This window comes from Lithobates pipiens, unplaced genomic scaffold, assembly GCF_037356315.1.
Source record: "Lithobates pipiens isolate NorthernLeopardFrog02 unplaced genomic scaffold, aLitPip1_a1.2 Scaffold_22, whole genome shotgun sequence".
NCBI lineage: Eukaryota > Metazoa > Chordata > Amphibia > Anura > Ranidae > Lithobates > Lithobates pipiens.
This window is the reverse complement of record NW_027507784.1, coordinates 341,416,137-341,488,225: the sequence shown is the minus strand read 5'-3', so window position 1 is coordinate 341,488,225 and position 72,089 is coordinate 341,416,137. Positions and strand designations below refer to the sequence as shown.

At 46.7% G+C, this 72,089-nt stretch overlaps 2 protein-coding genes across 2 annotated transcripts in view; one reads left to right on the top strand and one right to left on the bottom strand.

Annotated features, from left to right (window-relative positions):
- PTPN4 (protein tyrosine phosphatase non-receptor type 4) overlaps positions 1-23,370 on the bottom strand; it is a 172,009-nt gene extending 148,639 nt beyond the window's left edge. The window contains exon 1 of the mRNA XM_077450205.1: positions 19,982-23,370. The gene's annotated coding sequence lies outside the window, so the exon portion shown is untranslated. The remainder of the gene's footprint in view (positions 1-19,981) is intronic.
- A 23,939-nt stretch (positions 23,371-47,309) lies between these two features.
- On the top strand, positions 47,310-57,228 carry LOC143925570 (fibrinogen-like protein 1-like protein). The gene is made up of 2 exons (XM_077450047.1): positions 47,310-47,490; positions 56,473-57,228. Exons 1-2 carry the CDS (start codon positions 47,310-47,312, stop codon positions 57,171-57,173), a joined length of 882 nt encoding a protein of 293 aa, XP_077306173.1. The 3' UTR covers positions 57,174-57,228.
- The last annotated feature ends 14,861 nt before the right edge of the window (positions 57,229-72,089 follow it).

Here is a 72,089-nt window from a genome sequence, read left to right as displayed (position 1 = left end):
AAACTACCAAATGTCGGGAAAAAGGTTTAGTGTTTAAGTGGTTAAACTTTTCACTTACACACAAAGTCTATTCCATTAAAAAAATAGTTACAATGTTTATACTTGAGTTCAACTGATAAAGAATGTTGTGATTCTTGGCAGACTGCCCGTTTTTTTTTTTTCTTCCTTTCTTTTGAAGGCTGTGGCTTTAGAAGAGCCGAGAGAATTCTTTGCATAGAAAGAATCAGGAAACACTTTAGTCAAGATTGGCGATAACGATTCTTGACGATGAATTGTGCAGTTATATATATATATATATATATATATATATATATATATATATATATATATATATATATATATATAATATAAATATATACACATACATACACACACACATTATTTACATATATAAAAATGTTTGGGGGTTAAAAGTAATTTTCTAGAAAAAAAATATTGATTTTTACTAGTAAACAAAAAATTCCAGAAAAGGCCTGGTCAGCTAGTGGTTGCATTTTAGCCCAAAATTGGGTAATACATGTTTTTAGGGAATGCATTTTTTTGCCAAAAAAAAAAAATAATTTCTAAAAAAAAAAACACTCCAAATACAAACAATTGCAGCAATCGCTTTTTATATTCTCTAGGGTCTCTGCTAAAAAAAAAAAATTATATATATATAATGACCCAGTTGTAACAGCTTCACAGCCGGGTGCGCAGTGCGCATGCGCGGGTCGCGCTGCACGTCCTGAGCGACGTGTCCCAGAAGATTGCAGGGAGAGGAGAACCTCCACTCGGCGCCATAAGCGGAAGTGTGAGCTGGGTTCCTGTGAAAACGATGTAGACGCTCCCCCTCCCCCCCCAAAAAAAAGTGGCATGTCAGGGGATCAGAAGTCCTTAAAGGTGAAGTCACACTTTTTGTTTAATTTAATGCGGAGTTCCACCCAAAAGTGCCAGAAAAGGGTTGTACAAAGTTATATACAAAGTGTATCGGGGTTCGTTCGTTTTATGCCAAGACGCTATGATGCAGCATGCTGCCAGCAATGCCCAGCAGTGAGGGGATGACGCGTCTTCCTGCTCATCACATCTGCCTTTTTTTTTTTTTAAACTTTATTAGAAGCGTACAAAGCGCCACTTCAGTCATGTCACCTCACAGCAGCGCGGTGCCATCCAAAAAAAAAGAAAAAAAACGCAGCATGTACTTTACAGCAGTATTGGGGTGTGAAAAGGACACACAGCATACAATTGTAATCCATGTGAATATTTCTAATTACAAAAAAAATAAAAAATTGGGTAATAATACATTCTCAGTTTTTCTGTAATTGGGCCCAGCGAGAGGCGCCCCCCCCCCCCCTCATCGCGTGCCTTTTGGCGTGGCTGGAGACATCGCTATTATCAGACAGGTGCTGGAGCGGCTCATCAACACCTATTTTTATTAGCTGAGATAACCAGAGCTAACAGACCCCGTCCACCGCCGCCACCGCGCTGATAACAGATCGACACACATTCACACCGTCTGCCGCCATCCAATTACTTCACAGATAAAAGACGCACTGCTATCCAAACAATGAGACCAGATAAAAAAAAAACATAAAAAAGTAATAAAAGCACAAAATTCATTATACTGCAGGATTTCTGCTTTAATTAAAGCGACTCTGTCACAAAAAAAAAAAAAAAAAATGAATGAATGAATTAAAGGGTAAACCCAGCTATCATGGGGAAGAAAAAAAAATGTAATAAAATAAATAAAAAAAAAAAGGAAAACGAGAAAAAAAAAATGAATTAAAATGGTAACCCAGCTATCATGGTGAGGAAAAAAACAAATAAAATCTAATTAAAAAAAATCAAAAAAAAAAAAAAAAAATTATATATATATATATATATATATATATATATATATATATATATATATATATATATATATATATATATATATATATATATATATATATATAACAATCCAGCATATAACAGCTACACGAGTCATCTTGTAATTAAATGTAATTAAAAATTCTCTTCCCTTTTCTTTCTGCAGCCGCTGTCATTTTCTGTAGAATGCAATATGGCCACCTGGAGGCGCTTTGTACACAGCTGGTATATAGAGCGCCCCCCCCACCTCAGAAATGTCATTCCCTACTTGTGTGATTGGCTCACTGATTTTCCCAGGAGTCTGCACTAAGATACAAGTCAGATTTTGGGCATCCCCTGCAGCAATTTATTTTTTATTTTTGGAGAGATACAGTGCCTTGCAAAAGTATTCGGCCCCCTTGAACTTTTCAACCTTTTGCCACATTTCAGGCTTCAAACATAAAGATATAAAATTTTTATTTTTTGTGAAGAATCACCAACAAGTGGGACACAATTGTGAAGTGGAACGAAATCTATTGGATTTTTGAAACTTTTTTAACGAATAAAAAAATGAAAAGTGGGGCGTGCAAAATGATTCGGCCCCCTTGCGTTAATACTTTGTAGAGCCACCTTTTGCTGCGATTACAGCTGCAAGTCGCTTGGGGTGTCTCTATCAGTTTTGCACATCGAGAGACTGAAATTCTTGCCCATTCTTCCTTGCAAAACAGCTGGAGCTCAGTGAGGTTGGATGGAGAGCGTTTGTGAACAGCAGTTTTCAGCTCTTTCCACAGATTCTCGATTGGATTCAGGTCTGGACTTTGACTTGGCCATTCTAACACCTGGATACGTTTATTTGTGAACCATTCCTTTGTAGATTTTGCTGTATGTTTGGGATCATTGTCTTGTTGGAAGATAAATCTCCGTCCCAGTTTCAGGTCTTTTGCAGACTCCAACAGGTTTTCATCCAGAATGGTCCTGTATTTGGCTGCATCCATCTTCCCCTCAATTTTAACCATCTTCCCTGTCCCTGCTGAAGAAAAGCAGGCCCAAACCATGATGCTGCCACCACCATGTGTGACAGTGGGGATGGTGTGTTGATGGTGATGAGCTGTGTTGCTTTTACGCCAAACATATCGTTTTTGGTTTCATCTGACCAGAGCACCTTCTTCCACATGTTTGGTGTGTCTCCCAGGTGGCTTGTGGCAAACTTTAGACGAGACTTTTTATGGATATCTTTGAGAAATGGCTTTCTTCTTGCCACTCTTCCATAAAGGGCAGATTTGTGCAGTGTACGACTGATTGTTGTCCTATGGACAGACTCTCCCACCTCAGCTGTAGTTCTCTGCAGTTCATCCAGAGTGATCATGGGCCTCTTGGCTGCATCTCTGATCAGTCTTCTCCTTGTCTGAGCTGAAAGTTTAGAGGGACGGCCAGGTCTTGGTAGATTTGCAGTGGTCTGATACTCCTTCCATTTCAAAATGATCGCTTGCACAGTGCTCCTTGGGATGTTTAAAGCTTGGGAAATCTTTTTGTATCCAAATCCGGCTTTAAACTTCTCTGCAACAGTATTACGGACCTGCCTGGTGTGTTCCTTGGTCTTCATGATGCTCTCTGCGCTTTCAACAGAACCCTGAGACTATCACAGAGCAGGTGCATTTATACAGAGACTTGATTACACACAGGCGGATTCTATTTATCACCATCAGTCATTTAGGACAACATTGGATCATTCAGAGATCCTCGCTGAACTTCTGTAGTGAGTTTGCTGCACTGAAAGTAAAGGGGCCGAATAATTTTGCACGCACCACTTTTCAGTTTTTTATTTGCTAAAAAAGTTTAAATTATCCAATAGATTTCGTTCCACTTCACAATTGTGTCCCACTTGTTGGTGATTCTTCACAAAAAATTTAAATTTTATATCTTTATGTTTGAAGCCTGAAATGTGGCAAAAGGTTGAAAAGTTCAAGGGGGCCGAATACTTTCGCAAAGAACTGTACTTCCAAAAAGGGAAATCACGGTTAAAAAAAAAAAGGGACACAGACCTTGCCACTTTCTTCATTAGAGCCTTGCAAGCGCAGCAGCTGATTAATGATGATGAAATCACTCCGGACACGGACACAGAGAAACAAAAACAGCAATTTCTTCATACTAACAAAAAGGGTAGGGAATCTGCAACAAAGTTTGTTACAATCCCTGCAATGTACAGAGATCCCTCAGAGGGGGAGGGGTTTCCTTAAAAAAAAAAAAAAAAAAAAAAAAGTTACTCTTTAACCACTTGCCGACCGGTCACATACCTGCTACGTCATCGGTCTTCTAATTTTCATATGGGGACGGTCATCCCAGGACCGTTATTTGTAAATCGACGGACAGCTTTCTTGTAAGAGCAAATCAGAAATCGAAGTGATAGATATAGATAATTATATATATATATATATACACACATATACACACACACACATATATACATATATACATATATATATTTATTTTTTTTATTTTATTTTTTTTAAAGCAACAGTGTTAAAAAATAAATAAAAAAGTGCCCCCCCCCCGCATGCACACAAAACAGCGATCGTCCCACACACGTGTGAGGTATCGCAGCGAACGTCAGACCAGGGCCAGTAATTCTCGCACCTCCTCTGTACATCTAAAGTGCTTCACCTGAAAAGGCTTCTAAAGCGTCACCTAGAGATAGTAACAGTTTGTCACTGCTGCACGAGCGCGTGCGCAATTTTAAAAGAGTGACGCGTTTGGTATCCATTTACTCGGCGCAAACATCATCTTTTTATATATTTTACAAATCGCATTAATATTGAAAAAAAAAAAAAAAAAAACACGTTTTTCTCTCCCAAACAAATTGCGTTCGAAAAACCGATGCACAAATACGGTGTGACTCAACAAAAAAAAATAAAAAATTGCAAAACCCACCAATTTATTCTCTAGGGCTTCTGCTTTGAAAAATATGATATCATTTTCGGGGGGTTCCAAGTAATTTTTTTGTTTTGCTCCTAGAAAAAGAAAAGAAGGTTGTTACATGTGAACAGAAAGGTGCCCGGAAAGGCCTGGGGGGGGGGGGGGGGGGGGTTAAAGCTTTCTCAATATTAATCCGCTTTGTGCGCACCGAACACCTTTACAACCCCAGATTTAAAAAAAATAAAAAAAAAAATAAAAAAAGCGCGTAGGTGCAACGCCAGAATCACACCTTACAGGTGCGACAGCAAACGCGTTTCCGCCTGTAGGGCGACCCGGACATTTCAATGGGCTGCCCCGTGTGCAAGAAATGAGAAATGCAGAAAAGACGTCTCTGACCCTTTTCCAAGGGCATGCCGCACCGAAGCGTAGGGGGGGGGGGGCATGTTAGCAGATGTGTGTGGGGGGAGGGGGGTGCAAATAAGAATTAACGGAACTGCTGGGTGTCTGTTCAAGAGCAACGCGTTTCTGAATGAATGAAAAATTTGTATAGCGCACAACGCGAACTGAATCGCCTCTGTGCCTGTCCGTTCAAGGGCAACGCGTTTCTGTGCCTGTCCAAGGGCAACGCGTTTCTGTGCCTGTCCAAGGGCAACGCGTTTCTGTGCCTGTCCAAGGGCAACGCGTTTCTGTGCCTGTCCAAGGGCAACGCTTTTCTGTGCCTGTCCAAGGGCAACGCTTTTCTGTGCCTGTCCAAGGGAAACGCTTTTCTGTGCCTGTCCAAGGGCAACGCGTTTCTGTGCCTGTCTGGAACATGAGCAATTTTGCACTAAGTGCGGGTCTTACATGGGAACAATCGATCACCTGCTGAGAGGCGCTCAGCCTACATTGCGGGTCCAAGTTGACATGCTGAGAATTGCGTGGTCTGAGTTGCGGTCTTGCCGCCCCCTCCCCCCCCCCTTCAGTCTGACAATGCTGGTCTCCGCAGTAATACTACTTTCTATAAGAGCTCCTCGCAACATTACAATAACAGGTGCCCTTCACACACTACGGGAATTGCCTGTCCAGGAACGCGCCGGCGCTCCCCCCCCGGTGCGGATGTGTACACCCAGCTGACGTATCATTAGAAAATCCTCAATGAGCTGAGAACGGATGCAGCGAACAGATTCATGTGAACGAGGGATGACATTTGTCACCGTGCCAGTCCTGGCAGCTGGGGAGTAGATGAAGCCCCCCCCCACCCCCCGGGGCAAGGCGTATAAAGCCGTTCTTTGTGCTCTCTGAATTATGTAGACTGCATGTTCCAGGGGGGGGGGGTCACTTAAAAAGTTTTACGTTAATTACGCAGAGCTAACAACCGCCATGCGAATGTCCCGTGTGAACCCCATCCAGGCCGATACGATTCGCTCATCCTTAGTAAACAAAATGGGGCGGGATCACTATTAGGTGTTCCTAAGCTGGAATGTCTAACTTGCTGTTCCCCAATCCCCAACCTCCTCCACCCCTAGACATGATACAGGAGAGGATCAGACTGCAGACATGATACAGGAGATGGTCAAAGACTGCAGACATGATACAAGAGATGGTCAAAGACTGCAGACATACAGGAGAGGAGACGGTCAGAGACTGCAGACATGACAATGGATAGGAGACGGTCAGAGACTGTAGACATGATACAAGAGATGGTCAAAGACTGCAGACATGATACAGGAGATGGTCAGAGACTGCAGACACGATACAGGAGACTGCAGACATGATACAAGCGATGGTCAGAGACTGCACACGATATGATCAGAGACTGCACACATGATACAGGAGATGGTCAGAGACTGTAGACATGATACAAGAGATGGTCAGAGACTGCACACGATATGATCAGAGACTGCACACATGATACAGAAGACTGTCAGAGACTGCAGACGTGATACAAGAGATGGTCAGAGACTGCAGACACAATACAGGAGACTGCAGACATGATACAAGCGATGGTCAGAGACTGCACACATGATACAGAAGACTGTCAGAGACTGTAGACATGATACAGGAGACTGTAGACATGATACAAGAGATGGTCAGAGACTGCACACATGATACAGAAGACTGTCAGAGACTGTAGACATGATACAAGAGATGGTCAGAGACTGCAGACATGATACAAGAGATGGTCAGAGACTGCAGACATGATACAGAAGACTTTCAGAGACTGCAGACGTGATACAAGAGATGGTCAGAGACTGCAGACGTGATACAAGAGATGGTCAGAGACTGCAGACGTGATACAAGAGATGGTCAGAGACTGCAGACGTGATACAAGAGATGGTCAGAGACTGCAGACATGATACAAGGGATGGTCAGAGACTGCAGACATGATACAGGAGACTGCAGACATGATACAGAAGACTGTCAGAGACTGTAGACATGATACAAGAGATGGTCAGAGACTGCAGACATGATGAGTGCAAAAAGAAAAAGAAAAGACAGACAATGTGACAGGCATAAACCAAACCATTTACCTCCTAGTCCCTGGTCTACAGACTACTTTTCCTTCACTGGCCTGTGTACTGCATACAGGAGCCCCCAGGGGCCGGTCAATAAATGCCCAAGTGGCCCCCCGGGCTGCAGGTTGGGCACCGGGGGTTTTATAAAGCATTCTGGAATAATTCCCGAGGTGCGCTAGTATGATAACATGGCGAGGAATATCACTCGGCCTATTCCAGAATACGCAGACCCGGCAGTCACACCACCAAACACATCCCCCACCATTCCAGCGGCGTGCGGGGATCACTATCTTGTGAGCGGGGATTAGGAGGGATAATAAGGTTACTGCCGGGTGCAGGTCACAGCCGCTAACTACTTCCTAAACAATCCATTAGGGACTCTCAGCGTATCATCAGGTCTCACCGCTTAATGCATACCAAACATATTTCCATCCACTACAAAGTGTCTCGTGTTACACAGCTGGGGAGATGCGGCAGGTCCCATAGTCATAAAGATCCCCCCCCCCCCCCCCCACACATGACACACGGCGCAGATCAGATCCAGCAACGTTCGCTGCAAACTATTTACAACTCGCCCCATCAGCGCCAAACATCCCTTCCAATGCCACCCCATAGAAAAGAAAGCAAAATTAAAAATGTGCAAATGGCGAGAGTCAGAAGTGTAGGCTGACTGAGTGCGCACCGGAGCGCCGCCAAAACACGCTGCGGTGCAATTCATATATTTTTTTTTTTAAACAAAACAGATTTTATTTAACACATAAATACACACACAGGTCATCACATCGTCAGCAGAGAATACATAGTCAAACATCGTACACATAAAGACACCTTGTACATAGCAAAGTCATATGCCCCAGGCGGTATTTAATGTCACCTTAATCAATCATGACACCACAGATACTGGTCAAGATTGTCCAGACGGGCCGCAGCCCTATTACCTGCTCCCCCCCCCTCCCCCGCAACAACACATACCCTCGTGAGGCCAGCCCTATACCTCCTAACTAAGCAACCGTCCCATAACCAGCTCCAGGGGAGACAACCCGGGGGTATCAAGCCAGGGTCCCCACAGTCGCTCAAAGCGTTCCGCTCGGCCTCGGTGTTGGTAAATATACTTTTCCATACTTAAAACGTTCCCCATCTGAGTTATCCATTCCTTCAACCTCGGAGGGTCGCTCGCCCTCCAGTGTTGAAGGATGAGTTTGCGCGCCTGAAAAAGAGCTCTCCCCAGGGCCTCCCTAACCGGCGTCCCCAGCGAGGGATCATCCAGCACACCCAAAAGGCACACCTTTGGATCCTGTGGAATCCGCACCTGGAAGGCCCCATTGAGAGTAGCAATGACCCCCGACCAATATAAATGTAATTTGGGACAGCGCCAAAGTAGATGTATGAGGTCCCCCCTATCCCTGGCACATCTGGTACAAAGGTCTCCCTCCCCAATCCCCATCCTATACAGTCTGGCCGGCGTTCGGTGCACCCTCATAACAATATATAGTTGCGATAAGCGCTGTGCCGTATTCAATGAGCACCCTTGTATTGCCTGTAAGGCTTCCACCCATTGGTCCTCCTCAAATACTCCCACATCCCTCTCCCAGGAGGCGATCACCGTTGCAGGGAAACCCGGCATAAATGCGTTTAGTAACATGTTATAGGCACTGGATATAAAACCTTTAAAACTGGTAGCTTCTGTCACAAACCGAAAGATTGGGGTGGGAGATTGCCTCCAGGGATTGTTTCCAGCTTGAGCCGTGACAGCATGGCTCAATTGCAAATAATAAAAATACATACCCTGAGGGACGCCATATCTTTCCCTCAGTTCTGCAAAAGAGAGCAGTGATCCCCCGGAAAAAATTTGAGACATAAGAGTCACTCCACAGCGCCTCCAACGTTCCGCACAAGTCAAACCGACCATCTCCCCATAGTATCGGTTATGCCATATCGGGCTATACTCCGTAAAGCCCTCCACGTTCTGCAATTGACGTGTTTTATTCCATATTTTTTGAAGTAGGGCATACGTTGGAAAAAGCCTGTTTGACTTGGCGAACGATAGGGTTTCCAGACCCGCCACCACCCCCTCCGAGCCCGCACCATGGGTCAGAAGAGCGGTGGCGGGATTCCCCACCCCCTCACCTAATTCCCGGCCGTTTGCCACGGCACGGGCAATATGCTGCAGTTGAGCCGCTAGATAATAGAGCCACGGGTTGGGCAGAGCTAGCCCCCCCGCCTCCTTGGGTTTCTGAAGCTGCTCCAGACGTATCCTAGGAGGTTTGTTAAGCCAGATAAATGCCCTAAATAAGGAGTTAATAATTCTAAACATTTTAAGCGGGATCACCATGGGAGTGTTATGTAAAACATACAGTAATTGTGGCATAAAAATCATTTTAATAAGGTTCACCCTACCAACCAGCGACATTTTCAATTTAGCCCAAACTTTCGCTTTATCTCTGATCCTACTCAGCGGTGCAATTCATATTTAATATCATCCCAATGCATGATAACGCACTACCATACAATGTAGCGCTTTGACTTTCGAAGAAAAAGTTCATGCGTCTTGTTTGTACAGCTGCGCAATCAATCTTTAAGAATCGAGATCACGATTCTTTCCCCCCTCGCGATCCTAACAAAGCATTTTCCCGATTCTATGCAGAGAGTTCTCTGCTCAAGCGGACAGCTGTCAAAAAATAAAAAATAAAAAAAAACAGGCAGTCTGCCAAGTTTCACAACATTCCTCAGCAGCTGAGCCAACTATAAACATTGTAACGTTTTGTTCTTTAGATCAAAGGCATGAACTTCAGTCTGTAAATGAGGGAAGTTTCACCACTTAAAAGACTAAACCTTTTTCTGACACTTGTTGGTTTCAAGTTAAAATCATTCTTTTTTGCTAGAAAAATTACTCAGAACCATAATTATATATATATATATATATATATATATATATATATATATATATATATATATATATATATATTTTTTGGCAGCTGTCCGCTTGAGCAGAGAGTTCTCTGCATAGAAATCGGGAAAATGCTTTGTTAGGATCACGAGGGGGAAAGAATCGCATTCTCGATTCTTAAAGATTGATCGTGCAGCTGTACAAAGATGATGCATGAATTTTCTCTTCGAAAAGTCAAAGCGCTACAATTTATATATATATATATATTTAGCAGAGACCCTAGAGAATAAAATGTTGGTTGTTGCAATATTTTATGTCAAACGGCATTTGTGCAGCGATCTCTCAAACGCAATTTTTTTTTTTAAATTACACATAAAAAAAATACAAAATAAAAAAAAAAAAAATAAGCAAGAAAGAATAAAAAAAAAACAAAAAAAAAAAAAGAAACGCGATTCTCATTTTTCCCAGCATCGTGCAGCTCTACTTGTTTGATGCACTCTAGTGCATAATGCCCCGTTTACTTCACGCGTTTTAAAATTACGGCATAACAAACGCGACTTGTAACTGGATGCCATGATTTTTACTAGCAATTCTTTATTGTAAAAACATGTAGAACGGCTGTGAAACAGTCAACGCGTTTCGGCCATCAAGGCCTTTAGTCATGGCTGAAGTAAAATGACGGCACGCGCTGGGGTCGTCGTGTTCTCCAGACACTGCTGATCACAGATTAAGGTAAAGAGCCAATCAGCATCTCTTTATCGGGTGATCAGCTGTGTCCAATCACAGCTGATCACAGAGGTAAACAGATAGTGCTGACAGCATGAGGAGAGGAGAGCCGATAACCCGCTTCTATAAAAAGGGACATCTACACTGATAATCCGTGTCCTTAGCAGTCCCACCAGTGCCTCCTCAGTGTCATCCCATCAGTGCCACCTGCCAGCGCCGCCTATCAGTTCCGCCTCATGAGTGCCACCCCTACCAGTGCCTCCTCATCAGTGCCCATCAGAGCCACCTATCAGTGCCTCCTCATCAGTGTCGCCCATCAGTGCCACCTCATCAGTGTCACCTATCAGTGCCGCCTATCAGTTCTACCCTACCAGTGTCTCCTCATCAGAGCCACCTATCAGAGCCACCTATCAGAGCAGTGCCTCCTCATCAGTGCCACCCCATCAGTGTCACCCCATCAGTGTCACCCCATCAGTGTCACCCCATCAGTGCCACCCCATCAGTGCCACCCTACCAGTGTCTCCTCATCAGTGCCCATCAGAGCCACCTATCAGAGCCACCTATCAGAGCAGTGCCTCCTCATCAGTGCCACCCCATCAGTGTCACCCATCAGTGTCACCCATCAGTGTCACCCATCAGTGTCACCCATCAGTGTCACCCCATCAGTGCCACCCTACCAGTGTCTCCTCATCAGTGCCCATCATCGCTGCCCATCAGAGCCACCTATCAGTGCCCCCTATCAGTACAGCCTCATCATCACCGATCGGTGCCCATCAGTGCCCCCTATCAGTGCCTCCTTATAGGTGCCACCCTGGACGATCGGTAGCCCCAAGAACTGATCCGGCGGCTAGTAGCAGAGATGAGCAAAGGAGAAATGGCCTCCCCTCAGCTCTATGGCCTAGGAGGATTGCTTTTTTTGTGCATCCGTGCATCGAGCCTGCATTGATCGATGCCCCGGGTGTGAATGAGCCCCAGGTGGATCATCTCATACGTGGGATAAACAGATCAATCCTGCGACAACGGCACTCTTCTATGCCGCTTATGTTACCCTGCACTAAGCAGACGACGTCTTGCATCTGATTGGCAGATACAGGGCGACACCCTTCATCTCCCTGGACTCTTGTTTCTAGCCTTGGAGAGCTGCGAGTCTCTCTGTAAGGAGAGGATTCCCCCGGCGACAGATGATGTAACCGCCATCGGCACACGGATCAGTCACTTGACTGACGCCGGATTTCACAAAGAGCAGATTAATCGGGAGACCGGCACACAGCCGGCCGGGAATTATTATACGACGCCGATACCAAACCAGCTGTTTTGTCACCACATATCCCAGCATGCCGAGCAACACCCGGGGGGTGTGACGCTGCAACAGCTGGAGAGCGATGGGTCCTTACACTCCCCCATGACAAGACAACCATGCGTTTAGAGACAACGGCCTTCTCCCTCGAGCCCCGACACTAATCTGTGTTCCCCTATTGTCCTGTTATATCGGTGATCTCTGACCGTCTCCTGTATCGTGGCTGCAGTCTCCGACCGTCTCCTGTATCGTGGCTGCAGTCTCCGACCGTCTCTTGTATCGTGGTTGCAGTCTCTGACCGTCTCCTGTATCGTGGCTGCAGTCTCCGACCGTCTCCTGTATCGTGGCTGCAGTCTCCGACCGTCTCTTGTATCGTGGCTGCAGTCTCCGACCGCCTCCTGTATCGTGGCTGCAGTCTCCGACCGTCTCTTGTATCGTGGCTGCAGTCTCCGACCGCCTCCTGTATCGTGGCTGCAGTCTCCGACCGTCTCTTGTATCGTGGCTGCAGTCTCCGACCGCCTCCTGTATCGTGGCTGCAGTCTCCGACCGCCTCTTGTATCGTGGCTGCAGTCTCCGACCGTCTCCTGTATCGTGGCTGCAGTCTCCGACCGTCTCTTGTATCGTGGCTGCAGTCTCCGACCGCCTCCTGTATCGTGGCTGCAGTCTCCGACCGCCTCTTGTATTGTGGCTGCAGTCTCCGACCGCCTCCTGTATCGTGGCTGCAGTCTCCGACCGCCTCCTGTATCGTGGCTGCAGTCTCCGACCGCCTCCTGTATCGTGGCTGCAGTCTCCGACCGCCTCCTGTATCGTGGCTGCAGTCTCCGACCGCCTCCTGTATCGTGGCTGCAGTCTCCGACCGCCTCCTGTATCATGTCTGCAGTCTCCGACCGTCTCCTGTAACGTGGCTGCAGTCTCCGACCGCCTCCTGTATCACGTCTGTAGTCTCTGACCAACTCCTGTAGTATTACTGCAGTCTCCAACTATATCCCGTTGTGAGTCTGCTATCTCTGACACTGAATATTCATTAATTATATGTGTGGCCCTTAGGTGATTTTGAGGGCCGCACTTGAGGGCCCCCTTATCAAGAAAGTTGACCACCCGTAGCCTAGAGCCTCTACTGCTAGTATCGGCATTCACGGCTTGCATCACTCTGCCCTGCCAGCCAGATCCGTATAACCGCCGGTAGTCACGTGTATCGAATGATGCTGAACCCAAACCAGAGGGGGGGAAAAAAAAAAAAAAAGGGTGAGGTACCCCCAGCTCTATTGCTGCCCCCTTTCCAAACCTTCTGCAGTCCCCCCCCCCCCCCCCCATATTGGTCTTGCCCTGAAATTCTGCGGAATCAGACTGCAATGGAAGGCATTAAGCTCAGACCAAAGGCTTGCAGAGGGAAATCTGGAGGACGCCATTGCCGGTCTTCCTGTCTGACATCTTATGGTGATCCGTTGGCTTCACTACTTTCAAGCTCCAAACAAGCCCGCAGAACGGGAGTTCTGACTTCACTTGCTGCATGCTTGTCATGGACTCCAAATTTCCAGAAGGAAGCAGCAATGGCGGTCGGTTTCTTTCAGTCAGCCTGGGTTTCCAAAGTTTAACCCCTTCAATACCGGACACCTTCATTCCCTTCCTGCCCAGGACAGTTTTCAGCGCTGTCACACTTTGAATGACAATTGCACGGTCATGCAACACTGTACACATGACATCTTTTTTATCATTTTGCTCACACAAATAGAGATTTATTTTGGTGGTATTTAATCACCACTGGGGTTTAAATTTTTTTGCTAAAAAAAAAAAAAAAAAAAAAAAAAAAACATTATTAATAATAATAATTAAAAAAAAAAAAAATTTGTCTTCGATTCAGTTATAGAATTTTGAAAATAAATCATTGTTCATAAATTTAGGCCAAAATATATTTCTTTGGGGAAAAGAACCCAAATCCGTGCATATTATTTAGTCTGTGGGAAAGTTACAGAGTCCACAAACTATGAGATATATATTGATCAATCCGGATGTACTGGCGGCCAATCTAATTTCTTGAGGCCTGAAAATGCCGGTGTCCTATCATATAGAGTCCCCCATCGGTCGGATAGTGTCCGCATGCGCAGTACACAGCACACACAGATTCCGAAAATACGCGAAGATGAACGGCGCCTGTGCCGTCAGTTCAGGTTCTATCCCCACCATCCAAGTGGACATAGAGTTGAAATATAAAGAGCCGAGTGCAGCGAGGCCGAGCCCGAAGCGTGGCGAGTGAAGCTCGCCCGCGAGGGCGAGCTTCCACTCGCCACGCTTCGCCTCGGCTCTAGGATTTTTATTTCCAGCTCTATGTGCGCTTGGATGGTGGGGCTAGCCACCTCGACTCGACGGCACAGGTGCCGTTCATGTTCGGAGATTTTCCAATTCTTGTTTTGCTGTGTACTGCGCATGCGGCACATATTGCCAGCAACAAGGACGGTACAGATACCCCCCAAATCACACACCCCCCCTCCCCCCTTTTTGGAAAGTAGACAGTCCAAGGTATTTAGTAAGAGGCACGGGGAGTTTTCTGAAGTTGCAATTTTTTGGAAACAAAAAGAAAATGAAAAACATTTTTTCACTTTTTACATTCTGTCACCAGTGCAGCGTCATCATATAAACTGGTGGGGCAGTGATCAGGGACACTGATTGGAGACATTTTTTTTTTATATATATAAATAAAGGGGAAGGAAGAAAAGAGGTCATTTTTTTGGGACACACTGACCAGAGCATCATAGTATTATCCTAGTAACATTGTATTACTCTGGGGAAGTGTTCAGGATTATTTTATTTTATATTTTTTATACATTGCGATTGCTTATAATCAATGAATTTCATTGATATAAGCAACCATTGTTACTGAATGAAAGCGGATTCATTCATTGTCTTGTGCTGTGATTGGCCAAAGCAAAAGTGTGGCCAATCACAGCTAGCAAAACATAATTCCATACAATGAATGGCATGAAAGGAGGCCATCCATTGGTTACAACGGTCATGTAATCTGCTGTGATTGCAGCGGGGCCGGCAAAGTGATCCGTCATTGGCTGTCTCTGGTGGACACAGCCAGTGAAAGATCTTGTGGCACCTCTTTGGGAGGACATCATATGACAGGTCTTTCATCCTTCTGAGCGGACGCATCGGCCACGCGCCACTCCTACATGCCCTCCATACGCGACGAGCCACTCCTACGCGACGCTCCGCCAACGCGCCACTCTTACGCAACACTCCTACTCGGCGCGCCACTCCTATGCGACGCAGCAGCGATTAATTGTTAAAAATCGTTATCGCGATTCTTTCCCCTATTGCGGTCTTGACAAAGGGTTTCCCGATTCTTTCTATGCGGAGAATTCTCTCTGCTCCTCTAAAGCTGCAGCACTCAAAAGAAAGGAAAAAAAAAAAAAAAAAAAAAAACGAGGAATCACATCTTTAGCAGTGGAACTTAAGCGGAGGTTCACACAAAAATTGAAGCTCTGCTTTTCGGAACCCTCCCCCCCACCGGTGTCACATTTGACACCTTTCAGGGGGGAGGGGGGGTGCAGATACCCGTCTAAGACAGGTATTTGCACCCACTTCCGGGCATAGACTCCCACGGGAGTCTATGCTGTTTCTGTCCCGGCGCGCTGTCTGCTCAGACACACGCAGGTCCCATTGCGCTGCGTGGCTCGCGCATGCGCAGTAGGGAACCGTGAAGTGAAGCTGCAACGCTTCACTTCCAGATTCCCTCACTGAGAATGACACCGACAGCAGCCGAGAGCCGAGCGATTGCTCGGCCTCCGACATCGCTGGACTCCAGGAAAGGTAAGTGCCCCCCTCTAAGTATAAACATTGTAACAATTTGTCTTTTAGATCAAAAGGGATACACTTTGGCGTCTAAATGAGGGAAGTTTAACCACTTAAACATTTTTCTGACATTTGTTAGCTTCAAGTTAAAATCGTATTTTTTTTTTTCTAGAAAATTACTTAGAACCCTTAATATATAAAAAAAAATATATATATATATATATATATATTTTTTTTTTTATTAGCAGAGACCCTAGAGAATAAAATGGTGGTTGTTGCAATATTTTATGTCACACTGTATTTGCCCAGCAGTTGTTCAAATGCAATTTCTTGGGGAAAAAATTACACTTTAATAAAATAAAATAAAAAATAAAAAACAACCAGTAAAGTCAGCCCAATCCTTTTTGTATAACGTGAAAGATTTTACGTAGCAAGAGCCGTAATCTTTTTATTCTAAGCAAAAAAAAAACGTGATTCTCATTTTGGCCAGAAGCATGCAGCTCTCAAAAGTTTTTTTTTTTTTTTTTTTTTTTTAACACCCCCCCCCCCCCCCCCAAAGTGAATGCCAGCCCACATGCTAAAGGTTAATTTACACCAGTGGTGCTCTCTGAAGAGCAATCAACGTTTGGATTGCTCTTTTAGAGAGCATTTGACTTGAATGGGTTGCATCCGGCTGATGCTAAAAAGGACGGGGGGGGGGGGGGGGGGGATAATTCTTGCAAAGCATCGTGGCCATGAAACGTCTACCCACCCCCCCCCCCCCCCCGATCATGCGGATAAAACGGTGTAATGAGGTTTTACCACCCCCCCCCCCACCTCATTGTGTGAACGGAAAAGCTCTATGCAGTTTTGCTGTATTAGTTGAAGTGCGGTGCTCTCCTTTAATTCATTGTTATGATGTCAGTGTGCGGATCACGGGTACGCGGCGTTCGTGGGGCTCGCACTAAACTTTAGCAATGATGCACCCCCCCTTTTTTTTTTTTTTGCATTTATCGCGGCGTCCTCCCTGCAGGGGGTCCAGGCGCTGTCACAGCTGTCAGACGCACGCGATGAACAATAAAGCTGCAGATGACCGATCCGGAGCGGCGGAGGGCTCAGCTTCTGCTGCAGGGGGACGCACACAGAAGAAGAAGTGACGTAATGCTACATCTATATCTGTGCGCTCATAGAAGAAAAAAAAAAAAAAAAAAAAAGAAAACCACGTCTGTCAGCACCACGCCGAGCTTTCTGCAAACACCAGAATAAAAAACACAAATCACAGATACATTCCGCGATACAGACCGCCGTTTTTTTTTTTTTTTTTATGAATGGTTAATCTGCAGATCTCCAGATGAAGGGGCTCCGCTCAACAATGCCAGCCGGATGGCAGGACGACGGTGCCCCCCTCCTCCCTCCCACCACCCCCCGGGGGTGATTGAAGGATCAGAGAAATCCACAGCCCACCATTGGGGTTCATGGGGGGGGGGGGGTGATACAGGATTGGGGTCACTGGTATACTTATTGGTTATGCAGAAGATTAAAAAGGGGATAACGTGCCCCTCGGCAGGCAGAGGATTAGGGTCACCGGCATGCCAGATGCGACCCTCCAATATGCTGCCCTAGAGGGAGGGTATGATGTGCCGCTCAGCTGGCAGGGAAGGGGGAGGGGGGTGATGGTTCTGAATTCAAGATTAGGGGTCACTGGCTTATAAGATGTGACGCCCCCCACCCCCCCAACTTCATTACGCTGCCCTAGTAGGGGGTATATGCCCCTCAGCTGGCAGGATGGAGGGGGGCTCAGGAATTAAAGATTAGGGGTGCCAGCCTGGAAGATTTGTGCCACCCCATTCATTGTCCTAGAAGGGGGGTATGTACCTCTCAGCACGGGGGGGGGGGGGGGGTGGAGAGTAAGGCTACTGATCTGTGCCCCAAGGGTGACTCCAATGCCCTAGTGGAGGTAGGCTGGGGGGGGGGGGGGGGGGGGGCTCAGGAATTAAAGATTAGGGTCGCCAGTATGCAAGATTTGTGCCAAGAGTGACCCACCTCCATTCATTGTCCTAGAAGGGAGATTATGTACCCCCTCAGCGTTGGGGGGGGGGGGGTGGAAGGCTACTGGCATGCAAGATCTGTGCCCTGAGGGTGACTCTCCATCTAAAGCCCTAGTGGGGGGTATATTATGCTCCTATGCCCCTCAGCTTAAAGATGAATTGGGCGGAGGGGGGGGGGGGGGGGTTGTTCAGGAATTGAAGATTAGGGTCACCAGCATGCAATATCTACACCCTGCATGAGACCTACATCCATCTAATGCCCTAGAGAGGAGGGTGTACTATACTATGCCCCTCAGCTTGCACAGGGGGGTGGGATGAAGGCTATGAGATTGGAGAACAGGGTCACTGGCATGCAATATCTGTGCCCTAAGCGGTACCCGCCTCCATACACTGCCCTAGAGGGGGGTGTATTATGTCCCCCTCAGCTGGCAAGAGGAAAGGTGGGGGGGGGGGGGGGGAGGTTCTGACGGCTCTGGAATTCGAGATTAGGGTCACTGGAATGCAAGACCTGTGCCCCAAGGGCAACTTGCCTCTCCAACCAATGCCCTACAAGAGGGTATAATGCGACGAATATGGAATTCAGGATCAGGGTCACTGGCTTGCCAAATGTGCGCCCCGATTGATGTCCTCCCCAACATGCTGCAGTAGAGGGGGGGGGTATAATGTGCCCCTCAGCTGGCAGAGGGGGTGGGGAGAGAGCTATGGAATTGGAGAATAGAGTTACTGGCATGCAAGATATGTGCCCTAAGGGCTATTGGGGGGGGGGGTATTTAAACACTTATGCTGGCAGAAGCATTTGGGGGGGGGGGGGTTTCAGCTTAAAAATTGAAGATTAGGGTCACCAGCATGCAAAATCTGTGCCGAGAGCGACCCACCTCCATTCATTATCCTAGTGGGTGGGGGCATAATATGCCCCTCAAGAGGCAGAAGAATGGGGGGGGGGGGTGACCCGCTCTGGCATTCGAGATTAGAGCCACCAGCATTCAAGATCAGTGCCCTGAGGGCTACCCACCTCCATCAGCTGCCCTGGAGGGGGGGGCTTCAGTTGGCAGAGGGGTTTGGGGCGATTTCTCTGGAATTCAGGATTAGGGTCACTGGCTTGCAAGATTGGGGTATATTGTGCCCCTCAGCTGGCACAGGGGGTGGGGTGAAGGCTCTGGAATTGGAGAATAGGGGTGCCGTCATGCAAGATCTGTGCCGAGAGCGACCTGCCTTCATCTGCTGCCCTGGGGGGAGGGGGGGTATAATTTGCCACTGGAAGGGGGGGTGGGGGCATTCAGTTGGCAGAGGGGGTGTGCGGTAATTGCTATGGAATTCAGGATTAGGGTCACTGGCTTGCAAGATATGGGGGGGGGGGGTTCTAACCCTAGGTGTACAATTTGCCCCACAACTGGCACAGGGGGTGGGGCGACAGCCTGGAATTGGGGAATATTGGCACCGGCATGCAAGATCTGTGCCAAGAGTGACCCGCCTCCATCTCCTGGCCTGGGGGGGGGGGGGGGGGGGGTATATTATGCCACTGGAAGGGGGAGTCTTCAGTTAGCATAGGGGGCGTGGGGTGATGGCTCTGGAATTCAGGATTAGGGTCACTGGCTTGCAAGATGGGACACCCCCCCCCCCCATTACACTGGGGGTATAATTTGCCCGTCAGCTGGCACAGGGGGTGGGGGTGACAGCCTGCAATTGGAGAATAGGGGCACCGGCATGCAAGATCTGTGCCAAGAGTGACCCGCCTCCATCCGCTGCCTGGGGGGGGTTAATATGCCCGTCAGCTGGCAGAGGGGTGGGCGACATCTCTGGCATTCAATCGAGTCACTGGCATGCCCGGGGGGGCGGGGGGGGGGTTGGGGAGGAGCCTCGGCTGGCAGAACGATTGGAAGGGGGGGGGGGCGCGACAGCTCAGGAACTGAAGATTAGGGTCACCAGCACCATACATGATCTACGCCCTGAGGGCCACCCTCTGAGTATACGATGCCCCACAATGTGACACAATAGACACACACAGACACAAGTTTACCTTCATATAAGAGCCGGTCTTGCAGTTCGCAGGGAAGAACGTGGCGGGTGGGGGTGGGGGTGGGTGGGGGTTCTTCCAGTTGCACCCGTCTGGTGGTCTCAGCTCCAGCGGAGAGTCGGAGGAGGCGGCATTCCCAGGAGATGGAGCGTCATGCTGCAGCCGGGCGCAGGGATCTCCGGGGTAAAGGGCAGAGCAAGTAATCAAAAGGAAGGGAAGTGGGTGGATTGGAGATGATCAGAGAGATCGGGGGGGGGGGGGGGAGGGGTACAGGAGGTGCCCCTATAGGAGGGGGGCAATGATCACCTCCACTGCAATCTATAGGAGACAGCAGAGGGGAAGTGAGAGGCAACTGTTGAATGTGAGTGATAGCAGAGTGAAGATGGATATGTATATAGGGATGGAGGATAGATAAGGGGGGGGGGGGGGGGTGTCAGATGTATATATGGGGTGATAGGTAATGGGGGGGGGGGGGTCAGATGTATAGAGACAGTGGAAGGATCTATAGGAGGTGATGGGATGGGAGGTGAGGAGGAGGGGAGGGAAGTCTGGGGATCTATACAGCAAGGGGGTGATGAGAGAATAGTGATGTATAGGTGGTGGAGGATCAATATAATGGGTAAAAGGTCATGAAGGATCTATAGGTGGACCCCGGTAGGCAGGAGATATTTGCAGGTCCCCGGCAGATCTATACGTCCCGGCAGACAAAAGTTATATCCAGATGGACCTGTAAGCTCCGGGATATGTTCCAGGCGATCTTTAGCTGTCAAAGAAGTAAAAACGTCCCAAGGGTGACAGTCTGGGAGATCTATACGTTCCGGCAAGTGGATCTATAGGTGACGGGGGCCCTTGGAGATAAACGGGCGGATGTATAGGTATCAGGGGCCCCCCGGAGACAAGGATCAGATATACACAGGTGGATCTTTAAGCTCCCAGAGATGAAGAATTTATAGCCAATAGAAAATCTATATGTTCCAAGATCGGCCTATAAACAAGGCTGACGGGTGTTTCCGGTGAATGTATAGGCAGCTCATGATCAATGATCCAGAAAACCCTCCATACATCTCAGACAGTCGTTCTATAGGTGACAGGAAGAGTCTGAAGTTCCGGCTGAGGATGCCTCTACAGGTGACTCAGATGAAGACAATCCTATAGGTGACAAGGTGCCTCTTACTGACACTGTACACATACAGTCCTTCTGAAAGTGGTCCTATAGGTGTCAGTGGACAGGTACGGTTTGCATACCGCTGACAATACAGGTAAACAGTCCCTGTGATGTCGTTCTGTAGGCGACATGGGAGGTATGCAGTCCGGCCGGTGTTGCTCTATAGGTGACACGGGGGGGGCCAGTGAGGGTGCTTGTATAGGTAACACTGGATGTATAGAACAGGTAGAGGTCTATAATCCTGGGTGGTCCAATTCAAAACTTGACAGAGTGTATGCAGTCCTTAGTCAGATGTCTAGTCCTGGGTGTTCTGATCATATAGGTAACACCAGGTGTATACAGTCCTTATTGGTATGCTTCTATAGGTGATACCAGATATATACAGTCCTAGTGGCCAAGCTTCGATAGGTGACACCAAATGCAGAGAAAGCTTTATAGGTGACACGAGGCATTAAAAAGCAGTTCTTGGAGGGACTGCAAATGTATACAGTCCTGATAAGTATGCTTCTGTAGGTGCCAAATGCCCACAGTCCTGGTGGGTAGGCTTCTATGGGTGAAACCAGATGTATGCAGTCCTGGCGGACATCCTACGGATGACACCACATGTATACAGTCCCGGTAGGCATTATATAAGTGACACCAGTTGCAGGGGTGGCTTTATACGCGACACCGGTTCTATGGTATATGCAGTCCCAGCGGGTATAATTGTATAGGGGACACCACTTGCAGGGGTGGCTTTATACGTGACACCAGCTCTATGATATTTGCAGTCCCAGCGGGTATAAATGTATAGGCGACACCAGCTGTATAATTTAGTCCCAAATTTGAGAGGCTCCTTTATGGTTGTTCCTCTGTAAGCGGCCCCTAGAATTCTTTAGATGACACCGGATCTATACATTCCTGCCAAGTACGATTCTATAGGTGAAATGCGCTGCAGGTGGTCATTAATGTCCTGTGATAATTTTATAGGCAACACTGCATGTATACAGCCCCAGTTGAATATGATTCTATGGGTGACACCGGATTTATACAGTCCTGTCAAGTACAGTTCTATAGGCGACCCCAGCTGTGGCTCTGCAGGCAGGCTCCAATGTCCTGGTGAGAATGCTATAGGCAATACCACATGCATACAGCCCTGTTGAACACGATTCCATAGGCGATGGTGAATCTATACAGTCCTGCCCAGCACGATTCTATAGGCGACACCAGCTGTGGCTCTGCAGGCAGCCTCCCATGTGCTGGGGAGAGTCCCTAAGTGACACAGGACCAAAGAATATGATTCTATAGGCGACACTGGATTTATACAGTCCTGCCAAGTGCGATTCTTGTGGCTCTGTAGGTGGCCTTTGATGTCCCGTTAAGAATTATATAGGTGAAACTCGCAGTGCAAAGACCGTGAAGTACGATTCTATGGGTGACACCACATCTATACAGTCCTGCCAAGTACGATTCTATGGGCGACGCCAGCCGCGACTCGGCTGCAGGTGACTTCAGATGCCCCGGTTGAAAATCTTTAGGCGACACAGGATGCTTACAGTCCTCCTGGGTATAATCCTATAGGCGACACGGGGTGCATAGAGTCCCATTGAGCGCTGTTCCACGGGTGACGGCAGCTGCGGCTGTGGGTGACTTCCGGGCGCTCCGGTGGAAATTCTATAGGTGGCACCGGGTGCATACAGACATTCTATAGGTGGCACCAGTGGTGGGGGGGGGGTCTGTGCGGTCCACGCAGGGTGATGTCGGTGTGCCCCCCGCAGGTAGAATTCTATAGGTGACCCCAGATGTATACGAACCCGGTGGCTGTGGCTCTATAGGTGACTCCCGGCTCGGGCTGTCGTCTCGCGGGACGCCGGACGAAGCTGCAGGTAGTCTATGGGTGACAACTGACACCGCAAGGGTTCTATAGGGGGCACCGGCTGGGTGTTCTATGGGTGACTCCGGCTGTGAGGGGCCCCTTCGGGGGTCAGTCGGGGTGATATGGCTGTCCCCTGTGTCTGGGATTCTATAGGGGGCACCGGCTGTGAGGGTCTCCTCTCTCTCTGTAGGAGAAGGTGTTGGGGGGATTCTATAGGGGACACCGGCAGCGGCTCTCCTCTCTCTGGGCGCTCTCCGGAAGCTCCTCCTCCTCCTGTGCTCGGTGTGTAGGCTCCTCCCCCCTGTGCTCGGTCTCCGGTTCTCCTCTCTCTCCTCGCTCTCTCTGGTAAGTCTGCGGCTCCGGCCTCGACTGACCCCGCCCCCTTCTCCCTGCTGTCAGCGGACCGCCCACTCCGCCCTCAGTTATCGCATCTCGCGAGATCTGCCCCGAGCAAAGGGTGACGTCACCCGGCGCGCTCCGCTCTGTGCCCGAGAGAGTCTGTGAGTGTGTGTGTGTGTGTGGTGGGAGCGACACCTGGCGGCCAGAAGGTGGGACTGCCGCCGGCTCCAGACATCCGCCCACCAACGCTGACAGCTCCGCCCACTAACGCTCTACAGAGATAGTTCCTTTCCCCCCAATCACTGCGGGGAGGAGGAGCAGGAAAATGCGGCACGTTCTACTTTTTTTTCTGGAATTGCAAGCACCGGTGTGAACATTGCCGCTGAAAGCCATATAAATGTACTTTCCATGCGATTTTGATGCAGAAAAAAAAAAAAAAACGCGCTGCACTCCATGTGGTGTGATGTGGAGGTTACAGATTTACTGTGGACCAGATCACACCACAGGCAGTCCAGTGCGTTTTTTTTTCTGCATCTAAAACGCATGGAAAGTACCTTTATATGGCTTTCAGCGGCAATGTTCACACTGGTGCTTGCAATTCCATAAAAAAAAGTAGAAAATGCCGCATTTTCCTGCACTGGAACGCTGTAAAACGCACCAAAATGCAGCGGGAACATGCCGGAACGCACCGGAACATGCGGGAACGCACTGGAACGCACCGGAACGCACTGGAACATGCCGGAAAGCACTGGAACGCACCGGAACGCACTGGAACATGCCGGAAAGCACGTGTCCTTATTTGAGGTTAAGAAAAAACGGGGGAAAAAATGAACTGGAACGCATCAAAAATATGTTAAAAACACGCATTGCAGAAAAGCATCCGGATTGCATTTCCATGGTGTGAACACCCATTGCGATCCGATTCTGGTTTGACCAATAAAAAAAAAGGGTCCTGTGCAATGCGATTTCAGCCATATTATATGTATGGCTGAAATCGCATCGCAGGGACATGACATGCGATCTCGCACCACGCAGCAGAGGGAACCGGCCCTTAATCTGATTATGTTTTGCCTTCCCTGGTCCCCCCCCCCCACACACCTTCAGTAACATCCGTGTTCATTTTAGTCTTAGGACTAAAATGGCATTTTAGTTTTAGTCCCATTTTAGTCTTCTGCAATTATTTTAGTTTTAGTCGTATTTAGTCGACTAAAATCTCCAGTACATTTCAGTAATTGCAATTTAGTTTTAGTCATAGTCTTTTCATTAAAATGGCTTTTAGTTTTAGTCGACTAAATTAATACTCAGGAACATGCTAAATACATTTTTAAATAAAATGTTTCCATTTTGATTATATACCTTATTATAGACATTGTGATATCATCATTGGGTCTCTGTGCTTCTCTACGCAATACAGGCAGTTCGTGGCTGGGGAGGGGGAGGAGCTGGCAAGGTCTCCCCCCTCCCCCCTCCCCCCAATAGCTGACCCACTGCATGTATCAGGACTGAGGGCTCTGGAGAGGAGTACTGGGGCCGGGTGCTGTGATGTCATCAGGACTGGGGGCTCTGGAGAGGAGTACTGTGGCCGGGTGCTGTGATGTCATCAGGACTGGGGGCTCTGGAGAGGAGTACTGGGGCCGGGTGCTGTGATGTCATCAGGACTGGGGGCTCTGGAGAGGAGTACTGGGGCCGGGTGCTGTGATGTCATCAGGACTGGGGGCTCTGGAGAGGAGTACTGGGGCCGGGTGCTGTGATGTCATCAGGACTGGGGGCTCTGGAGAGGAGTACTGGGGCCGGGTGCTGTGATGTCATCAGGACTGGGGGCTCTGGAGAGGAGTACTGGGGCCGGGTGCTGTGATGTCATCAGGACTGAGGGCTCTGGAGAGGAGTACTGGGGCCGGGTGCTGTGATGTCATCAGGACTGGGGGCTCTGGAGAGGAGTACTGGGGCCGGGTGCTGTGATGTCATCAGGACTGGGGGCTCTGGAGAGGAATACTGGGGCCGGGTGCTGTGATGTCATCAGGACTGGGGGCTCTGGAGAGGAGTACTGGGGCCGGGTGCTGTGATGTCATCAGGACTGGGGGCTCTGGAGAGGAGTACTGGGGCCGGGTGCTGTGATGTCATCAGGACTGGGGGCTCTGGAGAGGAGTACTGGGGCCGGGTGCTGTGATGTCATCAGGAAGCCCCCCCCCCACCCACCAGCCATGATCTGCCTGCATTGCATAGAGAAGCACAGAGATCCGGTGATGATATCACTGTATTACAATAAGGTATTTTTAGCATGTTGATGGGGTGGGGGGGGATAAAGGGATCGGGGGGCTGGAAGCACTCCAGGGGGTCTGTGTTGATTTTTTGTCACTGTATAAATGAATACAGACCAGGGGAGGGGGGGGGGAGGGGTCACTCATCTAGAATGGGGTATATGTGAAATCTGCTCAGTCAGTATCTCCCTCTTCAACCTGAGCAGAATGACCCCTCCCCCCAGCGCTCGTTGTCTTCCTCATAATTCCTTTTAGACAGAGAAGCTTCCTATTGTCCATCCAGTTGGGATGAGGTGGGATCTGCACTGGGTGGGATGAATGGAGGGATTAGGGATGACTATGGGGGGAGGGGAGGAGGGGAGATATTGTTATATGTTCCTTCCTTGTGGCAGGTGAGGTCTCCGGAATGTCCGATTAGCTGGATCAAGAATCAGGATTGTCGCCCCCAGGACGGGGGGGGGGGGGGCAGAACTGGACAGTTGCAGAATTTTCTCCTCCGTCCTTACACATCAATGTGCAGTTTAAACAACAGACTCCCCGACTAGATCACCAGGTGAAAATAGAAGAAAGGGAGCCTAAAAAAAAAGAAAACGAATGCAGCCGTCACATCTAAGAATTGGTGAGCTGCAATATAATAAAATGTTTTCTTTTGGGTTCAACACCGCTTTAATCTCCGCACTCGAGTGCCGCAGGTATTGCACGTGGGGGGGAGGGAGCCTGGCGGGCTTGTGTTTGGCGGGCACTACACCCATCAACGGGGGGTTCAACCACTTCAAGACCACGCCTAAAATTACTTAGAACCCCCAAACCTTATAATATTATATATATATATATATATATAGATATATCTATATCGCGGTATATCTGCGTGAGGCGGTCGGGAATCGGTTAAATTATAGGTATTGGAATTTCCTTTCAAATTTGTCTGTTAGTGAACGTAACGAATAAGAATTCATACAAAGTTACGAATTATCCAAAAAAAAAAAAAAAAAAATGCCGCATCTAAACAAATGGAACAGAACAAATGAATACTAAATAATAATAATAATAAAAAGACTTTATTATTGTTATTTATTATTATTAACCACTAGAGATCCGCGCTATATATGCCGAATGACGGCTACAGCGCGGACCTGCTTTGCTGGGACGACGTCTATTGACGTTGTCCCGTGCACGAGCGGCCTGCGTGCCCCCTGAGGGGCGCGCGCGTGCGCGCTCTGTGATCAGCGAGTCTATGAGACTCGCCTGATCACGGATCGGAGCAAGGGGTCGATCCCGACCCCCTTACCATGTGATCAGCTGTCAGCCAATGACAGCTGATCATGTGATACAACGGAGCCGGTAACCTGCTATTTTTCCTCCTCGCGCTGACAACGCAAGGAGAAAAAAAGAAAGCCGATCACCGGCGGCAGTGATCGGGACATCAGTCCCGATCACGGCCAGCTTATCAGTGCCCACCTGCCCCCTGCCAGTGCCACCTAAATAATAAAAAAGTGCCCCCCATCAGTGCCACCCATCAGTGCCCACAGTGCCACCCATCAGTGCCCACAGTGCCACCTATCAGTGCCCACAATCTGCCTCAACAACAGTGCTGCACCCCAGTGCCACATATCCGTGCCCATCAGTGTCATCTACCAGTGCCCATCAGTGCCGCCCATCAGTGCCCAGCAGAGCCACCTATCAGAGCCACCTATCAGTGCCCATCAGTCCCATCTATCAGTGGTACCTCTCAGTGCCCCTTAGTGCCACCCATTCGTGCCACTCATCAGTGCCATCTTATCTGTGCCCATCTTTGCCCATCAGTGCCACCTTATCTGTGCCCATCAGTACTGCCTTATCTGTGCCTATCGGTGCCACCTTATCTGTGCCTATTAGTGCCGCCTTAACTGTGCCTATCAGTGCCCACCAGTGCAGCCTATCAGTGCCGCCTCATCAGCGCACTTCAATGAAGGAGAAAAATGACCCGTTTGCAAAATTTTATAACAAACTATTAAACATGATTTTTTTTTTTTTTTTTTTTTTTTCATATTTTTTTGTTTGTTTAGCAAAAAATAAAACTCTGAGCTGTAATTAAATACCACCAAAAGAAATCTCTATTTGTGGGAAAAAAATGATAAAAATGTCATTTGGGTACAGTGTTGTATGCCCGCGCAATTGTCATTCAAAGTGCATCAGCGCTGAAAACTGAAAATTGGTCTGGGCAGGAGGGGGGTTTAAGTGCCCAGTAAGAAAGTGGTTAATTCATTATGTTCCATTCGTTTAGATACGGCATTTCGTTATTTTGGATAAATTCGTATTTGTTACGTTCACTAACAGACAAATTTGAAAGGAAATTCCAATACCTATAATTTAATAGTTCGTTATTATTAGTTAGTTATTCTTTTACATTTTTGGATTTTTTCTTTCTTATTTTCAAATTTTCGAATTTTTTTAATTTACGAATTGCGATGAAAGGAAATTCCAATACCTATAATTTAATAGTTACATTATTATTATTTAGTTATTATTTCCGATTTTCAAATTTATGAATATATTCGAAATTTATGAATATTACGAAAAATTCATTAAACCGCTTTTCGTTAATTCGGATACTTGCAAATTAGTCGAAATTTGTTTAAAAAAAAAATAAAAATAAATTGGGAACGAAATGAATCGCACGTGTCGTGAAGTTTTACCGCTTCTCAATCGCTACCGTAAACAAGCTCACAAAGTCTCGCAGAGAAATAATAGTTAAAAAAAAAAAAAAAAGTTGTTTGTAAATATTTGGCGCAATAGAGGTGCGCCAAAGAGGATGATGGCGGAAGATTGTCGCGGGTTCTACGCTGCACGAAATAAACAATAAACGCTGTAAATTCCTTTTATTAACTTTTTATTTTCATTACATTTATCTGACATGTGAACCGTGTTGTATTATTTCATTTCCAGGGCGAAACAAAGTATGGAAATGAGAAGTCTGAGAAGATGAAGTTGTGGCGTGTACCCGCTCCTCCGCCTGGCAGGCTTCCCGATCGTTCTTCACACGTGTGACGCCCCAAGGGGTCCGCTACACTTTATTGCTGAGCTGTGAAGACACCGACTCTATATATAGCGGATGGGACTCGGAGTACGCCAAGTCTCCTAATAGGACGACGCTGGCCTCGGGGTCGCCATTTATGTTATCCTGCGCTATGGCTTAACCCTTCCACACCCGCACCGTACTGAATCATATATATATCACAGCGAGGATCCAGAGCCGTCTCCGCACCAAAACAAACAACTATAACTTCATTCCTGTGATTGAAAATACAACACCAAAGATTATGGTCTGTGTGGGTTTCCTCCGGTTACTCCGGTTTCCTCCCACACGCCAAAGACATGCTGGGAGGGTAATTGGCTCCTGTCTACATTGCCCCTAATATATTATGTATGAGAGAGTGTAAGCTCCCTGGGGGCGAGCACTGATGTGAATGTATATGAAATATGTAAAGTGCTGCGTACAATGACGGCGCTATATAAGCACCTGTAATAAATAAATAAATTATGGTTTAGAAGAAGGAACCAAAAATCCCTCCACTGACCAGTCTAATGACTGCATCCCCCAGTGTCTCCAGTGACCCCTGTGTCTCCATTATTACCAGTGACCACTGTGTCTGCACTATTCCCAGTGTCTCCAGTGACCCCTGTGTCTCCATTGTTCCCAGTGTCTCCATTGTTCCCAGTGTCTCCATTGTTCCCAGTGTCTCCAGCATTCCCAGTGTCTCCAGTGACCCCTGTGTCTCCATTATTACCAGTGACCCCTGTGTCTCCATTATTACCAGGGACTAGGGATGAGCTTCGTGTTCGACTCGAACATTGGCTGTTCGTGCGTTTGGCGAATTCCGAACGTTTTGGCCGTTCGCGTCAAAATTCGAGTGACGTGCGCGCGGACCACAATGCACTGCGTTGGCGCAGTGCATTGCTGCCCGATGATTGGCCAAGCATGCACTGTGACCCCGCATGCTTGGCCAATCGCAGCGCCGGCAGCGAGGAGAGCTATGATTGGCCACAGGCATCCTGCCTGTGGCCAATCATAGCTCAGGCTGTGTAGTGCACGCCCCACACTATATAAGGCCGCCTTTAAGGCGGCCTCCTGTAGTGTGTTACTTAGCATCTGAAGCAGTGGGTGTTCTGTGTACCTTCAACACAGTACACACCAATCGTTTTTGGCTGATTTCCTATCTTGCTGCTGTGTAGTGGTTGTTGTCTGTGCCCTGACTGCAGTATACACCACTATATTCACCTCACCTATATAGCTAGTGATCTAGCTTTAACCACTTAACAACTGCCCATTGCCGATTAACGGCTTCAGGGTGGTTGTTTAACTCAGAGAGGCCGTTAATTAACGGCCTCCCAGAATTCTGCTCTCGCGTGCCCCGAGGTGTGCGCACTCGAGAGCATCCGTGACCGCCGGGTCGCATCATGGATCACGGTAAACGGCCGCTCATAGCGGCCGTTTACCACGTGATTGCTCCGTCAAATGACGGAGTGATCACTTGGAAACAAACCGGCGTCATGTTATGACGCCTGTTCCTCCCTCCCCTTTCTGTACCGATCGGTACAGCGGAGGGGAAAGAGATCGGTGTCAGCAGCGATGTGGGCTGCATCTGCAGTGCCCAAATCGCTGCTCACCGAATTTAACCCCTCAATTCCCTGCCAATACTCTGCAATACCAGTGTATACTCTGCAGTACCCTGCCATTACTCTGCAGTACCCCGCCATTACTCTGCAGTACCCCGCCATTACTCTGCAGTGCAGTACCCTGCCATTACTCTGCAGTGCAGTACCCTGCCATTACTCTGCAGTACCCCGCCATTACTCTGCAGTGCAGTACCCTGCCATTACTCTGCAGTACCCTGCCATTACTCTGCAGTACCCCGCCATTACTCTGCAGTACCCCGCCATTACTCTGCAGTGCAGTACCCTGCCATTACTCTGCAGTGCAGTACCCTGCCATTACTCTGCAGTACCCCGCCATTACTCTGCAGTGCAGTACCCTGCCAATACTCTGCAGTACCCGCCATTACTCTGCAGTACCCACAATACTCTGCAGTACCCTGCTATTACTCTGTAGTACCCCGCCAATACTCTGTAATACCCTGCCATAAATTGCCATACCCAGCCATACTCAGAGATACCCAGCCATACTCGGTGATACCCTGAAATACCCAGCCATAGACGCCCCCCACTCCTCACCGCCCTCCGGTGCTTCTACCAACTCGCCAGTACGATCAAAGCCAGAATCTTTTTTTTATTTTTTATTTCAGGCTTCCCAGCCTAGAGGTGAGATGTGGGGTCATATTGACCCCCCAGATTTCACTGTAAAGAGGACCTGGCACCCCATATTCCTATTACAAGGGATGTTTACATTTCTTGTAATAGGAATAAAAGTGATCAAAAATATATTTTTGGGGAAAAAAATGTCAAACTAACATAAAAAAGGAAAATGAACAATAAAAAAATAAAATAAAAATTAAAGCGCCCATGTCCCCATGTGCTCGCATGTGCCACACATGTGAGGTATCGCCGAGAATGTTAGAGCGAGAGCAATAATTCTAGTTCTAGACCTCCTCTGCAACTCAAAACATGTAACCAGTAAAAAAAAAATTAAAGCGTCGCCTATGGGGATTTTTTAAGTAGCGACGTTTGGCGCCATTCCACGGGCATGTGCAATTTTGAAGAGTGACATGTTTGATATCTATTTACTCAGCATAACTTCATCTTTCACTTTATGCAAACATTGGGCTAACAAGTGGTTAATAATAGAGCTTGCAGTCAGTAGTGTTAGGAGTGCGTGCTGTCTGCGTGCTCTGTACCCAGTACATACCGCTATAATATAGGGCAGGCCCCTACTTTCAAACATCCAACTTACAAACATCTCCTACTTGCAAACGCAAGGAGACAGCAGCAAGTGAGATGAAAAAAGATGGACGACAAAACAAATTATACAGGGGTGATAACCCTTCCCTATGTTTTCCAAAAAGCTTAAAGATATTTTTTTTGACTGGAGCTACACTTTAAAAATGTACCGGTTGAAAATGACAAACAGATTCAACTTAACACAAGAAACCTACACAGTCCCTGTCTTGTTTGCACCGCCTGTATACTGCTGTTCTGAGTATATAGGGCCTGGGGGCCACACGCATTTCCTTTTTTTAATATGGGTACGGGGTTCCCCTTAATATGCGTACAAGACCCAAATAGGCTGGTAATGGGCAGGGAGGGCTACCCATGCCATGTTTCTGAATGATTTTCAACCATATTGCAGGAACCAGATATAACATTAAAACCGCAAGCAGTTTTAAATGGTGTTATTTCCGTTTAATGTAATTTTGTGCAGGGACTGTTCTAAACACGGGAAACACGTGGCACTTCACAGGCATACTACAGACACCCCCCAGGCACCATATTTAAAGGAATATTTCCCTTTTTTTTTCACTTTAATCGTCATTAAAATCAGTGTTCCCGCCAAAACGGCAGTTTTTAAAACTTTTTTTTGCAGTGACCCATGTCCCCTGAGGCAGGAGGCAGGTCCCCAAACCCTTTTTAGGACACCATCTTGCATATTAGCCGTTAAAATGAGCACTTTCCATTTCGAACGTTCGAGTCCCATAGACTTCAATGGGGTTCTAACGTTCGTACCGAACGCGGGGGTCGTTCGCAAGTTCTGGTGCGAACCGAACCGGGGGGTGTTCGGCTCATCCCTACCAGGGACCCCTGTGTCTCCATTATTACCAGTGACCCCTGTGTCTGCACTATTCCCAGTGTCTCCAGTGACCCCTGTGTCTCCATTGTTCCCAGTGTCTCCATTGTTCCCAGTGTCTCCAGCATTCCCAGTGTCTCCAGTGACCCCTGTGTCTCCATTATTACCAGGGACCCCTGTGTCTCCATTATTACCAGTGACCCCTGTGTCTCCATTATTACCAGTGACCCCTGTGTCTCCATTATTACCAGTGACCCCTGTGTCTCCATTATTACCAGTGACCCCTGTGTCTGCACTATTCCCAGTGTCTCCAGTGACCCCTGTGTCTCCATTGTTCCCAGTGTCTCCATTGTTCCCAGTGTCTCCAGCATTCCCAGTGTCTCCAGTGACCCCTGTGTCTCCATTATTACCAGGGACCCCTGTGTCTCCATTATTACCAGTGACCCCTGTGTCTCCATTATTACCAGTGACCCCTGTGTCTCCATTATTACCAGTGACCCCTGTGTCTCCATTATTACCAGTGACCCCTGTGTCTCCATTATTACCGGTGACCCCTGTGTCCGCACTATTCCCAGTGTCTCCAGTGACCCCCTATGTCTGCACTATTCCCAGTGTCTCCAGTGACCCCTGTGTCTGCACTATTCCCAGTGTCTCCAGTGACCATGTCTCCATTATTACCAGTGACCCCTGTGTCTGCACTGATCCCAGTGTCTCCAGTGACCCCTGTGTCTGCACTATTTCCAGTCTCTCCAGTGACCCCTGTGTCTCCATTATTCCCAGTGTTTCCAGCATTCTCAGTGTCTACAGCATTCCCAGTGTCTCTAGTGACCCCCGTGTCTCCAGCATTCCCAGTGTCTCTAGTGACCCCAGTGTCTCCAGCATTTCCAGTGTCTCTAGTGACCCCAGTGTCTCCAGCATTTCCAGTGTCTCTAGTGACCATTGTGTCTCCAGCATTCCCAGTGTCTCCAGCATTCCCAGTGTCTCTAGTGACCCCAGTGTCTCCAGCATTCTCAGTGTCTCTAGTGACCCCTGTGTCTCCATTATTACCAGGGACCCCTGTGTCTCCATTATTACCAGTGACCCCTGTGTCTCCATTATTACCAGTGACCCCTGTGTCTCCATTATTACCAGTGACCCCTGTGTCTCCATTATTACCAGTGACCCCTGTGTCTCCATTATTACCGGTGACCCCTGTGTCCGCACTATTCCCAGTGTCTCCAGTGACCCCTATGTCTGCACTATTCCCAGTGTCTCCAGTGACCCCTGTGTCTGCACTATTCCCAGTGTCTCCAGTGACCATGTCTCCATTATTACCAGTGACCCCTGTGTCTGCACTGATCCCAGTGTCTCCAGTGACCCCTGTGTCTGCACTATTTCCAGTCTCTCCAGTGACCCCTGTGTCTCCATTATTCCCAGTGTTTCCAGCATTCTCAGTGTCTACAGCATTCCCAGTGTCTCTAGTGACCCCCGTGTCTCCAGCATTCCCAGTGTCTCTAGTGACCCCAGTGTCTCCAGCATTTCCAGTGTCTCTAGTGACCCCAGTGTCTCCAGCATTTCCAGTGTCTCTAGTGACCATTGTGTCTCCAGCATTCCCAGTGTCTCCAGCATTCCCAGTGTCTCTAGTGACCCCAGTGTCTCCAGCATTCTCAGTGTCTCTAGTGACCCCTGTGTCTCCAGCATTCCCAGTGTCTCCAGTGACCCCTGTGTCTGCACTGATCCCAGTGTCTCCAGTGACCCCTGTGTCTGCACTATTTCCAGTCTCTCCAGTGACCCCTGTGTCTCCATTATTCCCAGTGTTTCCAGCATTCTCAGTGTCTCCAGCATTCCCAGTGTCTCTAGTGACCCCTGTGTCTCCAGCATTCCCAGTGTCTCCAGTGACCCCTGTGTCTCCAGAATTCCCAGTGTCTCTAGTGACTCCAGTGTCTCCAGCATTCCCAGTGTTTCCAGCAGTCACAGTGTCTCTAGCGACCCCAGTGTCTCCAGCATTCCCTGTGTCTCTAGTGACCCATGTGTCTGCAGCATTTCCAGTATCTCCAGCATTCACATTGTTTCTAGTGACCCTTGTGTCTCCACTATTCCCAGTGACTCCTGTGTCTCCACTATTCCCAGTGTTTCCAGTGAACTCTGTGTCTCCACTATTCCCAGTGACTCCAGCATTCCCTGTGTCTACAGTGACTCCTTTGACTTCACTATTCCCAGTGTCTCCAATGACCCATGTGCCTTTATTATGCCCGGTGTCTACAGCATTCCCAGCGTCTCCAGTGATATCAGTGTCTCTAGCATCCCTAGTGTCTAAAATGAACCCTGTGCCTTCACTATTTCCAGTGACCCCCGTGTCTCCACTATTCCCAGTGTCTCCAGTGACCCCTGCATCCCCACTATTCCCAGTGTCTCCAGTGACTCCTGTGTCCCCACTATTCCCAGTGTTTCCAGTGACCCCTGCATCCCAACTATTCCCAGTGCCTCCAGTGACCCCTGTGTTGCCACTATTCCCAGTGTCTCTAACATACCCTGTGTCTCTGGTGACCCCAGTGTCTCCAGCATTCCCAGTGTTTCCAAGGACCCCGCGTCTTCACAATTCCCAGTGTCTACAGTAGAGGTCGACCGATATATCGGCTGGCCGATATATCAGCCGATATTTGGCGTTTTTTAATTAATTGGCATCGGCCGATTGTGCTGTTAAAAAAGGCCGATGATATATTCAGCGCGACTTGCAAATTACTTCAGTAATAGAAGTCAGTGCAAGTTGCCTGGAGACTTGAGTGAAGGGACTTCTCTCCTCTCTGGGCAGTCTGCCAAGAAAAGAGTAAAGAGATACAATGTTTACACTTGAATGAATTAACTCAACTCAGTGTGTAGAAGTTCTCAGTTTAACCATTTAAAGACTTAAATCTTTTTTGACACTTGATGCTTACAAATAAAAATCCTGTATTTTCTGCTAGAAATTCACTTAGAACCCCCAAAACTTATATATATATATATATATATATATATATATATATATATATATATATATATATTTTTTTTAGCAGAGATCCTAGGGAATAAAATAGCGGTTGTTACAATATTTTATGTCACACGGTATTTGCGCAGCAGTCTTTCAAACTCAATTTTTTGAAAAAAAATACACAGATTTAAAAAAAAAAAAAAAAAAAAACCAGTAAAGTTAGCCCATTTTTTTTCAGCCAAAAGTTTTGATCACCCAATTTTGTGTAATATATATATATATATATATATAAAAATATATATATATATATATATATATATAAATATATATATATATATATATATTTCATTCTAAATTATACATACAAGTGAACTGTTTGGATGTTTGTTTTGTTTAATAAATGTAAGACATTTTCTGTATCACTTAAGGCCGCTTTCACACTGGAGTGAGCAGGCGTTGACGGTAAAACGCTGCCATTTTTAACGGCGCTTTACCGTCATTTTAGCGGGGCACTTATAATTCAGATAGCGGCCCAGGAAGGGGTTAAATGTGCCCGTGAAGCGCCGCTGCCAAATCACATTGCAGGTGCTTCGGAAGCGGTGCCCATTCATTTCAATGGGCAGGAGTGGTGGAGGAGCGGTATACACCACTCCAAAGATGCTGCTTGCGGGACTTTTTTTAAAGCGGAGGTCCACCCTAAAGTGGACCTCCGCTCATCGGAACCCTCCCCCCCTCTGGCGCCACAATTGGCACCTTTCAGGGGGGAGGGGGGTGCAGATACCTGTACAGTACAGGTATTCTGCACCCACTTCCGGGATAGCTCTCTGCGGAAAGGGGCGTAGATTACGCCCCTTTCCGCAAGTGCCCGCCCCTTTCCGCAAGTGCCCCGCTGCCTGCTGGGAAACACACAGATCCCAGAGGCAGCGGGGACCATCCTTATTGCGCAGCGCGATTCGCGTATGCGCAGTAGGGAACCGGGAAATGAAGCCGAAAGGCTCCATTTCCTGATTCCCATACCCAAGATGGCGAGGGCAGCTCCTTACAGACGATCTAGAGATCGGCTTCGGGTGCCGACATCGCGGGCGCGCTGGACAGGTAAGTGTCACTATTTTAAAAGTCAGCAGCTGCAGTATTTGTAGCTGCTGGCTTTTAAAAAAAAAAAAACGCGGAGTCCCGATGGACTCCCGCTTTAACGTCCTGCCAGCGCATCTCCTCAGTGTGAAAGCACTCGGGGCTTCCACACAGACTGCAGGGGAGCCGTTTTGCAGGCACTTTACAGGCGCTATTTTAAAGTGCCTGAAAAACGCCCCAGTGGGAAAGGTGTCTAACTGTTAGTTTTTCTGAGATGAAGGGGAAAAAATAATCAGCTTAACATATCGGCCCAAAAAAATCGGCATCATATATCGGCCATCGGCCGTGGTGATTTCTAAATATCGGTATCGGCATCAGCCAGAGAAAAACCCATATCGGTCAACCTCTAGTCTACAGCATTCCCAGCATCTCCAGTGATATCTGTGTCTCCAGCATCCCTAGTGTCTCCAGTGAAACCTGTGCATTCACTATTTCCAGTGTCTCCACTATTCCCAGTATCTCCAGCATCCCCTGTGTCTCCACTATTCCCAGTTTCCCCAGTGGTTCCTGTGTCTACAGTGTCTCCAGTGACCCCCTGTATTTCCAGTGTCTCCAGCATCCCCAGTGTCATCAGTGATCCCTGTATTTCCACTATCCCCAGTGTCTCCAACATTCCCTGTGTCTCCAGTGACCACTATGTTTGCACCATTCCCAGTAATCCCAGTGTCTTCAGCAATTCCTGTGTCTCACTTATTCCCAGTGTCTCCAGCATCCCCTGTGTCTCGTGACCCCTGTGTCTCAATAATTCTCAGTGTCTCCAGCACCTCTGTGTCTCCACTATTCCCAGTGACCCCTGTGTCTCCAGCATCCCCTGTGTCACCGGTGAACCCGTGTCTCCACTATTCCCAGTGACCCCAGTGTCACCAGCATTCCCAGTGTCTTCAGTGACCCCTGTGTCTCCACAATTCTCAGTGTTTCCAGTGACCCCATGTCTCCAGCGACTCCTGTGTCTCCACAATTCCTTGTGTCTCCAGTGACCCATGTGTCTCCAGCAACCCCCGTGTCTCCACAATTCCCCCGTGTCTTCAGTGACCCCTGTGTCTCCACAATTCCCAGTGTCTCCAGTGACCCCTGTGTCTCCAGCATTCCCTGTGTCACCAGTGAACCTGTGACTGCACTATTTCCCAGTGACCCCAGTGTCTTCAACATTCCCAGTGTCTCCAGTGACCCCTGTGTCTCCACAATTCCCAGTGTCTCCAGTGACCCCTGTGTTTCCAGTGATCCCTGTTTCTCCAGCATTCCCTGTGTCACCAGTGACCTCATGTCTCCACTATTTCCAGTGGCCCCAGTGTCTCCAGTGACTCCTGTCTCTCCACAATTCCCAGTGTCTCCAGCGACCCCTGTGTTTCCAGTGACCCCTGTGTCTCCAGCGACCCCTGTGTCTCCACAATTCCCTGTGTCTCCAGTGACCCCCGTGTCTCCACATTTCCCAGTGTCTCCAGTGACCCCGTGTCTCCACATTTCCCAGTGTCTCCAGTGACCCCTGTGTCTCCACAATTCCCAGTGTCTCCAGTGACCCCTGTGTCTCCACAATTCCCAGTGTCTCCAGTGACCCCCGTGTCTCCACAATTCCCAGTGTCTCCAGTGACCCCTGTGTTCTCCACAATTCCCAGTGTCTCCAGTGACCCCTGTGTCTCCACAATTCCCAGTGTCTCCAGTGTCCCCTGTGTCTCCACAATTCCCAGTGTCTCCAGTGACCCCTGTGTTTCCAGTGACCCCTGTGTCTCCACAATTCCCTGTGTCTCCAGTGACCCCTGTATCTCCACAATTCCCTGTGTCTCCAGTGACCCCTGTATCTCCACAATTCCCAGTGTCTCCAGTGACCCCTGTGTCTCCAGTGACCCCTGTGTCTCCACAATTCCCTGCGTCTTCAGTGACCCCTGTGACTCCACAATTCCCAGTGTCTCCAGTGACCCCTGTGTCTCCATTATTCCCAGTGACCCCAGTGTCTCCAGCATACCCAGTGTCTCCAGTGACCCCTGTGTCTCCAGTGACCCCTGTGTCTCCAGTGGCCCCTGTATCTCCACAATTCCCAGTGTCTCCAGTGACCCCTGTGTCTCCAGTGACCCCTGTGTCTCCACAATTCCCTGCGTCTTCAGTGACCCCTGTGACTCCACAATTCCCAGTGTCTCCAGTGACCCCTGTGTCTCCATTATTCCCAGTGACCCCAGTGTCTCCAGCATACCCAGTGTCTCCAGTGACCCCTGTGTCTCCAGTGACCCCTGTATCTCCACAATTCCCAGTGTCTCCAGTGACCCCTGTGTCTCCAGTGACCCCTGTGTCTCCACAATTCCCTGCGTCTTCAGTGACCCCTGTGACTCCACAATTCCCAGTGTCTCCAGTGAACCCTGTGTCTCCATTATTCCCAGTGACCCCAGTGTCTCCAGCATACCCAGTGTCTCCAGTGACCCCTGTGTCTCCAGTGACCCCTGTGTCTCCACAATTCCCTGTGTCTTCAGTGACCCCTGTGACTCCACAATTCCCTGTGTCTCCAGTGACCCCTGTGTCTCCACTATTCCCAGTGACCCCAGTGTCTCCAGCATACCCAGTGTCTCCAGTGACCCCTGTGTCTCCACAATTCCTTATGTCTCCAGTGGCCCATGTGTCTCCACAATTCCCTATGTCTCCAGTGATACCTGTGTCTCCACAATTCTATTCACCCCTATTCACAGTGGCTCCAGCATTCCCAGTGTCTTCACTATTCTCAGTGTCTCAAGCATCCCATGTCTACAGCAGTTCCTGTGTGTCCTCTGACTCAAGTCTCTAGTGCAGGGGTCTCAAACCACAAGTCCCATCATGCCTCTGCCTGTGAGAGTCATGCTTGTAACTGTCAGCCTTGCAATGCCTCATGGGACCTGTAGTTTCACATGAGCTGGAGGGCCCCCAGTTTGAGACCCCAGAGATCCCAGTGACCCCACAGCACCAGTGACTTCGAAATACACCTGAAGCGCCTCCCTATCTTCTGGATGTTTTCTCTCCCTGTAGATATTGACCCTTTATCTGACACATTTCACCGCAGCATGCTATTTACTGATTGGCTGCTATGGTAGCTTGGAGGTGTCCCGGGGCTTGTAAAGTGACTTAGCAAGGATTTCCCATAGGTAGGTACATACTACTGAATAGGTAGATACTTTTTATCAAGCGAGCGTTCCCTACATAGCACGGCATGGTCCAAATCAGAGGATCTTTTTGATATTGTTAATAAAATTTCATAAAACTTTTCACTGAAATTGATCATTTTGCATCTAAAAATCACAAAAATAACCGGGAGAAAAGAGAAGCGGAAGATTCACGTCCGACATATGGAGAGCCGAGACTTTTGCGGCGGAGGGATTACGAGGCCGCCATGTTGTTCCCGGCAGAGGTCGGAGGCTGTTTATTCTCCACGTAGAAGGAAATAACGATAACACATTAAAAATCGCAGGAAATCTGCGGCGGTCATTTTACGGCCCCAGTTGCCTCCCTTCATAATAACCAACGCCGTCCTGTTTACCATCTTCCCCCCCAGTGGCACGGCAGGCAGCTGCTGCGGTCACTGCGCAAACCGATCGTAAAATGTTATTATCGTTTAATGGCGGATAATGAGGCCCGGATAAAGTTCAAGTAAACAGGTGAAGTGCCATAAAATAACTATATTAACATTTAAAGGTCACACAAGTGATTTCACCGTCCTCCAGTCAGAGAGCGCTAAGTCCGGCTGACTGCGCCAAATTCACTTCCTCAGTGGCCAGAAAAAATAGAAAACTTCCGATTGACGTCACATTAGACCACCATTGGCTTTGAAAGCAACTTCCACAGGATTGGTGGTTGGATCAGAATTCTGGAAGAAAAAAATAAATAAAAATAAATTATAAATGTGTATATATCGGCCGCCAAACATTATCTGCCAGTAATAGGATTTTGCCAATAGAAAAAAAAAAAAGTGCCAATAATAGCATGCTGCATCCCATTGACTTCAATGCAAAATCACATCCCATTGACTGCAATGTAAAAACGCCCCCTATTGACTTCAATACAAAATCCTGTTACATTGACTTCAGTGCAAAATCCCGTCACATAGACTTCACTGCAAAATCCCGTCACATTGACTTCAATGCAAAATCCCGTCACATAGACTTCAATGCAAAATCCCGTCACATTGACTTCAATGCAAAATCCCGTCATATTGACTTCACTGCAAAATCCCGTCACATTGACTTCAATGCAAAATCCCGTCACATAGACTGCAATGCAAAATCCCGTCACATAGACTGCAATGCAAAATCCCGTCCCATTAACTTCAATGCAAAATCCCCTCCCATTGACTTCAATGCAAAATCCCGTCACATTGACTTCAATGCAAAATCCCGTCCCATTGACTGCAAGGCAAAATCCTGTCACATTGACTGCAATGCAAAATCCCGTCCCATTGACTGCAATGCAAAATCCCGTCCCATTGACTTCAATGCAAAATCCCGTCCCATTGACTTCAATGCAAAATCCCGTCCCATTGACTTCAATGTAAAATCCCGTCATATTGACTTCAGTGCAAAATCCCGTCATATTGACTGCAGTGCAAAATCCCGTCATATTGACTGCAGTGCAAAATCCCGTCCCATTGACTGCAATGCAAAATCCCGTCATATTGACTTCAGTGCAAAATCCCGTCCCATTGACTTCAATGCAAAATCCCATCATATTGACTGCAGTGCAAAATCCCGCCCCATTGACTTCAATGCAAAATCCCATCATATTGACTGCAGTGCAAAATCCCGTCCCATTGACTTCAATGCAAAATCCCGTCATATTGACTTCAGTGCAAAATCCCGTCCCATTGACTTCAATGCAAAATCCCATCATATTGACTTCAGTGCAAAATCCCGTCACATTGACTGCAATGTAAAATCCCGTCACATTGACTGCAATGCAAAATCCCGTCCCATTGACTTCAATGCAAAATCCCGTCATATTGACTTCAGTGCAAAATCCCGTCACATTGACTTCAATGCAAAATCCCGTCACATAGACTTCAATGTAAAATCCCGTCACATTGACTTCAATATAAAATCCCGTCACATTGACTTCAATGCAAAATCCCGTCACATTGACTTCAATGCAAAATCCCGTCACATTGACTTCAATGCAAAATCCCGTCACATAGACTTCAATGTAAAATCCCGTCACATTGACTTCAATATAAAATCCCGTCACATTGACTTCAATGCAAAATCCCGTCACATTGACTTCAATGCAAAATCCCGTCACATTGACTTCAATGCAAAATCCCGTCACATAGACTTCACTGCAAAATCCCGTCACATTGACTTCAATGCAAAATCCCGTCACATAGACTGCAATGCAAAATCCTGTCCCATTGACTGCAAGGCAAAATCCTGTTACATTGACTGCAATGCAAAATCCCGTCCCATTGACTGCAATGCAAAATCCCGTCCCATTGACTTCAATGCAAAATCCCGTCACATTGACTTCAATGCAAAATCCCGTCATATTGACTGCAGTGCAAAATCCCCTCACATTGACTTCAATGTAAAATCCCGTCATATTGACTGCAGTGCAAAATCCCATCCCATTGACTGCAATGCAAAATCCCAGCACATTGACTTCAATGCAAAATCCCGTCCCATTGACTGCAATGCAAAATCCCATCACATTGACTTCAATGCAAAATTGCCCCGTATTGACAGCAATGCAAAATCCCGTCATATTGACTGCAGTGCAAAATCCCGTCCCATTGACTTCAATGCAAAATCCCGTCACATTGACTTCAGTGCAAAATCCCGTCCCATTGACTTCAATGCAAAATCCCATCATATTGACTGCAGTGCAAAATCCCGCCCCATTGACTTCAATGCAAAATCCCATCATATTGACTGCAGTGCAAAATCCCGTCCCATTGACTTCAATGCAAAATCCCGTCATATTGACTTCAGTGCAAAATCCCGTCCCATTGACTTCAATGCAAAATCCCATCATATTGACTTCAGTGCAAAATCCCGTCACATTGACTTCAATGCAAAATCCCGTCACATTGACTTCAATGCAAAATCCCGTCATATTGACTTCAGTGCAAAATCCCGTCACATTGACTTCAATGCAAAATCCCGTCACATTGACTTCAATGCAAAATCCCGTCACATAGACTTCAATGTAAAATCCCGTCACATTGACTTCAATGCAAAATCCCGTCACATAGACTTCAATGTAAAATCCCGTCACATTGACTGCAATGCAAAATCCCATCATATTGACTACAGTGCAAAATCCCGCCCCATTGACTGCAATGCAAAATCCCGTCCCATTGACTGCAATGCAAAATCCCGTCACATAGACTTCACTGCAAAATCCCGTCACATAGACTTCAATGCAAAATCCCGTCACATTGACTTCAATGCAAAATCCCGTCACATTGACTTCAATGCAAAATCCCGTCCCATTGACTGCAATGCAAAATCCCGTCCCATTGACTGCAATGCAAAATCCCGTCACATTGACTTCAATGCAAAATTGCCCCGTATTGACACCAATGCAAAATCACGTCCCATTGACTTTAATGCAAGAAAAAAACAGACACAATAATAAAATTAAAGCGTTCTGTTTTGGTTTTTGGTCAAGTGAAGGCAGAATTTTTGGTTTTGGCAGCAATGCAAAATCATGTCCTATTGACTTCAATGCAAAAACGCCCCCTATTGACTGCAATAAATAATTGTGTCCCATATTGACTGCAATGTTAAAATCGCATCCCACTGACAGCAATGCAAAATCGCCTGCCATTGGCTTCAATGCAAAAACGCCCCATATTGACAGCAATGCAAAATCGCGTCCTATTGACTTCAATGCAAAAAACACCAGCCGCATTAATAAAATGAAAGAAAAAAAAAATGTAAAACGGTCTGTTTCGGTTTTTGGTCAGGTGTATCCTGAATTTCCGGTTTCGGCGCCGGAATTTTCCTTTTCGGTGCACCACTAATAAGTACTCCTATCTGTGTCCCAGCTGGGGAGGTTCACCCTCTCCGTCTGACTGGTGACAATAGTCAGGGCTGGGACAGGGGGGTGGGCAGAAGGGTTAGCTGCCCTGGGCTCAGCGTGTATTGTAGGGATAGGGGGCGCCACAAGTACCTTCTTCTATAAGGCTGACAGGAGTAGTGACAGCGACATCACTACTTCTGTCAGCCCAGCGCTGGGAGCAGCAAGGAGCGAAGGAGAGAGGCGGGAGAAGGTGCGGGCTGTGCTTTCTCCTCCTCCTCCTCTTCCTCATAAGCTTGCACATAATGAACAGCCAGGGGGGCAATTTGGCATCTTTGCCCTGGGCACTGGATGATCTTGTCCCGGCACTGACAACAGTGGAAGAGTAGGGGGCACCTGCAGTGAATGTCTGGTGAATGTCAGATTCCACTGCTTTATGAACATGCCTCTAATTTACTTCAATATCACTGGAACAGGAAAAGAAGGGAAATCTTTTAATGGGGAGAACCCTTGTTTTGGTGACAAAAATAAAAATCAGGGGTTTCCTTTCACTTTGGGGAAAGTTCCTCTCACTTCCTGTTGTGTATCTGGGACAGGAAGTGAAGGGAAATCTCCTAGCGAGTCACAGAGATGAAAATAAAAAGGAAGTGAAGATTGTGGGGTTGATTTACTAAAGGTAAATCCACTTTGCACTACAAGTGCACTTGGAAGTGCAGTCACTGAAATCTGAAACGAGGGGAAGCTCTGCTGATTTTATCATCCAATCATGTACAAGCAAAAATGCTGGGTTTTTTTTTTCCTTGCATGTCCCCCCTCGGAGATACAGCGACTGAACTTCCAAGTGCACTTGTAGTGCAAAGTGGATTTTCCTTTAGGCTCGGTTCACACCAGACGCGGCACGACTTGCCGCGCGGCGACCTGACAAGTCGCCCCCGTTCTGTACTACGGAACCGTTCTAGTAGGAGTGACTTGAGTCGCTCCGACTTAGAAAAAAGGTTCCTGTACTACTTTTGCGCCGACCTCGGGGCGACTTGCATTGACTTCTATACAGAAGTCATTTTGCAAGTCGCCGCTGAGGTTGCGGCAGGTCGTGGCGCTGCAAGTCGTGCCGCGTCCTGTGTGAACCGAGCCTTAGTAAATAAACCCCCTGTGTGTGTAATAAATTGAATTTATGTTTTCACATTGCTGTCTGCGCCTCTAAGTCAATTCTAATTTACATTCGGCAGTTATTGGTGGACACGCCCACCCTCCTATAAACGGTGTCCCCTCCCCCCACCACCCAAATTTACTGACATATAAAATTTAGAGGAAAACCAATTCCAGCACTACGAGGAAAACCCGCCGACCTCACCGCAAGGAGCAAAGTACGGAGATCTCATTATTATCTGTTCCCTTATTTTATCTACATGTCTATCTGTACTTATTCTATCTTTATCTATATACTGTTATCTTTTCTATCTTTATCTATATACTGTCATACGATCATCTTTTCTATCTATAGTTTCCTTCCTATTCTATCTATCTAGTGATCTCTCTATTTATTTTTACTTAAGCTGGCCATACACCTATAGATCACCTGCAGATTTTCTATGGTTAGGTGGAAAAAGTGGGAGATTCCTCCATCCACACAGTTTAGCGAACATGGAGAAATCTGTTGCACTTTTTCCATTTAACCATAGAAAATCTGCAGATAATCTATAGGTGTGTGGCCAACTTTAGTCTGTCTACCTGTTAATTCTTCAATCCATCTATCTAGTTGATTTACTAAAAGGCCCCTTTCACACTGGGGCGGTATTCAGGCGTTACAGCGCTAAAAATAGCGCCTGTGTAGCGCCTGAAAAAACCTGCCCCTTTAACTCCAGTGTGAAAGCCAGAGGGCTTTCACACTGGAGCGGTGCGCTGGCAGGATGGTGAAAAAAGTCCTGCTAGCCGCATCTTTGGAGCGGTGAAGGAGCCGTGTATTCACCGCTCCTACCCATTGAAATCAATGGGACACCGCGGCAATACCACAGCGGCGCTTTGCGGACAGGTTTAACCCTTTTTCGGCCGCTAGCGGGGGTTAAAACCACCCCGCTAGCGCCCGCAGACCGCCGCTAAAACGACGGTAAAGCACCGCTAAAAATAGCGGCGCTTTACCGCCAACGCCGCTCCCGCCCCAGTGTGAAAGGGGCCAAACTGGAGAGCACAAAATCTGGATCAGCTGCTCATGGCGGCCAATCAGCTTCTAATGTCAGCTCGTTCAATCAAACTTTGAAAAACAAACTGGAAGCTGATTGGTTTCTATGCACCAGATTTTTCACTCACCAGTTTTAGTAAATCAACATCTATCTATCTATCTACCGCTATCTTTTCTATCTGTTAATTGATCTATCTTTTCTTAGACAGACACACAGACAGAATAGATAAATAGATAGACAAACAGATAGACAGATAGATAGATAGATAGATAGATAGATAGATAGATAGATAGATAGATAGATAGATAGATAGATAGATAGAAAGAGAGAGATAGATAGAAAGAGAGAGATAGATAGATAGATAGATAGATAGATAGATAGATAGATAGATAGATAGATAGATAGATAGATAGATAGATAGATAGATATAGAGATAGATATATATATATATATAGATAGATAGATAGATAGATAGATAGATAGATAGATAGATAGATAGATAGATGTGATTGGTCACAGCCGATCACGTGGTAAGAAGCCTCCATAACGCGATCGGAGTTGGGGGGTGTGTCAGACTGACACACGGCAACGCCGATCGCCCGGATCTGTTAATGCGGATCATGTCATATGACGTCCAATCAGGATAACACAACCACTTTGCTATAGGGCGGGCGGCAAGTGGTTAATTAAGCTTTGACAATCAGCCCTTGTTCACACTGATGCGATTTGACATGTCAAGTCGCATGCCAAAAGTTTCTGTACTACTTTTGGCGATTTGGGGGGTGCGATTTCCATTGACATCTGTGCAGAAAACCCGCACAGATGTCTCTAAACCTCCCCCCCCCCCACCTCCTCCCGCAAAGTTGGGACAGACATGCGACATGAAAGTCCAGCTGTCCTCGCACAATTTCACTCCCGCAGTCAGTGTGAACCCAGAAGCGGATTGGATTCTCTGCATTGCTGCACCAGATTTTACAGAAATGCAGGACTTTTTTTCTTTTCTTTTTTTTTTTAACATGGGTTCCTATGAAATTCACATTCACATCAATGCATTTTTGTGCCTCTGCGTTTTTTTTTTTGGAATGGGCCAGAGAGTTTTTAAAACGCAAAACAGTGCTTTTTTTTTTTTTTTGCCTCAATAGACTTCAATGGCGACGCTGCAGAAAAGCTTTTTACCGCAATTTGCGTTTTTTTAAATCTGCCCAACAACAATTTTTCCAAAAAAAGCATAAAAATGCGAATCGCGTTAAAAAAAATAACAATAAAACCCGGAGAGCACAGGAAAAAGCACTGCAGAAATGTTTAAAAAACAACATGCATAGGTGTGAATCGAGCCGGATGTATTCATTGCTGGAAGTGGAGTGTTGGGATCTCAGGTAGTAGAGGTGTCACGGTGATCTTTATGAGCTTTTCTGTTTAGAGAGCCGTGACTCGGCAGGAGGTATGTCAGACCTCTGCAGAGAGACCACTGCTTAAAGCACAGAGCAAGAGTTTTTCACTACAGCATGCTGGCAGGGAACAGACTTTTCTACTAGGCTGTGGCTGCTTAAGAAAAGAAAAAAAAAAAAAGACTTGCACGCCTTTTGTGGTGACGCACCCAGGATGTATGCGGCTGATTTTACCTGAATGTTTTTTGGGCTTTATCTGTTTGTTGGCCTCCCCCGGTCCTCTCTCAGCTCAATGACATTAATGGCTGCCAGGTGAGGTGCCACTTCTCAGCATCCTGCCATGTATTCACCATTCTCATTGTCATAGAAATCATTTTCTGTATTTTCAGGATGGTTCCTTGGTGGATTTTTCGCCCGTTTTTCCTGCTCACCTTCGCCGCGATCACCTGCAACGCCTTCCTGACTTTTGTACCCCACCAAGATCTGTACAATCAGATTGCTAACAAACACCTGCTCAGCGAGACACAGCTTGGCGAGCTGATCAACGTCCCAGCCTCTGGGGTCTACCGCGGTGAGTGTGGGGGGGGGGGGGGGATTACCATGTTTGGCTCATATTTTGTATTAAAAGAATAACCAGAACTTTCAGTGCTGCTTCCCTGAACTTCCAGTCTTCACAGGACAGAGTTAAAAGTGGACAGTTCAGTCTGGAGCCAGTCTGAAATTTTGGAGAGGGGATTACCTTGCCATCCTAGGCTATGGGGCTGTGTGTTTCTATTGCTGAACACAACATAGGGAGGCACAACTCAACTCTATGCCTACAAGAGTTTAAATTTGTGCAATAAGGCCAGCACTCACACTACATGGTTTTGGTAAATCCGAAGACAAAAATCTGCAGAAAATCAAATAGTGTGTATGGGGCCGAAATCTCCTTTGCCAGATGAGCATAACATTCAATCAAAGCTCCTCATTACAACCAGCTTCCTTATTCATGAACTCCTTTCACTTTATGTGCCTTACTGTCAAATCTGTTACAATATGTTGGAGGTTATTGTTACTAATTGTAGCAGATCGATCTCTGTGGATTTGTAGCAGATCTTTTTCCGTCATATAGTAGATGAAATCAGTGCTAGTTGTTGCATTATTTCTTAAAGTGACACGAAACTAAAATATTTTTTATATACCCTCCCTATCTTGTCCTCTGCACCCTCCCTATCTTGTCCTCTGCACCCTCCCTATCTTGTCCTCTGCACCCTTCCTATCTTGTCCTCTGCACCTTCCCTATCTTGTCCTCTGCACCTTCCCTATCTTGTCCTCTGCACCTTCCCTATCTTGTCCTCTGCACCTTCCCTATCTTGTCCTCTGCACCCTCCCTACCTCGTCCTCTGCACCTTCCCTATCTTGTCCTCTGCACCCTCCCTACCTCGTCCTCTGCACCTTCCCTATCTCGTCCTCTGCACCTTCCCTATCTCGTCCCCTGCACCTTCCCTATCTCGTCCTCTGCACCCTCCTTATCTCGTCCTCTGCACCTTTCCTATCTCGTCCTCTGCACCTTTCCTATATCGTCCTCTGCACCTTCCCTATCTCGTCCTCTGCACCTTCCCTATCTCGTCCTCTGCACCCTCCCTATCTCGTCCTCTGCACCCTCCCTATCTCTTCCTCTGCACCTTTCCTAGCTTGTCCTCTGCACCCTCCCTATCTCGTCCTCTGCACCTTCCCTATCTTGTCCTCTGCACCTTGCCTATCTTGTCCTCTGCACCCTCCCTACTCCCTATATAGTCCTCTGCACCCTCCCTATCTTGTCCTCTGCACTCTCCCTATCTCGTCCTCTGCACCTATCCTATCTTGTCCTCTGCACCCTCCCTACCTCGTCCTCTGCACCTTCCCTATCTCATCCTCTGCACCTTCCCTATCTTGTCCTCTGCACCCTCCCTATCACGTCCTCTGCACCTTTCCTATCTTGTCCTCTGCACCTTTCCTATCTTGCCCTCTGCACCTTCCCTATCTTGTCCTCTGTACTTTCCCTATCTTGTCCTCTGTGCTTTCCCTATCTCATCCTGTGCACCTTCCCTATCTTGTTCTCTGCACCTTCCCTATCTCGTCCTCTGCACCCTCCCTATCTTGTCCTGTGCACCTTCCCTATCTCGTCCTCTGCACCTTCCCTATCTTGTCCTCTGCACCTTGCCTATCTTGTCCTCTGCACCCTCCCTACTCCCTATATAGTCCTCTGCACCCTCCCTATCTTGTCCTCTGCACTCTCCCTATCTCGTCCTCTGCACCTTCCCTATCTTGTCCTCTGCACCTTGCCTATCTTGTCCTCTGCACCCTCCCTACTCCCTATATAGTCCTCTGCACCCTCCCTATCTTGTCCTCTGCACTCTCCCTATCTCGTCCTCTGCACCTATCCTATCTTGTCCTCTCCACCTTCTCTATCTTGTCCTCTGCACCCTCCCTACCTCGTCCTCTGCACCTTCCCTATCTCACCCTCTGCACCTTCCCTATCTTGTCCTCTGCACCCTCCCTATCACGTCCTCTGCACCTTTCCTATCTTGTCCTCTGCACCTTCCCTATCTTGTCCTCTGTACTTTCCCTATCTTGTCCTCTGTGCTTTCCTTATCTCGTCCTGTGAACCTTCCCTATCTTGTTCTCTGCACCCTCCCTATCTTGTCCTCTGCACCCTCCTTACCTCGTCCTCTGCACCTTCCCTACCTCATCCTCTGCACCTTCCCTATCTCGTCCTCTGCACCTTCCCTATCTTGTCCTCTGCACCCTCCCTATCACGTCCTCTGCACCTTCCCTATCTTGTCCTCTGCACCCTCCCTATCTTGTCCTCTGCACTCTCCCTATCTCGTCCTCTGCACCTTCCCTATCTTGTCCTCTGCACCTTGCCTATCTTGTCCTCTGCACCCTCCCTACTCCCTATATAGTCCTCTGCACCCTCCCTATCTTGTCCTCTGCACTCTCCCTATCTCGTCCTCTGCACCTATCCTATCTTGTCCTCTCCACCTTCTCTATCTTGTCCTCTGCACCCTCCCTACCTCGTCCTCTGCACCTTCCCTATCTCACCCTCTGCACCTTCCCTATCTTGTCCTCTGCACCCTCCCTATCACGTCCTCTGCACCTTTCCTATCTTGTCCTCTGCACCTTCCCTATCTTCTCCTCTGTACTTTCCCTATCTTGTCCTCTGTGCTTTCCCTATCTCGTCCTGTGAACCTTCCCTATCTTGTTCTCTGCACCCTCCCTATCTTGTCCTCTGCACCCTCCTTACCTCGTCCTCTGCACCTTCCCTACCTCATCCTCTGCACCTTCCCTATCTCGTCCTCTGCACCTTCCCTATCTTGTCCTCTGCACCCTCCCTATCACGTCCTCTGCACCTTCCCTATCTTGTCCTCTGTACTTTCCCTATCTCGTCCTGTGCACCTTCCCTATCTTGTTCTCTGCACCCTACCTATCTTGTCCTCTGCACCCTCCCTATCGTGTCCTCTGCACCCTCCCTATCGTGTCCTCTGCACCTTTCCTATCTCGTCCTCTGCACCTTCCCTATCTCGTCCTCTGCACCTTCCCTATCTCATCCTCTGCACCTTCCCTATCTCGTCCTCTGCACCCTCCCTATCTCTTCCTCTGCACCTTTCCTAGCTTGTCCTCTGCACCCTCCCTATCTCGTCCTCTGCACCTTCCCTATCTTGTCCTCTGCACCTTGCCTATCTTGTCCTCTGCACCCTCCCTACTCCCTATATAGTCCTCTGCACCCTCCCTATCTTGTCCTCTGCACTCTCCCTATCTCGTCCTCTGCACCTATCCTATCTTGTCCTCTGCACCCTCCCTACCTCGTCCTCTGCACCTTCCCTATCTCATCCTCTGCACCTTCCCTATCTTGTCCTCTGCACCCTCCCTATCACGTCCTCTGCACCTTTCCTATCTTGTCCTCTGCACCTTTCCTATCTTGCCCTCTGCACCTTCCCTATCTTGTCCTCTGTACTTTAACTATCTTGTCCTCTGTGCTTTCCCTATCTCGTCCTGTGCACCTTCCCTATCTTGTTCTCTGCACCTTCCCTATCTCGTCCTCTGCACCCTCCCTATCTTGTCCTGTGCACCTTCCCTATCTCGTCCTCTGCACCTTCCCTATCTTGTCCTCTGCACCTTGCCTATCTTGTCCTCTGCACCCTCCCTACTCCCTATATAGTCCTCTGCACCCTCCCTATCTCGTCCTCTGCACCTTCCCTATCTTGTCCTCTGCACCTTGCCTATCTTGTCCTCTGCACCCTCCCTACTCCCTATATAGTCCTCTGCACCCTCCCTATCTTGTCCTCTGCACTCTCCCTATCTCGTCCTCTGCACCTATCCTATCTTGTCCTCTGCACCCTCCCTACCTCGTCCTCTGCACCTTCCCTATCTCATCCTCTGCACCTTCCCTATCTTGTCCTCTGCACCCTCCCTATCACGTCCTCTGCACCTTTCCTATCTTGTCCTCTGCACCTTTCCTATCTTGCCCTCTGCACCTTCCCTATCTTGTCCTCTGTACTTTAACTATCTTGTCCTCTGTGCTTTCCCTATCTCGTCCTGTGCACCTTCCCTATCTTGTTCTCTGCACCTTCCCTATCTCGTCCTCTGCACCCTCCCTATCTTGTCCTGTGCACCTTCCCTATCTCGTCCTCTGCACCTTCCCTATCTTGTCCTCTGCACCTTGCCTATCTTGTCCTCTGCACCCTCCCTACTCCCTATATAGTCCTCTGCACCCTCCCTATCTTGTCCTCTGCACTCTCCCTATCTCGTCCTCTGCACCTTCCCTATCTTGTCCTCTGCACCTTGCCTATCTTGTCCTCTGCACCCTCCCTACTCCCTATATAGTCCTCTGCACCCTCCCTATCTTGTCCTCTGCACTCTCCCTATCTCGTCCTCTGCACCTATCCTATCTTGTCCTCTCCACCTTCTCTATCTTGTCCTCTGCACCCTCCCTACCTCGTCCTCTGTACCTTCCCTATCTCACCCTCTGCACCTTCCCTATCTTGTCCTCTGCACCCTCCCTATCACGTCCTCTGCACCTTTCCTATCTTGTCCTCTGCACCTTCCCTATCTTGTCCTCTGTACTTTCCCTATCTTGTCCTCTGTGCTTTCCCTATCTCGTCCTGTGAACCTTCCCTATCTTGTTCTCTGCACCCTCCCTATCTTGTCCTCTGCACCCTCCTTACCTCGTCCTCTGCACCTTCCCTACCTCGTCCTCTGCACCTTCCCTATCTCGTCCTCTGCACCTTCCCTATCTTGTCCTCTGCACCCTCCCTATCACGTCCTCTGCACCTTCCCTATCTTGTCCTCTGTACTTTCCCTATCTCGTCCTGTGCACCTTCCCTATCTTGTTCTCTGCACCCTACCTATCTTGTCCTCTGCACCCTCCCTATCTTGTCCTCTGCACCCTCCCTATTGTGTCCTCTGCACCTTTCCTGTCTTGTCCTCTGCACCTTCCCTATCTTGTCCTTTGCATAATATAACTTTAACACAAGGGTTCATTTACACCTGTGGTTGAGAAGGGGGGGGGGTTGTCGGTTCTGCTGCAATGGCCATAGCAAAAAATGTTACCCCCCTGGACAGCACCACTGCTGAACCCGACCATTCAAATGCATGGCGGTGCGCCAAATAATGACCATCATGCTAATGCACCAAAAGATGAAGATAAGAGTAGTTATAAGTGGGAGTTCCCTGAGATCGGAAAGGTATTTTAAGGGTTTCTACATATTACAGAGGTTGAGAAAGTCTGGACTGAGGTCCTGTTCACATTCCATGTAGTGGAAATGTGCGTTCCCAGTTGCTTTTTTTTCCATATGTCCTGTACGGGGCAGCCTATTCACTTGAATGGGTCGGCCCTATACAAATTCTTCTTGCAAAAGAAGCTCCCGCAGCTTTTTGGGTGATGGGCTTTGTGCAATCTTTGCACACGAATCTCGCTGAGATTTCCCGCATGCGTTTTTTTTTTTTTTTTTTTGCACCAGCAAAATCGAAACAATTTTTGGGGCGCCATTAAGAATGAATGTGACCCAAACCAGCGTTTTTGGGTCACAATAATTTTGCGTTTATTATATTTATTTATATTTAAGAGTATTAAGAAGTACGCTGAGAGCGCATATTCCATGTATGGGATACTTTGAATTTTTGTAGCAATACGTTTCTGATAACAATTCCTCACTGTATTCTTTGTTTGATTTATTTTTCACACCTTGGGTGACAGCACTGAGATTTTGGTCTAAATGCTGGATATACTGTATATTGCAGCGCTATGCTTTATTTTATTTTATTTTTTATTATAAAATCGCACCATGCCTGAGTTGCCATTAAAAGTAAATGGCTGCAATTTTTGCCACGTGATTTTTGCCACGATCTCAATTCCAGATATTCTAAATGTGATTAGTGAACGAAAATCTTCTTATCTGATAGAGGAAATCTTATTCCATAAAACATTGTTTGTTCTGTGACTGCGACTTCAACTTTTATGACTTACATTTCCTCAAGTGCTAATAAACCAAAAACCAAAAATGGCATAAACTGCAACTTACCGACCATTAGATGTGGCGGCTGCATTGTTTTTTATTTTTTTTTATTTATTTATTTTTTTTTAAGTTTTTTTTTTTCTCTCTGTTTTCACCTGGTGATCTGACCAGTAACACATCTCCTGTATTAGAGCGCCCCCCCCCCCCCCACTCTGGATGAAGGAGCACAGGGGGCACCTTTGGACTGCAGCATTGCCAGTCTTGGGGGGGGAGTGTTAGATAGACATGTGCATGATGAGAAAAATGTGTTTCGATTTGTTAATCTTGTTATTTCATTTTGTTACCCACTTCAGCCCCGGAAGATTTGGCTGGTCAATGACCGGGCCGTTTTTTTGCGATGCGGCACTGCGTCACTTTAACTGACAATTGCGCGGTCATGCGACATTGTACCCAAACAAAATTGCCGTCCTTTTGTCCCCACAAATAGAGCTTTCTTTTGGCTGTGTTTGATCATCTCTGCGGTTTTTATTTTTTGCTCTATAAACAAAAGAAGAGCGACAATTTTGAAGAAAAAAAAAAAACAATATTTTTTACTTTTTTCTATAATAAATTTCCCACTTTTTTTTTTTTTTTTTTTACAAATTTTTTCCTCAATTTAGGCAGATTATGTATTCTTCAACATATTTTTGGTAATAAAAATTGCAATAAGTGTATATTTATTGGTTTGCACAAATGTTATAGTGTCTACAAAATAAGGGATAGATTTATAGCATTTTTATTATTATTTTTTTAATTTTTTTTTTACTAGTAATGGCGCTGATCTGCGATTTTTATCGGGACTACGACATTGCGGCAGACAAATTGGACACTTTTGACACATTTTTGGTACCATTGACAATTATACAGTGATCGGTGCTATAAAAATGCACTGATTACTGTATAAATGTCACTGGCAGGGAAGGGGCTAACACTAGGGGGCGATCAAGGGGTTAACTGTGTTCTAACTGTGGGGGGGGGGAATGGGACTGTCTAGAACTACAGAGAGATCGGTGTTCATACTTAGCATGAACATACGATCTGTCTCCTCTCCCCTGAAAGAACTGGGATTTGTGTTATCACTCTGTCACGCCGTCATCGCGCCCCGCCAGGCGCGAGCATCGACTAGTGGCCAAAAGAAAAAGGTAACGTCGATATGCCCAGCCAAGCCAACCTGCCACAGTAAAACTGAGGCGGCTGATCTGGAAGTGGTTAAATTCGGTTGATTTATTAAATTCGGAATTTGTTTTTCCTTTTTGTTTTTTTCCTTCAAATGTATCAATTTAAAAAAAAGTGGACTTGCCTTTTAGTAAATAAACCCCAATGCGTCAACGGAGCCTAAAGGCAAATAAACTCAGCACTCTGCTCCAGAGCTTAGTAAATTAGAGGGAAGCTCTGCTGACTTTAATCATCCAATCATGTGCAAGCAAAAAAAATTTTTTTTTTATTTTACTTGTGATTGGGTATTATAAAGTGAAACTTTACCTCATTTACTATGCTCTGGAGCGAAGTGCACAGTCTATTTGCCATTAGTAAATCAACCCCTTGGTTTATATGTTGGGTTATATTATCTTATACAGTATATATTATAAACAAAAAAAAAAAAAAAAAAATTATATATATATATATATAAAATATGTATATTTATAATTAATATAATTTTATTATATATTTATTATAATAATAAAAATAAATATGTCTATGTGTGTAATAAATAAATCTATATCTAAATTAATATAATTGTATTTTATATATATATTACACATGTAGACATATTTGTTTATTATTTTAATAAATATATAATAAAATTATATTAATTTATATATTTTTTTATTATTATACTAAATACATAATAAAATGTTATATATATATATATATATATATATATATATATATATATATATATATATATATATGTATATATATATATATATATATATATATATATATATATATATAATTTATATATATCAGCATAATAATATTTTTTAATAATAATTATAATAATTTATCATATATAGATCTATCTATGTGTATATATATATATATATATATATATATATATATATATATATATATATATATATATATATATATATAATTTTATATTTATATTTTATATTAAATTATATTATATAATATATTTTTATTATTATACTAAATACATAATAAAATTGTATTTTTTTATATATATATATATATATATTATACATAATAATAATAATTTATAATATATAGATATCTATCTCTCTCTCTCTCTCTCTCTCTATATATATATATATATATATATATATATATATATATATATATATATATATATATATATATATATATCAAATCTAATATATATATATATTATAATTGTATTGTATTGTATTATATATTTAGTATAATAATAAAAAATATATATATGTGTGTAATAAATAAATATATATGTAAATTAATATAATTTTATTATATGTGATCTATCTATATTATTATTATTATTTTTACTATTATATATATTTTATATCTTACAGTAGATTATCTTATTTGTTGGGTTATGATGTTATTGATATTAAACTTTTACTTTTTTACTTTTACTTATACTAATATAATTTTATTATATATTTATTATAATAATAAAAAAAAATCTATATGTGTGTAATAAATAAATATATATGTAAATTAATATAATTTATATATATATATATATATATATATATATATATATATATATATATATATATATATATATATATATATATAATATATATATATATATATATAAATATATATATATATATTATATATATATATATATATATATATATATATATATATATATATATATATATATATATATATATATATATATATATATATATATATATATATATATATATATATATATATATATAGATAGATAGATCTCTCTCTCTCTATATATAATTTTTTATTATTATATATATTCTATATCTTGCAGTAGATTATTTTATTTGTTGGGTTATGAGGTTATTGATATTAAACTTTTACTTTTTTACTTTTTTACTTTGACTTAGAACTTGTGGCGAAGGACTGCAGAGCGGCTTACTTGAACCTCAGGAGAAGAAGCGGATTCTATGTCCTCTGGCCCAAAGACTCGCCCCCGATGGTGGTGTACTGTGACCTCAGCTCCGAGGGGGAGGGCTGGACCGTTCTGCAGAGGAAGCTCGCCCAGGACAACGCCTCCTTTGGGTCACGTGGCTGGGCAGAATACAAGGATGGGTTTGGTCATCTCCAGGGCAGCCACTGGCTGGGCAATGAGATGATCCATCTGCTCACCAGACAGAACGCCTTCGCCGTCCGGTTCCTCTTGGAGGACAGTCAGGGCAATCAGCACTACGCTGACTACTCCAGCTTCCGGGTGGACAGCGAGGCCAACGGGTATTCTCTGAGGTTGGGGGAGTACTTTGGGAGCGCCGGTGATGCCCTCACCCTCTGGGATGAGTCGGGGATTCACGACAACATGATGTTCTCCACCGAGGACAGGGACAACGACCGGTGGGACCGCAACTGTGCGAAAGAATTGAAAGGAGGGTGGTGGTTCGACAATTGTCGCTCCGCCCTCCTCAATACGGACGGCGAGGTATACTGGGGCAGGGCCTGCACTGAGCAAAACCCGTGTGTGGCCACTGGAATTATGATCAAACCGGGCCGCAAGAACTGCTCCCCCATACCGCTACCGGGGGCTGGGGGATACTATCCCATCCACTACAGCTAGAGTGGGGGGGCGGAGTCATGGCAAAAACACGCCTACAATTTGGTTAAAGTCTATGTACAGCCAGACTCTTTAAAGAAATAGCAGGAAAATATTAGACCCTCTGTTAGTTTTTTTTTTTTTTAGGAGGTTGCCCGTGAAAAGTAAGGCTACCCTTTGAAGGATACCCAGAATGCGTAGAATGCGACTCAAAACCTAAAAAAAACGCTAAAAGAGCGCCAAACCAAGTAGCTTTAAACCCTGGCTGCTGCCCCTTTTAGGCTCCATTCACACTTGTGCGGCTTGTCGTGCGACTTTGTGTCCAATGAGCCGCAGCCCATTGTTTTCAACAGGACCCGTTCAGATCTACGCGACTTAAAGCCGCAGCGACCGTGAAAAGGTTCCTGCGCTACTTTGCTGCAATGAGAGCGTAAAGCTGCATCAAAGTCTGCATAGGTGTAGGGGCTAGGCGTTAAGGCCCACCCACCCTGCATATGAGTTATATACCGGTAGAATTAGGTTAATGATTTATTATAGGATTACATAAAACAAGTAACGCGTTTCAGGGGTTCAAAATACTCTTCATCAGGTCCTAAATGTCACATGTGGTGTAAGGAGGCAGAATCAGCGGGATACATTCATTGGGCAGAGATTTATAATTTACCTCCATCTGTCTCACGATCTCTGCAGATCTTTCATACATCTCTCTTCAATTCATCATTCAAAGGGATTCTAAAGGTTGCCATTTAGAAAAAAATAAAATAAAAACACGTTATACTGACCTGCTCTGTGTATTGGTTTTGCACAGAGCAGCCCCGATCCTCTTCTTTTTTTAGGTCCCCCATCAGCGGACCTGTCTCCTCCTCCCTACCGAGTGCCCCTAGTGGCAAGTCTCTTCCTATGGGGGCACTTGAGAAGGGTCGTTCCTGAGCCGCACTCCTGGGAATGGACATTGTCCATTGCATTAAGGTAAAAAATATCTTCCCAGTGGTGTATCATCCATGGGTGCAACGTGTGCGGTGCAATGTGTGCGGCGCTTGCTGCTGACACTGCCGTGGTTTGTAGAGAGGGCTATACTGATCTGGGGGAGGAGTTTGTACTGGGGACAGACATTGGTGGGAGAAATTCCTCCATCTACCTAATTTGTGTGGATAGAGGAATCTATTCTTTTTTCATTCACATTACACACCCCTGCATTATATACATTATATTGCACATTACACACTCCTGCATTATATACATTATATTGCACATTACACACTCCTGCATTATATACATTATATTGCACATTACACACACCTGCACTGTATACACTATATTGCACATTACACACTCCTAAAGCATATACACTAAATTGCACATTACACACTCCTGCATTATATACACCTGCACTATATACACTATATTGCACATTACACACACCTGCATTATATACATTATATTGCACATTACACACTCCTGAAACATATACACTATATTGCACATTACACTCCTGCACTGTATACACTATATTGCACATTACACACTCCTGCAGTATATACACCTGCACTATATACACTATATTGCACATTACACACACCTGCATTATATACATTATATTGCACATTACACACTCCTAAAGCATATACACTAAATTGCACATTACACACTCCTGCATTATATACACCTGCACTATATACACTATATTGCACATTACACACACCTGCATTATATACATTATATTGCACATTACACACTCCTGAAGCATATACACTATATTGCACATTACACTCCTGCACTGTATACACTATATTGCACATTACACACTCCTGCAGTATATACACCTGCACTATATACACTATATTGCACATTACACACACCTGCATTATATACATTATATTGCACATTACACACTCCTGAAGCATATACACTATATTGCACATTACACTCCTGCATTATATATACACTATATTGCACATTACAAAACCATGCATTATATACACTATATTGCACATTACACACTCCTGAAGCATATACACTATATTGCACATTACACACCTGCACTATATACACTATATTGCACATTACACACACCTGCATTATATTGCACATTACACACTCCTGCATTATATACACTATATTGCACATTACACACTCCTGCATTATATACACTATATTGCACATTACACACTCCTGCATTATATATACACTATATTGCACATTACACAACCATGCATTATATACACTATATTGCACATTACACACCCCCGCATTATATACACTATATTGCTCATTACACACTCCTGCAGTATATACACAATATTGCTCATTACACACACTATATTGCACATTATACACTCCTGCAGTATATACACTATATTGCACATTACACACTCCTGCATTATATACACTATTGCACATTACACACTCCTGCATTATATACACTATATTGCACATTACACACTCCTGCAGTATATACACTATATTGCACAATACACACTCCTGCATTATATACACTATATTGCACATTACACACTCCTGCATTATATATACACTATATTGCACATTACACAACCATGCATTATATACACTATATTGCACATTACACACTCCTGCATTATATATACACTATATTGCACATTACACAACCATGCATTATATACACTATATTGCACATTACACACCCCCGCATTATATACACTATATTGCTCATTACACACTCCTGCAGTATATACACAATATTGCTCATTACACACTCCCGCGTTATATATATACACTATTGCACATTACACACTCCTGCAGTATATTGCACATCTTTCTTCAGGAGATCCCTCGTCGACTTCTGGGAGGATCAGCTCCCTATAGAGCCAGGTCCACCTGGCTTTAGTCTAGGTAGACTACGGAGTGCCCCACCAGGAGCCCCGCACCCCAAGGAGTTCAGGGTTGCCGGACCTTTTTCCTTCATGTACTGAGATTTCCTACAAATCACTTTTTTTTTGTTCATAGAGACTCGACAAGCCCCGCATCTCGGAGCTCCAAAAGGAAATTTAAAAAAAAGTGCCCTGACGAAGGAGGTTTTGAGCTCCCGAAACGTGTTTTGTGATCTTATGATAAATCGTTAAAGCCACTGGCGCTCTTGTTGTGTTTTTTTTACATTTTGTATTCCTGTCTGTATCGCAGCGGGGGAGGTCAGCGCTCCCTATTTGCCCCGGTGGTGGCAAATACAAAATGTTATGTCTGGCAGAAGGAGACGGCAGAACTTCCAGTGGGGACCTCCCTTTACTTTGTAGAGATTCCCTCATGTTTCCTGTTGCATATCTGGTACAGGAAGAGAAGAAAAAAAATCTCCTTACAGAACACAGAGAGCAAAAACTAAAACCGCCAGAGGTTGTAACCCTTCTCTGCTGCATCCAAAAAAATAAAAAAAATAAAAGGAAGCTTTGGCTATACATAGACTTTAAGCAAGTTGCGCTGCCTCTAGTGGTCAAGGAGCTGCATTTCCTGGCTATGTATCACCAAGGCATGCTGGGAATGGCAATTCCATGGCTACTGGCAGGCTGAAGATCCTCAGTCCTTAGAAATGCCTCCTATATTATAAAATGAATAACCAGACCCAATCTATACAAGGAACCTCCATACCAAGACACAAAAGGGTCTATTAATAAAAATGCCTCAGCATCTGCACAGTCCTCATAATGTGTCTAATCTGTGGATTTCCTATGACCCGCCAGCTCCATCTAGTGGCCATAACGTGATAACGTTCCTGAAATACTGCAATCAGGAAAATGCCACATAATGGCCACTAGATGGAGCTGGCGCTCATAGGGAACACACATTACGTGACAGCTCTGCAAATACTGAGACATTCTCCCTGATTTTTATTTTTTTTATAAATATAACTAACATTTAAAATAAATTTCCAAAATCAATCAAATGTTTAATAAAACAGGCATCATGAAAATCACAAAATGTGTTTGTTTTCTATGGAGTTACTGTTGTTGTATCTGTTTTATTAGTACTCTTTTATAGTATCTCAGTACTCCCACTACAATAAACCTCAGAAACAAGACACAACGGGGGGTCTATTTAAAAAAAAAAATGCCTCAGCATCTGCATAGTCCTCATGAATAATCCTTACAATGTGTCCAATACGTGAGTTCACCTATGATCGCCAGCTCCATCTAGTGGCCATAATATGGTATTTCCTGAAATACGTCAATTAAGAAAATACCGCTTTATGGCCACTAGATGGAGCTGGTGGTCATATGGGACACACATTTAACACATTACGGGAGATTATTCCTGATGGCTGTGCAAATACTGAGGCATTCACACCAACATTTTTTTTTTTTTAATTTTTATAAATATACCTCAAAATTTTTTAAATATTTTTTTTTTAAATACATTTACAAAATGAATCAAATGTTTAATACAACAGGGTTACTCGTGATGGCATTCACACCAAAATTTTTATTTTTAGTTTTTTTTTTAAATATACCACAAGAAAAAGACACAAAGGGGGCCTCAGCATCTGCATAGTCCTTTCATGAATAATTCCCATCATGTGTCCAATAGGTGAATTTCCTATGATCATCAGCTCCATCTAGTGGCAATAATGTAGTATTTCCTGAAAGACCTCAATTTAAGAAAATTACTGCATTATGGCCACTAGATGGAGCTGGTGATCATAGGGAACAAACATTTAACACATTATGGGGGAATATTCATGATGGCTGTGCAAATACTGATTGTTGTATCTGTTTGTTTGTACTCTTTGTTATATCTCAGTATGGGTTCTATAGGATTACCTGGGAACATTTTTTTAAACCAGGATAAGAGACACCTGAACTCTGATTTAATGGTTACACCAATCGGTTTTATCCATAGAGAAGAAAGAAGACACATTTCAGGGACTGTCTTGTTTTTTGTTTTTTTTTTCTGTATACAATTTCTTTATTATTGTTAGTAGGACTATAAATAAAATTAAATATGAAAGTGGTTGTAAAACCCTCACAAATTCCCCCTGGGAAGTGACCGGCCTCAGGAGATACTCAGAGATTAAACAAATCCCCCTACAGAAGTTGTACCTGTTTATCTGCAGTCTTCTCTTCTCTATATCTGTCAGAAGTCCAGAACATAGATTGAGCGATTACTGCAGGGCTGGACTGGAACAGAAATTTGGCCCTGGACTTCATCCAGACCGGCCCACTTACATTTTGAGTGTCCCATCACCAGCCCCCTTACATCAGAGTGTCCCATCAGCAGCCCCCTTACATCAGAGTTTCCCATCAGCAGCCCCCTTACATCAGAGTGTCCCATCAGCAGCCCCCTTACATCAGAGTGTCCCATCACCAGCCCCCTTACATCAGAGTGTCCCATCACCAGCCCCCTTACATCAGAGTGTCCCATCACCAGCCCCCTTACATCAGAGTGTCCCATCAGCAGCCCCCTTACATCAGAGTGTCCCATCACCAGCCCCCTTACATCAGAGTGTCCCATCACCAGCCCCCTTACATCAGAGTGTCCCATCACCAACCCCCTTACATCAGAGTGTCCCATCAGCAGCCCCCTTACATCAGAGTATCCCATCACCAGCCCCCTTACATCAGAGTGTCCCATCAGCACCCCTTACATCAGAGTGTCCCATCAGCACCCCCATACATCAGAGTGTCCCATCAGCAGCCCCCTTACATCAGAGTGTCCCATCAGCAGCCCCCTTACATCAGAGTGTCCCATCAGCACTCCCTTACATCAGAGTGTCCCATCAGCACCCCCTTACATCAGAGTGTCCCATCAGCAGCCCCTTACATCAGAGTGTCCCATCAGCAGCCCCCTTACATCAGAGTGTCCCATCAGCACCCCCATACATCAGAGTGTCACATCACCAGCCCCCTTACATCAGAGTGTCCCATCAGCAGCCCCCTTACATCAGAGTGTCCCATCAGCACCCCTTACATCAGAGTGTCCCATCAGCACCCCTTACATCAGAGTGTCACATCACCAGCCCCTTTACATCAGAGTGTCCCATCAGCAGCCCCCTTACATCAGAGTGTCCCATCAGCAGCCCCCTTACATCAGAGTGTCCCATCACCACCCACTTACATCAGAGTGTCCCATCACCACCCACTTACATCAGAGTGTCCCATCAGCACCCCTTACATCAGAGTGGCCCACTGAGCCATCGGCCCACCGGGAAACTCCCGGTAGTCCCGATGGCCAGTACATGCCTGGATTACTGTGCTGCGTCGTGGACTGTAAAGTAAATGCTTAGAGTGAACTGCTTGAGTAAAGCGCAAATGCAAACAATATAACGGAGTGAATCTCAGAAGGGATAATCAAGGTCTATAATAAAGTGCAAATCCGAATGACCCCGACTATAAATCTTGGAAGGTGACACATGGTACAAGAAACATACGCAGGTAGGTTAGAGCTGAGGTGCAAATGATTCCGTGTGACTCGCTGTATGGCAGAGAAAAACAAAACTTAGCACATGGTGATATTACAAAGCAATAAAATAAATAAAAAATCAAACAAAACATCCGGGGAGCCCGCCGCTATTTAAGCTCCTGTGCAAAATCAAGTGAAGAAGTCCAAAATTGATAGATTTGTGATATTCCCTGCACTGTGAACAGGGCTGGTGAAAGGATTTTTGACACCCTTGGCTCCACCCCTGTCTCCACCCCCTTTTTTAATGAAGCACCCATCAAATGCAGCCCACCAGCACCCATCAAATGTAGCCTCACCAGTGCCCATCAAATGTAGCCTCACCAGCAACCATCAAATGTAGCCTCACCAGTGCCCATCAAATGTAGCCTCACCAGTGCCCATCAAATGTAGCCTCACCAGTGCCCATCAAATGTAGCCTCACCAGCACCCATCAAATGTAGCCTCACCAGTGCCCATCAAATGTAGCCTCACCAGTGCCCATCAAATGTAGCCTCACCAGCACCCATCAAATGTAGCCTCACCAGTGCCCATCAAATGTAGCCTCACCAGCACCCATCAAATGTAGCCTCACCAGTGCCCATCAAATGTAGCCTCACCAGTAGTGATGGCCGAACGGTTCGCCCGGCGGTCGTTTCGCGGCGAATTTCCGACTTTCGCCGTCCGCGGGTTCGAACGCCTTTTTCCGTCGTTCGCCCCGGCGGACTTACGTGTTTAATGTATACAAGAACTTTAACCTTTCGTGACACGTTTATCATGTGTTACAGGACAACCAATTGAGACATGACAGCTCATGGACACTTGGACATTCCCCCTAACCTATAAATACACCCGATCCGGTGGCCATTTTACATTCTTTCTTCTGTCACTGTAGGGAAAGGATCCTGTGTGGAGTAGGGACAGAGAAAACGCTAGCTATTTGGTACACAAAAGTTCTTTTCAGGACTGGTATAGGTGTTAGGTCAGCAGCCTGAGTTTCTTTTGTCAGTTTAGATAAAGGGACAGAGCGCTGTATGCTGCTATTTTAGGGACAGCTCAGCCAGATTAGTCTTTCTTCATCATCATCATCATCATCATCATTAGCTGTTACTATCAGGTCCACAAAAGAGCTGTTCCAGCTAATCGTTCCAGCCTACTCTTTTTTGCCAATTTGTATAGGGACAGGCAGGAAGCAGTGTGTCAGGCAGTGAGGATAATTTTAAAGACTTGCTGTTACTATTAGTTCCACAAAGGTTCTTTTCAGGACTGGTATCAGTGGTACGGTAATAGGCTTGTACACGTATAATATTCTTTCTTCCAAATATAGAAAGAATATTATACTTGACTGCTGCCCTTCTGCTGCAGTCTGCTAATCATTCACAACTCACTTGTTCCACAAAGCTCTTTATCAGGACTGGTAACTTGGTCTGTCTAGGGTGCTACGGTACATAGGCTTGGGTGCGGTACAGTCTGCTGTTCTGTAAGGACCGCTATCGGTCCACAATAGATAGGGTTGCCGTGCACTACTGCTGACCGCTGCCCTATACTGCAGCAGTCCTTCAGCGGTATAGGGACTGACGCACAGTCTGCTAAACACTAATACACAACCTGCTTGGTCCACAAAAGTTCTTATAAGGACTGGTAACTTGGTATAGGGTGCTACGGTACATAGGCCTGAGTGCAGTACAGTCTGCTGTTCTGTAAGGACTGCTATCGGTCCACAATACATAGGGTTGCCGTGCACTACTGCTGACCGCTGCCCTATACTGCAGCAGTCCTTCAGCGGTATAGGGACTGACGCACAGTCTGCTAAACACTAATACACAACCTGCTTGGTCCACAAAAGTTCTTATAAGGACTGGTAACTTGGTATAGGGTGCTACGGTACATAGGCCTGAGTGCGTTACAGTCTGCTGTTCTGTAAGGACCGCTATCGGTCCACAATACATAGGGTTGCCGTGCACTACTGCTGACCGCTGCCCTATACTGCAGCAGTCCTTCATTGGTATAGGGACTGACGTACAGTCTGCTAATCACTAACACACAACCTGCTTGGTCCACAAAAGTTCTTATAAGGACTGGTAACTTGGTATAGGGTGCTACGGTACATAGGCCTGAGTGCGTTACAGTCTGCTGTTCTGTAAGGACCGCTATCGGTCCACAATACATAGGGTTGCCGTGCACTACTGCTGACCGCTGCCCTATACTGCAGCAGTCCTTCATTGGTATAGGGACTGACGTACAGTCTGCTAATCACTAACACACAACCTGCTTGGTCCACAAAAGTTCTTATAAGGACTGGTAACTTGGTATAGGGTGCTACGGTACATAGGCCTGAGTGCGTTACAGTCTGCTGTTCTGTAAGGACCGCTATCGGTCCACAATACATAGGGTTGCCGTGCACTACTGCTGACCGCTGCCCTATACTGCAGCAGTCCTTCATTGGTATAGGGACTGACGTACAGTCTGCTAATCACTAACACACAACCTGCTTGGTCCACAAAAGTTCTTATAAGGACTGGTAACTTGGTATAGGGTGCTACGGTACATAGGCCTGAGTGCGTTACAGTCTGCTGTTCTGTAAGGACCGCTATCGGTCCACAATACATAGGGTTGCCGTGCACTACTGCTGACCGCTGCCCTATACTGCAGCAGTCCTTCAGCGGTATAGGGACTGACGCACAGTCTGCTAAACACTAACACACAACCTGCTTGGTCCACAAAAGTTCTTATAAGGACTGGTAACTTGGTATAGGGTGCTACGGTACATAGGCCTGAGTGCGTTACAGTCTGCTGTTCTGTAAGGACCGCTATCGGTCCACAATACATAGGGTTGCCGTGCACTACTGCTGACCGCTGCCCTATACTGCAGCAGTCCTTCATTGGTATAGGGACTGACGTACAGTCTGCTAATCACTAACACACAACCTGCTTGGTCCACAAAAGTTCTTATAAGGACTGGTAACTTGGTATAGGGTGCTACGGTACATAGGCCTGAGTGCGTTACAGTCTGCTGTTCTGTAAGGACCGCTATCGGTCCACAATACATAGGGTTGCCGTGCACTACTGCTGACCGCTGCCCTATACTGCAGCAGTCCTTCATTGGTATAGGGACTGACGTACAGTCTGCTAATCACTAACACACAACCTGCTTGGTCCACAAAAGTTCTTATAAGGACTGGTAACTTGGTATAGGGTGCTACGGTACATAGGCCTGAGTGCGTTACAGTCTGCTGTTCTGTAAGGACCGCTATCGGTCCACAATACATAGGGTTGCCGTGCACTACTGCTGACCGCTGCCCTATACTGCAGCAGTCCTTCAGCGGTATAGGGACTGACGCACAGTCTGCTAAACACTAACACACAACCTGCTTGGTCCACAAAAGTTCTTATAAGGACTGGTAACTTGGTATAGGGTGCTACGGTACATAGGCCTGAGTGCGTTACAGTCTGCTGTTCTGTAAGGACCGCTATCGGTCCACAATACATAGGGTTGCCGTGCACTACTGCTGACCGCTGCCCTATACTGCAGCAGTCCTTCATTGGTATAGGGACTGACGTACAGTCTGCTAATCACTAACACACAACCTGCTTGGTCCACAAAAGTTCTTATAAGGACTGGTAACTTGGTATAGGGTGCTACGGTACATAGGCCTGAGTGCGTTACAGTCTGCTGTTCTGTAAGGACCGCTATCGGTCCACAATACATAGGGTTGCCGTGCACTACTGCTGACCGCTGCCCTATACTGCAGCAGTCCTTCATTGGTATAGGGACTGACGTACAGTCTGCTAATCACTAACACACAACCTGCTTGGTCCACAAAAGTTCTTATAAGGACTGGTAACTTGGTATAGGGTGCTACGGTACATAGGCCTGAGTGCGTTACAGTCTGCTGTTCTGTAAGGACCGCTATCGGTCCACAATACATAGGGTTGCCGTGCACTACTGCTGACCGCTGCCCTATACTGCAGCAGTCCTTCATTGGTATAGGGACTGACGTACAGTCTGCTAATCACTAACACACAACCTGCTTGGTCCACAAAAGTTTTTATAAGGACTGGTAACTTGGTATAGGGTGCTACGGTACATAGGCCTGAGTGCAGTACAGTCTGCTGTTCTGTAAGGACCGCTATCGGTCCACAATACATAGGGTTGACGTGCACTACTGCTGACCGCTGCCCTATACTGCAGCAGTCCTTCATTGGTATAGGGACTGACGTACAGTCTGCTAATCACTAACACACAACCTGCTTGGTCCACAAAAGTTTTTATAAGGACTGGTAACTTGGTATAGGGTGCTACGGTACATAGGCCTGAGTGCAGTACAGTCTGCTGTTCTGTAAGGACCGCTATCGGTCCACAATACATAGGGTTGCCATGCACTACTGCTGACCGCTGCCCTATACTGCAGCAGTCCTTCAGCGGTATAGGGACTGACGCACAGTCTGCTAAACACTAACACACAACCTGCTTGGTCCACAAAAGTTCTTATAAGGACTGGTAACTTGGTATAGGGTGCTACGGTACATAGGCCTGAGTGCGTTACAGTCTGCTGTTCTGTAAGGACCGCTATCGGTCCACAATACATAGGGTTGCCGTGCACTACTGCTGACCGCTGCCCTATACTGCAGCAGTCCTTCAGCGGTATAGGGACTAAGAGTTTTGTCACAGGGTGATTTAAAAAATGACAGGCAGAGGAAGAGGCAGGCCCTTCCGCAGGGGTGGTAGGGGTAGGGCAGGAGCAACAGCCTTGAGCCAAAGTGGGAAGTTGCAGAAGGTGCGTTCAATTACTTTAAAGGACGCACCAGACTTGGTTGAGTGGCTCACTCAGCCTTATTCTTCTGCACCCTCCTCATCCTCTCGATCTGCACCCTCTTCTTCACTCTCTGCTATGTGCACCCCCAAAGACACTACCACCAACAACACCACCACCACCACATACCTTCCGCTTGAGTGCAAATGGGGGCCTTCATGCTCCAGTGTTTTAATAGGGACCCCCGTATAAAAAGCATGAGGGTCAAGGACCAGTACTGGGTGGCAACGTACTTAGATCCCCGGTACAAACACAAAATGGCGGAAATGTTACCGCCGTCGCAGAGGGCTGTCAGAATGCAGCACTTCCAGGCCTTGCTTCGAGAAATGCTGCATTCTGCTTTTGCGTGCGCTGGCAGAGGAGCAATTCCCACTCCCAGAGAAGGATTTGCGGGTACCAATCCAACAGCGCCTGCAAGAAGAGGCCGGTTTGAAGATGTGTTGGTGACTTCGGATATGAGGTCATTCTTTCAGCCGACCCATCGACAGGTGTCATCCGGATCCAGCATCAGGGAACGCCTAGACCGTCAGGTGTCCGACTACATTGGGTTAACGGCCGATGTGGACGCTCTGAGGAGTGATGAACCCCTAGACTACTGGGTGGGCAGGCTTGACCTCTGGCCAGAGCTTGCCCAATTTGCAATCGAACTGTTGGCTTGCCCCTCATCCAGTGTCCTGTCCGAAAGGACGTTCAGCGCAGCAGGGGGGATTGTGACCGATAAGCGTACTCGCCTAGCTCACGACAGTGTTAACTACCTCACATTTCTAAAAATGAATGAGGCATGGATCTCGGAGGAATTCAACACATGTGATCAGTAGACCATGTATATGTCTATAAACAATTTTTGGAATCAAGCACACAGACCTTCTTAATTCATTTGGCTCACTTCCCTGACCCAAAAAAGCACACCGTACTATATGCCCCTACCCTCCTCTTTGAAGAGGTTGAGCGGTGTCATATTTCTACTGGGGCTGCTTATTATGAGGGGTTCCCACCATCCCTGTGCTGTGCTGACTTCCTCCTGGGTGTTCTTATTATGAGGGGCTCCCACCATCCCTGTGCTGTGCTGACTTCCTCCTGGGGGTTCTTATTATGAGGGGCTCCCACCATCCCTGTGCTGTGCTGACTTCCTCCTGGGGGTTCTTATTATGAGGGGATCACACCATCCCTGTGCTGTGCTGACTTCCTCCTGGGGCTGCTTACGGTGCTGCTGTCAGCGCTGTATGTCACGGAGCTGCTGTCAGCGCTGTATGTCACGGAGCTGCTGTCAGCGCTGTATGTCACGGAGCTGCTGTCAGCGCTGTATGTCACGGAGCTGCTGTCAGCGCTGTATGTCACGGAGCTGCTGTCAGCGCTGTATGTCACGGAGCTGCTGTCAGCGCTGTATGTCACGGAGCTGCTGTCAGCGCTGTATGTCACGGTGCTGCTGTCAGCGCTGTATGTCACGGAGCTGCTGTCAGCGCTGTATGTCACGGAGCTGCTGTCAGCGCTGTATGTCACGGAGCTGCTGTCAGCGCTGTATGTCACGGAGCTGCTGTCAGCGCTGTATGTCACGGAGCTGCTGTCAGCGCTGTATGTCACGGTGCTGCTGTCAGCGCTGTATGTCACGGAGCTGCTGTCAGCGCTGTATGTCACGGAGCTGCTGTCAGTGCTGTATGTCACGGAGCTGCTGTCAGCGCTGTATGTCACGGAGCTGCTGTCAGCGCTGTATGTCACGGAGCTGCTGTCAGCGCTGTATGTCACGGTGCTGCTGTCAGCGCTGTATGTCACGGAGCTGCTGTCAGCGCTGTATGTCACGGAGCTGCTGTCAGCGCTGTATGTCACGGAGCTGCTGTCAGCGCTGTATGTCACGGAGCTGCTGTCAGCGCTGTATGTCACGGAGCTGCTGTCAGCGCTGTATGTCACGGTGCTGATGTCAGTGCTCTGTATTACGGTGCTGCTGTCAGTGCTCTGTATCTCCTGCACCCTCTTGTTTGCCTACCCTGGTCCCTGACCTTCCCTCTCCTCCATTGCCTTCATTAGCTCCATAGTCCTGAATTGTCAGAACAATTTCCCAAATAAAAAAAAAATGCTTGTAGTTATCGATCCCAAATTCACCTCATACATGTATTATGCTATTGTCCAGGTGGTGGGACTACGTGCTACCCCCTAATAATTACCCCGTGGCCGCAAATTCGACCTAAAGGTTTGCGAAATTCGCCTCCCATTGAAGTCAATGGAGCCCGCGGCGAACGGTCGTTTTCGCGAACGTTTGTGCCCGTTCGCGTTTCGCGTTCGCGAAACGTCCCGTCGGAAGTTCGTCCATCACTACTCACCAGTGCCCATCAAATGTAGCCTCACCAGCACCCATCAAATGTAGCCTCACCAGTGCCCATCAAATGTAGCCTCACCAGCACCCATCAAATGTAGCCTCACCAGTGCCCATCAAATGTAGACTCACCTGCAACCATCAAATGCAGCCTCACCTGTGCCCATCAAATGTAGCCTCACCAGCGCCCATCAATGCAGCCTCACCAGCGCCCATCAATGCAGCCTCTCCAGTGCCCATCAAATGTAGCCTCAACAGCACCCATCAATGCAGCCTCTCCAGCACCCACCAAATGCAGCCTCACCAGCGCCCATCAATGAAGCCTCACCAGTGACCATCAATGCAGCCTCTCCAGCACCCATCAAATTTAGCCTCGCCAGCAACCATCAAATGCAGCCTCTCCAGCGCCCATCAATGCAGCCTATCAGTGCCCATCAATGCAGCCTCGCCAGTGCCCATCAATGAAGCCTCACCAGCGCCCATCAATGAAGCCTACCAGCGCTCATAAAATGTAGCCTCACCAGCACCCCTCAAATGCAGCCTACCAGCGCCCATCAATGCAGCCTCACCGGCACCCATTAAATGTAGCTTTACCAGCGCCCACTAATGCAGCCTACCAGCACCCGTCAAATGTAGCCTCGCCAGCATCCATCAATGCAGCCTTTCCAGCGCCCATCAATGCAGCCTTTTCAGCACCCATCAATGCAGCCTCACCAGCGTCCATCAATGCAGCCTCACCAGCGTCCATCAATGCAGCCTCACCAGCATCCATCAATGCAGCCTCACCAGCATCCATCAATGCAGTCTCACCAGCGTCCATCAATGCAGCCTCACCAGCATCCATCAATGCAGTCTCACCAGCGTCCATCAATGCAGTCTCACCAGCGCCCATCAATGCAGCCTCTCCAGCACCCATCAAATGCAGCCTCTCCAGCGCCCATCAATGTAGCCTCACCAGTGCCCATCAATGTAGCCTCACCAGCGCCCATCAATGTAGCCTCTCCAGCGCCCATCAAATGCAGCCTACCAGCGCCCATCGATGAATGTTTGCATGCTTCCATTCATTTGGGAGTCGTGACACAGACACAGTCCTCCGCCTCGGATACTATGTGAGAACAGAGCGGCGGTTGCCTGCTGATGCTGAGATTTAGTTACTTACTGCAGAGAGAAGAGAGTAGGAACACCAGTGGCCGGGTGCCCTAGGCAGCTAGTGGTAGAACTGGCCCTGACCGTGAAACAAAACTGCCCAAATCCTGGCCCACTCCACTGTGGGGGCACCTTAATGTGCGCTAGCCCCTCACCTTAGCGCTGTAAGGTTACAGCATGAGCTGGATCTGATGCCTCAAACAGGGGTCTTCAGAGGGACCCTCAATGGGTGGAGGCAGCAATGGATCCTTGGAATGGGTACGGCCTCCT

Bases quoted from the DNA above. Each gene is read 5' to 3' on its own strand.
- LOC143925570 (XM_077450047.1), top strand. From the start codon at position 47,310: ATGGTTCCTTGGTGGATTTTTCGCCCGTTTTTCCTGCTCACCTTCGCC. The intron at 47,491-56,472 runs GTGAGTGTGGGG...ACTTTGACTTAG, and splicing joins AGCCTCTGGGGTCTACCGCG to AACTTGTGGCGAAGGACTGC.